Source organism: Neofelis nebulosa, chromosome 5, assembly GCF_028018385.1.
Source record: "Neofelis nebulosa isolate mNeoNeb1 chromosome 5, mNeoNeb1.pri, whole genome shotgun sequence".
NCBI lineage: Eukaryota > Metazoa > Chordata > Mammalia > Carnivora > Felidae > Neofelis > Neofelis nebulosa.
Genome location: NC_080786.1, coordinates 100,459,576 through 100,516,234, shown reverse-complemented (window position 1 = coordinate 100,516,234; position 56,659 = coordinate 100,459,576). Strand labels below are relative to the sequence as shown.

Below are 56,659 nucleotides of genomic sequence, written 5' to 3'. Positions count from 1 at the left end.
GTGTGGGCATAAAAATAATTAACATTGAAGTAGAATAGTATATTGGGCATATGAGACTGTATGTATTTGACACTATTACTAAGAATGCCAAACCTACATTGGAATCTCAAGCTACAAATGCTATTAAAATGAGTGGTATTAAAACCAGTGATGTTAAATATTTGTTTAGGGTAAGCAAAGTTATATAGAGATAATGCTATGCACTCTAAATTTAATAGTGAAGATATTATTTGGGACTGGTAAATGAAAAGTCACAGTACAGCCACAATGAAACTAGTGAGAAGTTCATTTAAATGGTGTGGGGGGTGCATTGGCATGAAGGAATGAATGAGTCATAATCTAATGAGTCAGTATTATTTGCATATTGTTACACTACTTTATTCATTTGAGTCTTTTGAGGAACAAGCTCTTAATATTATAAGAACAAATGGCAGGGCAAGCACAAATTGTAGATCATATATTCAGTATACTCAAGATAGTGATAATAAAGAGGCAGCTCTGGGTTAAAGGGCTGGAGGGTGATAGCTACTGGGAAAAATTTTGTTGAAAATAAATGTGTAGATTCTCAACAAGTCTATATTCAGACTGGTTTTTCTGTATATGCATTTAATTGTCATATCATAATACAATAATTAATATGAAAGTTAATATTTCATGAGTAGTAGTGATGCCATTTGTAAGTTTATTCTTCCACATTAGACTGAAAATAACTAATTGGAAGCTTGCTATTAGTCAGGGTTCTCCAGAGCAATAGAACCAATAGGATATTACGTATATGTATAATATATATAATATATACTATCTTATAAGATATATATACTACATATATCTATATATCTGTATAAGATATCTATTTAGATATAATCTAGATTTAATATTTATTTATGTTATTTACTTATTATTTAGCGTAAGGAATAAGCTCACATAAGTACAGAGGCTGGTAAGTCACAGAGTCAACTAAAATAGATCCAGGAGTCCAGATGAGTCCAGTCTGGGTCTGAAGGCCTAAAAAATGGGAGAGCCAAAGCCATAGTTCTAGTATGAAGGTGGCAACTTCGAGACCCAGGAAGAGTCAGTATTTCAGTTTGAATCTGAAGGGAGGAAAAAAGCCAATGTCTCAGTCTGAAGGCCTTCAGAAAGAATTCCCTCCTACCTAAGGGAGAATCAGGCCTTCAACTGATTGGATGAGGCCCACCCTCACCGAGGAGGGCAAACTGCTTTACTCAGTCTACAAGTCTTTACTCAGTCTAAGTGTTAACCTCATTCAAAACCACCCTCACAGAAACACCCAGAATAATGTTTCACCAAATATCTAAGAGCCCTGTGGCCCAGTCAAATTGACACATAAAATTAACCATGACAACATCATAGCTCTACTAAACAAGACAAATATAATCTTACCAATAAATTAACGTGAATGAAATCCTCAAAATGTCAATATTAAATGGCAACTTCTAGTCTAAAATGGTACGTATAATAGACATATTCACATATATACGTAAATGTTAATTGTAGTATATGAATTTAATTATTTTTAATTATTTAAGGAATAACTGGAAATGTTCCTATTACATATAAATCACAAAATTCCATCTCTCAAAAAATGTTGTGTCATATCCACTATTGGAAGGTGAAATAGTGTCTTGAGTATTCATATATTTGTACCAGCATTAAACCTCTAGGAGAGCGATGGAAATAATTAATGTCTTTTCATTATTCAGACATTGTAAATATATTGCTTGATAGTCCTACTATTAGTAAACCTGATATATTAATTTAATTTTATCAAAGTCTAGCCCAGAATTTACCACCACAGTACGCCATGGGGGTGTGGTTAAGCTAGGTGTGGTAAACCACTTCAGTGAGGGTATGAGGCCAGCTCCATCTGATCTTTTGTAAACCCAAAGGTATTTTTAAAGGCGATGGGCATTGAAAAGTCATAAGGTTACTAATAAAAGGGCCAAGACCAGGCTCTGTGTTTATGGGATAAAACAGCATTTTCAGCACTTACATTCAGATTAAACTATATAACTCATTTTTTTAAATTGTGAAAAATCCTTCTTATGAGGGCTTTCAGGAGTGCTATGGCAACACTGATAAAATAAAAAACTTAATCTATATGCATTCAAAAATGTTTTGGAAAAGAAGTCCAAGCTATCGAAATAGAAAAAAAAAATTAATGATGAAATTTGAATAACTGTCATGGAAAAGAAGTATTATATTACTTATATAACTCCCTAAGATTATCAAGTGCTAGTAAGTAATAGTCATATTTGGGATGTAAATTGTAATATTGAAGTGTCAGGAAAACATGTCTTATTATGCCTTTCATTTTTAATTTGTGAATGCTATCTTAAAGATTTGACAGCCTGGAGAAATCCGGTTGGTAATTAAATTTATAAATATAAATGTATTTTTAAACTATACTAATAATTAAATTCATAATTATCTACTTGTTTATTATTATATGTGCATGTATATATATTTATAAGGGTATATGTGTATTAACTTGTGTATGTGAGTGTATACGTGTGTAAATGTGTACATGTAAGTGTAACATTATATCTAAGATTATTATTACATGTGTATTTTCATGTGTTTGTATTATATACGAACGGGAATAATGATATGTGTGCATGTGTATTATTGGATAAAATTTATACACAAAATTCTTGTGTTCACTAGGCATTAAATAATATCTTACAGCAAATGCTGCTAATAGCAAAAGTTTAATTAAAGTCTAGCAACAGCTGTTTAACTGTTAAGGCCTTTGACAGCCATAGCTGCGATTGCCCACCCTAAGTTTAAACGTATCAAATGAAAGCCATTACAGTTAAATGTGATCATATGCTGATTGTCATTAGTCTAGGATTATGTCACAGTTAAGAGAAAAAAGTAGGAAACTTTAAATGAGAAGTTTCTGAAGGACAAACCAGATACCACTTTTTGTTATAGGATTGTGGAGAAGGGTCAAGGAGTTGCTGGTTTCTTGATGCTTAGTTAGTGAACAATTACATTGGAGATAATATGCATAATGGTGAGGATTTTATGGTATAGTGATATGTATAATTAAAGGTTTAATCCTATGTAATTAAAAAATGACTGCTTTGAAAGCTGAACCAGACCACATGTGACTTCAGGTCCCTGAGACCTCACAGCTTAATCCTCCTATTCCTCTGGGGCCTGAAAATCCAGTGGGCCCTCTGATGCTCTAGGACCTGTGTCTCAGGCTGTGTAGCACAGCAGAGCCAATTTACTTCTAGAATTTAGAAACCATTTTATTTATTTTTTAAAAATTTTTTTTAATGTTTATTTATTTTTGAGAGAGACAGAGACAGAATGCAAGTGGGTTGGGACAGAGAGAGAGGGAGACGAATCTGAAACAGGCTCCAGGCTCTGAGCTGTCAGCACAGAGCCCGACGCGGGGCTCAAACTGACGAGCTGCGAGATCATGACCTGAGCTGAAGTCGGACGCTCAACCGACTGAGCCACCCAGGCGCCCCTAGAACCCATTTTAAATAGCAAAGAATATCAGAAACAAAGTTACAAAGATTAAATCAAAATTATAAAACAAGAAATGAAATTGTAACAATGTCAGCCCTCTTAAATTAATCTATGAATGCAATTAATTAACTAATAAAAATAGTAATAGGTTTGGGAGTGGTGATATTTGTGTTTTTATAAATTCTTTGTGTGTTATTTTTAAAGCTGATCAAAATTTGTTGAAGTATATATTAATCCAATCAAAACATAATAGATAGAAATAGTTAATTCTAGCAGATGCAATGAAAAGGAAACATATTCATGAGGATTATATTTAAATTAACTACATTCAAAAACAGTATTTTATAAAATGTAATTCTGTCACAATTCAATAAGAGCAGCTGTAGAATCAATTAAGTAACTACAGCTAAATTTTGTTTCTGTTTAGAGAATGAGTGGGGGAGAGGGGCAAAGGGAGATGGAGAGAGAGAATCCTAAGCAGGCTCCATGCTCAGTGTGAAGATTGACAAGGGGTTTGATCCCATGACCCTGGGATCATGACCTGAGCCAAAATCAAGACTCTGATGCTCAACCAACTGAGCCTTTTACATTTTTACAAAATAAAAATCAAACTTTTAAACTTGCAATTGTCCTGCTGCGGTTTGGGGTTTTGGGGTTTGACTGCTTTGAAAGCTGAACCAGACCACATGTGACTTCAGGTCCCTGCGACCTCACAGCTTAATCCTCCTATTCCTCTAGGGCCTGAAAATCCAGTGGGCCCTCTGATGCTCTAGGACCTGTGTCTCAGGCTGTGTAGCACAGCAGAGCCAAAAAGACCACTTGGGAAAAAGTAGAATTTAAATTCACTTCAGTCATTTTTGTTTGTTGTGACCATTTTTTTAGTGCATTGAACTTTTTCTCAGTCAACTGAGCTGTCAAAAGGAAACTTTCTAAAGCTTTTTCTCTCATGGGAGATAGTCTAGCTTTGATAAAAAGGAGTAGATTTTTCTAATTCTTTCTCAAGGTCCTTTATTCCAGGATATTTGTATAGCAAACAGCCTTGGAAGAAAGAGATAATGTCTGCCTCCAGTTCAAATGGCAGGGATGCTTACTAACCAGTTAAAAGATCAGGTTACTTAAGTTTGGAGTTCCTGTCCTGCAACCCACTGTTTGTGCAGGCATCCATCTGGGCATATCTGCATCATCCTTGTGGGACTTGAGGGGCAAGGGCAATGGACACAAATAGGCTGATGCTCATGTTGTTTGCTGTGCCATGAATGAAAACATCCTTTTCTCTGGTCCAAGGATCTCATGTCTTCTCCCAGAACCCATGAAATTTTGGCAGGTTAACTTGTCAGCTTGCAAGTAAGGTAAAATCTCAGACCTTTTACAGTTCTTGCCATTAAACTTAAATTTATATACTGTGTGATTCTATTTATGTCAAGTTCAAAAGCATTAAAGCTAATATATGGTGTTAGAAGTCAGGATAGTTTCATTGGAGAGCAGAGGCATGGCTTGGAGAAAGCATTAGTGGAGCTTCTGCTGTGCTGGCCATGTTCTGTCTCTTGCTCTGAAAATGTGCTGATTGCATAAACTTATTCAATTCAAATTCAACAATCTTTGTACTTATCATTTTTGCTTTCCTCCCCTTTATGAATGTTTTACTTCTATAAAAGTTCAACTTAAAAATTAAGAAAAATAAAAAAAATAAAAAGCAAAGACAGTGACCAGGATAGCCACATCAATGAAGTAAAAAAAAAAAAAAAAAAAGTGGAACTGGGGTACTTGGGTGGCTCAGTTGGTTAAGCATCCAACTCTTCATCTCACTATCAAGTCCCAAATTGAGCTCAGCACTGGCTGTGGAGCCTGTTTAAGATGGTCTCCCTCTCCCATTGCCCTTTGCCTACTCATTCTCTCTCTCCCTTTCTCTTTCTCTCTCTCCTTTCTCTTAAAAAAAAAAAAAAGGTGGAACTAATTATCCATAGCTCAAAGAAAGAGAAAAAGAACTGAACATTATTAGCTAAAAGGTAAAGAAAATGGAGGAGAGATCCAAGAAGAAAAATACACTTTAGTTGAGATTTCAGAAGTAGAGACGAATCAAGGAAGACACACATTTGGATATATGTTATTTGATATTCAGAATTTCAAGGATAGAAAAATAATCTCTGTAACTGTCTAGTCAGAAAAAAGAAAGACAAGCAAGTTACCTAACATGGAAAAAAATTATATTTACAACAGACTTTGTTTCCATAATATTCAATGTCAGAACCAAATAAAACAGTACCTGCATCATTCTGGGGTTGGGGGGGGCGGTGGTGGGGAAGTTATCCAAGAATGCCACGTTACCATCTATATATGTGGCAAGAGAAATATACTCTCAGTGTAGATGGAATCAAAAACTACACCATTTATTTACCTTACTGGAAAAAAATATTGGAAGAAATATTTCAGCTGCCGGAGAAGCAAATCTAAATCGACATCCAAAAACCAGGAAGACATAGTGCAGAAGAGAAAACTACCACTAAAAGAGCATTGAATTCTTTTAATAGGCTTATAAGTTACCCAGAGATGGTTACATTACCCATGGGACAACGTAATAGTCTTCCTGCCTCTCAGGCCCCCAAATAGCCCTACAGTGGCATACAGCTGTAGAGATTATGCCCATTCTGGGTGAGAAATCTACAAAGATGGAGAAGGAATCTGCTGTTGTTGGAGCTGTAAGCCAGGAGTAGGCCAAAGACCCTCCTGCTACCCTTTCCTGCCTGACTTCTCTGAGGTCTCCAGCTTATCCCCCTACGCACTCACCATATATAAACAATTTGGGATATAAAGCAAGCCCAAGACATTTCCATCAGGCGGAACCAAGACCAATTTCTGAGACTCCTCCTTTAGGTTCAGACATTAAGTTTTGTCTGAAGTCCAATCCTTCACTTAAACATCACTCTGACATATTTAGCTATCAGATTCAGATGAAACCAACCATTCCCTTCCCCCATGTGCCCAGCAGGAACACTAAAGGTACAGATGGATGGCAGTTTATATCCATGAAGCCACCTTCTTCTACCATCCCACAGCTGAATATTGGGATAGATATTAATGTGAAAGCCCAGTAGAAGGCTCTGGCGAGGCTCCTAGAGCAGCCTAAATCAAATACATCAATCAGAGTGAGTTTATTTCCTATTCAGGCTCACAAAACACAACTCTTTTAACTGATCATTTTCACTTCCCTGTTTAAATGGTTTAATGAGACAGAGGGTCATCTGTCACTTCCTGTTGTTGAATATGTACATTTTAATGGGGCTAGGAGTTTTACCTTATATGAAATGTCCTTGTTTTGGTGTAGTCAAGCTGCTATAACAAAATCCCATAAACTGGGTGGTTTATAAGCAATGAACATTTATTTCTCACAGTTCTGGAAGCTGGAAGAAAGATCAGGGTGCCAGCATAGTCAGGTGAGGACTTTTTTCAGGGTGCAGACTACCCATTGTATCCTCATATGGTGGGAAAGGCTGTAGATTTCTCTGAGGTCTCTCTTGTAAGTCATTACTGTCATTCATGAAGTCTCCACCCTCATGATCTAATCACTTTCCCAAAGCCCCACCTATTAATATTACCTTTGCAGTGAGGGTTTTAACTTATGATTTTGGAGGGACAGAAATATTCAGACCATAGCAATTCTCAGAAGATTGAAGTAAATGTCATGTTCACAAACCATTCAATGGCTCTCCCGATGTCTATTAAATATATTCCAAATCTGACAACCTAGCAGACCCACAATGCCTTTCCTAGTGCTAGGGATACAGAAAGGCCAATGATATCTTAGTCTTTATTTTCATGCATAAGGACTTCATTTATTTTCTACCTATGTGCTTTCTCTTCTATTCCATTGATCTGTGGGCTCTTCCAGGGGTTCTCAACTGATATTTAAGGTTGCAGATTTTTCAACTACTGCCCTAAATCTGTCAAGTTTTGTTTCATGTGTTTTGAAGCTCTACTAATAAGTTCAAACACATTTAGTATTGTTCTTTTCCTTGAGGGGTTGACACTGTGAAGTGTCCTTTATTTCTGACAAACTCTTTGTCTTCAGTCGTACATTCAACAATCATACAGCCTTTTCAGCTTTATTATGATTGATGTTTGTGTGATATCTTCTTCTACCCTTTTACTTTTAGCTTATGTATTTTTACTTAAAGTATATCTGATATAACAGCATATAGTACAGTCTTGTTTTCCAATTTGAAAGTTTCTATTAATTGGAATCCATAGTTCATTTATATTTAATACAATTATACAGTTAGGTTTAAGTGTGTAACCTTAGTATTTGTTTTTATTTGCCCCATATGTTTTCTGTCCATTTCCCTTCTTTCCTGATTTCTATTGAGTATCTATACTATATTTGTATCTCCTTAATTGGTTCTTTAGCTAGAATTTTTTTTTAAAAATTTAGTGATTGCTCTATGGATTTCAATTTGCATCCTTAACTTATCACACTCTATCATGATGTATTATTATACTTCCATTTACCACTTTCCCATTCTTTGGGCTGCTACTACCCCATATTTTACTCCTACATATTCTATACAATTTACATTACATTATTATTTTTCTTTAAACAATTATCTTTTAAAGAAATTAAAAATAGGATTTCAAATGTATTTTACATTTACTACTTATTTCTTATGTCATTTCAATAGTCAAATTTAGAGACAGTTTTTAAGAGAAAAAAAAATCATGAATGTATGCTTAGACTTTCAACTGGAAACTTGGATTTCAGGATTCTGAACATCTTTAAGTTTGATATTTTGTTATATTTTGTTATACAAGAAAGCTTTATTTCTAAATATATTAACATAGTTATGTATTTGCTTTATCCTATATTATCTACATGTTTATTTTTAAAATAATAACATCAGGGTAACTGTGAAAAATGCCAAATGCAGATTAAAATATATGTTTTTTTGTTCCTATAATATAATCTCTGCAGGATGTATAGTTAAAACACCGATTAAGGTCATTTAACATAATTATTCTGTATACATGGTTATTGACCTGAGATACAGTTAAGCTTGATTCAGTTTGGCTTATTTATTTATTTTTAAAAGTAATTTTCCGGGATTTTTTTTAAGTTCATTTATTTTTGAAGAAGGGAGCATGTGCGCACATGAGTGGAGGAGGGGCAGAGAGAGAGAGAGAGGGAGAGGGAGAATCCCAAGCAGGCTCTGCGCTGACAGCGGGGATCAATCCCATGACCATGAGATCATGACCTGGGCAGAAATCAAGAGTTGGATGCTTAACCAACTGAGCCATCCAGGTGCCCCAGTTGAGTTTGTTTTCAGTTTGGGGGGATTACTTTTTTCTTTATGTATTGTTATTATTTAACTATGCAACTAATTTTCATGACTCCAAAGTTAAAACTCTATACCAAGATACATGTACTGAAAGTCTCATTTCCATCCTTGACTATTCCACACTGCTCTTTTCTTCCACCAAGGGGTAGCCATACAAATTAAATTAATAAATGATAAAATTAATTTTTGTTTTAATTTTTTAAGTAAAATTACATATGCATATATATTTATATGCCTGTGTATAGGTATATGTATATGTGTGTGTGAGGATATGTGTAGATATGTTACCTCCACTACCCATACCATTTTTCTGATGTTTCTGGGATGTGGTAAGGCACTGGGGATACTTGTAATGCAGAATAGGGCAGAGCATTTTACAGACAAAAGAATCCTAACATTGTTCTGGCCACTTGGAGAATCATATACCACGAGGTCAGCATAATTTGAAAAGAGTTGCCAGTTAAAAGAGGTTAAAACTAGGACATTTTGTGATATGTGGGTTTTAGCAAATGGGACACTTGATTTTCCCCAAGACCACTAGGGTGCTTTTATAACTCAGGAGCAGTGAGACTTACCTTCACCGAAATTTTGGTCCAATGATTTTACTCCTGAGACTCTGGGCCTTATTTTTCTCTTGGTTTCATCACTGTTTGTCTAATTGGTTTTTCCAACACATTGATACTTCTCACGGGGAGGAGAGATGGAGCAATGATGAGAAATGTCAAGTCTGCCCAAGCCCCATATCTCTCATCACTGATGCTAGCATCCTTAAGATTCACTAATCCCTCAGTTTCACACAGGTCTGCATACTTGTCTTTATCTTCAGTTTTAAGTGCATCACACTGTGACATCAGGCTTGAGTAAGACCAATGTTAGAGACTCCTGCATTCAAGTACAATTGGCTCAGATCCAGTTGCATTCATGCTGCTGAGCCCTGTGCGAGTCTCCTACCCCATGCTTAATCTCATTACAGTATCTTCATTATACCCTGACCATTTTTGTATCCTCCTATACATACTTACCCTGATGGCCATTTTATGATCTGTCCTTGACATCAGCATATGTATTATTCTCTCCAGTGTAATTTCAGGTCCTTGCCTGGTACAATTCTTTTCTTCTCTCAATGGCCCAGAACTGGGAACTGGGAACCAAAAGCATCACTGGGTTACATAGTGTTATACATGGATTGCAGGGATTAGTCCAACATTTTTGGGTCAGCATCAGCACATAGATCTAAGGCATTATAGAAGGAGTCCAGAACAGCTCAAATCCTTCTCCATTGCTCCTTAAGCTGATGTTGCAGTAAGAACATGGGTTCTGGAATCAGATAACTAGGTTATAATTCAGATTCTACCACTTATTAGCTCTGTAAAATTGGACATGTTAGTTGACCATTATGTGCCTCAGTTTCCTGATCAGTAGAATGAACACGACAGCTACCTACTTCATAAGGTGATTGTATGAATTGAGCAAGTCATACACTTAAAAGCTTAGAACAATGTTTTACACATAGACAAGCACTCAATGAATAGTATATATCTGTTATGATAAACAATTAGAGGTGGGGCGCCTGCGTGGCTCAGTCAGTTAAGCGTCCAACTTCAGCTCAGGTCATGATCTCAAGGTTCCTGACTTTCAGCCCCGCATTTGGCTCTGTGCTCACTGCTCAGAACCTGGAGCCTGCTTTGGATTCTGTATCTCCCTCTCTCTCTGCCCCCCCCTCAAAAATAAATAAACATTAAACTTTTTAAAAAAAAATCATAAGAGGTAAAATATTGTCTAGTGATTATTATGCTTGGTTATGGACCATAGAAAGCCCCAGGGCACAAGACTCAATTTAATATAGCAGTCAACCTACGGGCTATAGCTCCACTGTGCATCCAATTCTACTTGGATTACTTCCTTGGAAGAGATTCATTATATTATTTAATTTGCACTTCTTAACTTGAGAGACATACTAAATATTAATATCACTCAAATAAAAGTTGAGGTTGAGATCCTATATTATTCAATCTCTACATAGAGTATCACTCAAAGAAAACACAAATTCCCAGAAGTCTGAAAAACAATTCAATCTGTCTTTATTCGGTGTGGAGTTATTATCGTTTTTAGCCATTGTAAGGTAGCTGGAGAGAGTTGAAAGTTTCTAACCTGATGAAATTCTAGCCAGTCCTGACCCTCCTTTTATTTTAAAAAACTCCAAATAAAAATTATTTATCAATTGTTAAGCTTTAAGACTTGGATAAGTTTATAATGATATTGTCTAAACTCAAAATAAAATGTATGGCTATATCAGGATTTTAGTTACATACCAAGAAGTGTAAGGAAGCATAAAGAGAAAATAGTTGCAATAGAGCTCTCTGTTTGGCATAAATTGTTTGGTATAATATACAGGAAAGCACTTTGTAACTACCTATATGCTATTTAGATGACAATTACAACCAAAATTTGGCTCGTATCTTGTCACTTCCTCTAGTAATTTAACACCCACTAAGTACTTACCAAATTAAAAAAAAAAATCATTCTTTTGCTTTCCTCACATTCTTACTTCAACTTCTGAAATCGGTGTTTCACCGATCTACCTTCTTGCAGACTTCCTGCACGGAAAGACGATTGATTTCACTGACTGGAGAGATGGGCAGAGCCCCTGGCTCTGTTAACCACATTAACCTTGGGAAGAAGCCCTTGCATTAAAGGTAAAGGAGGCTGTTATCACATCCCTGACTCTCATTCATTTGCATTTAGGGAGGTTTGAGGCAGACTGACATCTCCCACTTGGCTGGTTGGGTATCTCTCTTTAGATCTAACTTTTCCTATAAATAAGTCCCAAAGTCAAGCAGGATTTAGGGGTAGAATTGGTAGGAAACTTATGTTGTCTTTGGACCCAAGCCATGCTCACCAATTTACCATTCCTATTAATATTAGTCTTTTCCCCCAGTCTGACTTCTTTATGTTTCAGGCAGTCAAGGACCTGTAGACACAGAGGGCTGAGAACAATTCAACTATTAGAATATATTTTTTGTTTGGTTTCTATCTCTTCATCTATGCTATAAACAGTGATGAGCAGTAATGGAATCTTTCTCAACCAAGTCACCTCAGAACCTAACAAACTAGGTGCCTAGTCTGTGATCATAGATTGTTTGCAGATAAAGCGATTCCCATGGAACATTTACCCTGACTAACTTCAGAATAGAGTTTGATTTTAAAGATCAATCCCCAGAACTTGCTTTTGAACTTGTAATTTGATTTCTAACATAGGATTTTCAGTTCCTGTCTTCTCAAATTTAGCGCAAACATTCTATAAAGTAGTAATGTTTTCTTTCTCACTTGCCATTTTTACTTTCTGGGCTGGGTGGTGAGGCCCTTCCTGTTCCTGCCTAAAATAGAACTTTCCAAATGAGTCTATCATGAATGTGACTTGGCTTCCTGCCACACCTGACTCCTGGTGGGGACATGTGGGTTCATAAAGGCTAAGCTTCACAAATCATCTGAGTGATCTTGTGAAAAATGCAGATTCTTATTTAGTAGGTGAAGACTGAAATTCTACATTTTTAAAAGTTCCCAGAGGATGTCCGTGCTACCGACTTGAAGACCATCCTTTGAGTAGCAAGGAATTAGACGACTCACTTCACAAACAATATCATCCATTCCTTAAACACTAATTCTACTGTGTGCCAAACACTGGGATAAGAAACTAAAAAGAAATGTAACCTAATCTCACCCATAAGAAGCCCAGAGTCTAATATGGCAACAAATTTAACAAATAAATGTTCTGGGGTGCCTGGGAGGCTCAGTTGTTGAGTGTTTGACCCTTTATTTCAGCTCAGGTCATGATCTGGTCATGACTCAGGTCAGGGGATCCATCCCCAAGTTGGGCTGTGTGTTGAGTATAGCGCCTGTTTAAGATTCTCTCTCTTACCCCCTGTCCCTCTCCCTTACTTGCTATGTCTCTTTAAGTTAAAAAATATTTTAAAAAAGCAAATAAATGATATGACCATTAATAGAATGAGAAGACAATCCACAACCTGGGAGAAAACAGTTGCAAAAGCTGTATTTCTTAAAACATTGTTCTCCAAACTATGCAAATAACTCTTAAAACTCAACAATAAGCAGACAAGCAACCCAATTTAAAACATGTGTAAAAGATTTGAATAGATACCTTGCCAAGAAGATACACGGATAGCAAATAAGAGTATAAAAAGATGATCAACATCATATGTTGTTAATAGGAAATTGCAAATTAGGACAAAGAGATATTATGACACACCTATTAAAATGGATAAAATCCAGAACAGTGATAACACCAGATGCCAGTGACGATGTAGAGCAACAGGAACTCTCCTTCATTGCTAGTGGGAACGCAGAATGGTACAGCCACTTTGGAAGGCATTTTGACAGTTTCTTACAAAACTAAACATACTCTTACCATCCTGAAATCATACGGTATTTGCTCAAATGAGTTAAAAACTGATGTCTATCTATGCAAAAACCTGCATAGGAATGACTGTAGCAGCTTTATTCATAATTGCCAACTTTTGGAAACAACCAAAATGTAAGTGATTGGATAAATAAACTGTACTACCTCCAGACAATAGAATACTATTCAGTGTTAAAAAAAACAAATGAGCTATCAATGGGGCACCCGGGTGGCTCAGTCGGTTAAGCAACTGATTTCAGCTCAGGTCATGATCTCATCATTCCTCAGACTGAGCTCAGCATCTGGCTCTACTGTCAGTGTAGAGCCCGCTTGGGATTCTCTCTCTCCCTCTCTCTCTCTGCCCCTCTCCCACTTGTGCAATCTCTCTCTCTCCCTCTCTCTCTCTCTTACTCTTTCTCTCTCTCTCTCTCAAAATAAATAAACATTAAAAAATAAAAAATAGAAATAAATGTGGTATCAATACACAATTAGACATGGAAGAATCTTAAGTGCATATTATTAAGTGAAAGAAGTCAATGATTACATATGGTTCCAACTGTATGACATTCTGGAAAGAGCAAAACTGTGGAGACAGTAAAAGGATCAGTGGTTGTCAGGAGATTGGGGGAGGGAAGGATAAATAGATAGGGCACAGAAGATTTTTAGGGAAGTGAGACTATTATGTACATTACTATAATAAAGGATACGTGTCACCATACATTTGTAAAAACCAATAGAGTTAAAACACCAAGAATGAATCTTAATGTAAACAATGGACTTTGGTTGATAATGATGTGTCAATGTTTGTTCACTGATTGTAACAGATGTACCATGTACCACTCTGGTGCAAGATGTTGATGATGAAGGAGGCTGTGCATGCACAGGGGCAGGGAATACATGGGAATTCCCTGTACTTTCCACTCAACTTTACTGAACCTAAAATAAATTGAGAGACAGAGAGAAGAGGAGGGAAAGAAGAGAGAGGAGGGGCAAGGAGGGGAGAGGAGGGGAGATAATCTGGCCAGAGAATCAATTCTGGGGCCTAGAAAGTCTTCATTGGTAGGCAAAACTGATCAAATAAACCACATATACCAAACTAGCCTCTACACTGGGAAACCTGCATTAAATTATCTGGGATGCCTTTCATTGTGAAAATTGTAGAACCGTATTCTGGATCTCCTGAACTAGAACTTCTTAGTGCTAGCAGTTGGTAGTTTACAGTTTATCAAGCTTTTCAGGCTGTTTTTTGTACCATAAAGTTTGAGAATCGCTTTCTACTTCATGTCCACACATGTTTTTAGTACAAAAGCCAATACCAAATTGATTCTAAATAAATTTTAATAACTTTACTTTCTTATAGGTAATGATCAACAAGCTTAAAATTCATGAAAAATCTGTTTTCACTCTTATGTGGATCCTGAGAAACTTAACAGAAACCCATGGGGGAGGGGAAGGAAAAAAAAAAAAAAGAGGTTAGAGTGGGAGAGAGCCAAAGCATAAGAGACTCTTAAAAACTGAGAACAAACTGAGGGTTGATGGGGGGTGGGAGGGAGGGGAGGGTGGGGGATGGGTATTGAGGAGGGCACTTTTTGGGATGAGCACTGGGTGTTGTATGGAAACCAATCTGACAATAAATTTCATATATTGAAAAAAATAAAAAGAAAAGAAAATCTGCATAAGAAATTGAAAAAAAGAAATAAAACGCTTGTATCTATTAATAATAAATACTCCTGAATTGTCAAAAAAATTCATGAAAAATCATTAAATTATATACATATTCTTTTTCTCATATTTCCTTAATTAAATACACCATGTAAATTATACTGAGTAGATTTTTGGGGGGAAATACATGTATAACTCTGATAGCTTTTATTAAGAAGGAATAAAAACATCAATGATTTGGAATTTTGGCAGCATGGTACAAATGTAAGAATAAATCATTTATAGAAGTGAAATCTTTACCAACATTATTTTTACTATAAGACATGCTAAGAATATCCTCAATAATACACAGACATATTTTGTTTAAATTTTAAAAAAATTATGAAGGAACTGTTCAGCATTGTGTGTTTATCTGATAAGGACAGCTGAATGTATCCTCCCCATACTTCCTGTTTCTATATTTAAGAATACCACAAACAGTTATTCTAATATATCTTTTGTACGTAATTGCCCATAAATGCAGCTTGGCTGAAAGAGCCTACCTGGAACTGATTGCTCAAAATTTCGGGTATAGCCATATCATACTGGCTAGATAACAGTGACTCACAATCTCAATCTAATGGGCAAAATCTTAATGCCAGTGTTACATGAGGAAAGCTCCACCACAGAATCCCAGTTTTATCTTCATGGCATAAAAAATTATATGGGATGTCATACTCCTGTCCCCGCAACTTCATACATTTCTTTCATACGTTTTCTTTAATGATCCATTTGCTGTAGTATTTTAAACTTTTTAGGAAACTGAAATGGAATGTCAGTTTTGTCAGTTTGTCTTTTTTACCACTTCTGTAAGTCATCTATCCTCCCTCTCACACACACACACACACACACACACACACACACATCCCGCATTCATTTGTGCAGCAGCTCACATATTTGTGCAAATGGATCCCAACCTTTGCTGTCCACTTTGTAAGAGGTCTACTGCATTCTTCAGTAGCAGCACCTGAGAAGTCTAATAGACTCATGCTGTTGAATGAAGTTGTAGGCTATATTTGACATAATTAGACTCAAGTACTCTGGAAATTCAGAAAGTTTGAACCCCTCTCTTTTTGCTCTACTCAAGTGGCTGCAACTACAAAATTTTTAATGAATTGTTATGAAGCTATACCACTTCACTCTGGATGATTTGCCCTGACTTCCCTAGAAAGGAGTAAGAAGAACAGCAAGATACAGATGTGCTTAGTGAAAGTATGGTGACCTGGGCTGGCCAACTAAATATTCAAGACTTTTCTCCATTCCATTTTTTTTTTAACATTTATTTATTTTTGAGAGACAGAGAGAGGCAGAGCATGAGCAGGGGAGGGGGAGAGAGACACACACACACAGAATCCGAAGGAGGCTCCAGGCTCTGAGCTGTTTGTTAGCACAGAGCCTGACGTGGGGCCCGAACTCATGAACCGCAAGACCATGACCTGAGCTGCAGTTGGGCGCTCAACCGACTGAGCCACCCAGGCACCCCTCTCCATTCCATTAATAGTTCTTTTCATTTGCTATCAGATCAACTATGAAGCAGTTTAAGTCATTAATCTGCATTTGCTCGATGATGCTTATTTTTATGTTTAAACACCCACGAGTATATTAATTCAGCAGCATTATATCACATTCATATACATTAGTCCATGTGACCTAACCACTGAGTCACAACTTTGTTTATAAATGCACCACACATTAGTTGCTCCATTACTACCTATATTTGCTCAACAATGTAAAACCATTTGCGTGTCAGGTATAGGGAGCATCTGCTCTACAGTAGTCGGTGTAGCCCACAACTTTACTGAACCATTTATGCTTTCCATTCTTTTCTTATATCAAGTCTAAAGTTACCTCTTTACATTAAAAAAAAAAAAAACAGTATTAGAGGGACAGAGGAATATTTCTCATCATGGAAGAATGACCAAAAATAAACATACTATCATGACTGTGTTGATGGTTAGTTAGTCAAATTGGGACATCCTTTCTTTGTCAAGAGAGTGTAGTGAACTGATCCAGATAACACAAACCTCTCTTACTTACATGTGTCTCCTATCCTCCAAAAAATATATTAGCTTTGTACATTGGGTAAAATGTAGCTACATTTAAATATTCTGCCACTCTGCTACTCATAATATCACTTAGTCTTGGAGGGAAAGGTTTTTGTGTTGTTGTTCAAGGGTGTCATATAAAAAGTTCCCTCAGAATTTGGGGGGAGAAATTTTAGTCATTTGTCCTATGAACCCTTAAGACCCGAGCACCAACATGAACCTCCTTAAAGTGAAGCTTCTCAGGTCAAGGAATGTTATTTAACCTTTTGTTGGGCTTGGTAATGGTGTTGACATGCATATCTTTCAGTGATCACCAGTTGGAGATCAAGATCGAATTTAACTCCTCACACATATGGCTGCATATTCTGTAGGTGTTTCTTTCACATTCCTTGATTGTCTTGGGTTTATTCCAATGACAGAATGGTTCAAAGAAGCGTAAACAATGCCCTGCTTGTTTTCCTCCAGACATGGGTTAGAATAAACTTCAGACTCTTCCTGGACCCTGAACCAGGGGTCATTATCATAAGTACCAGTTTCTGATAGCAGTGTTTGGGGATTTTGCCCGGTTCCCACTTCAGTTTCCTCACTCCGAAAGGGCTGGGGAATATCAACCTATAAGAGAAAAAAGATTGTTTTAACTACCATTTAAGGATGTGGTAGTGCATACAATTAGCAAACTTTTAGTATATGCTAAATGGAGTCAACACATCACCAGAAATAATTTATTCTTCCTCACATTTGCTGCTGACATCTACATTTTTAGCATATTCTTATTTGTTAAAAGATGAAAGTCTTAGGAACATAACAGAACACTTTTCTTTAAGTTTTATTTATTTATTTAGAGAGAGACAGAGCATGAGCTGGGGACGGGTAGAGAGAGGGAGAGAGAACCCCAAGCAGGCTTAGCACTGTCAGCACAGAGCCCAAAATGGGGCTCCATCCCACGAACCATGAGATCATGACCTGAGCCAAAATCAAGAGCTACATGTTTAACCAAATGAGCCACCCAAGTGCCCCAACAGAATACTTTTCAATCTCTCAGCCCAAATTAATAAGACAAGCATAAATATCCCACAAGAAACTTCAGACAGCTTATAAGATAATGGATAGCATTAACACAGCTTAGAAGTAAATGATTAAAAATAAAATAGAACAGATGCCCTCTAAGGGGTCAGAAAGAATAAATATGATGAGTTATCCAAGATACATTATTATGATTTAAAACCTGGAATTAGAAATTGCTTTCAATTTTGGAAAAGGAGGGCCTAACTGCAGGAAAAATTTTACAATATTTGGATTATCACAAGAAAATTATTATACTTCCAAATAATTCAAATATCTTAAAGCTTCTGAGAAAGAGGTGAACTTAAAAAAAAAAAAAAAAAGAGGGACACCTGGGTGGCTCAATCGGTTAAGCATCCAACTTGGGCTCATGATCTCACTGTTTGTGAGTTTGAGCCCCACATCAGGCTTTCTGCTGTCAGCGTAGAGCCTGCTTCGGATCCTCTGTTCCCCCTCTCTCTGCCCCTCCCCTACTCGTGTTTTCTCTCTCTCAAAAATAAATAAATATTTTTAAAAATTAAGAAAAAAAATGGGAAAAGAGGTGAACTTACAAAAACTAAAATAAAATGTGTCCTGATGCTTCTCACTCTTTTCAGTTATTTGTTACCCACTCCTAACTATTCAAGGACATTACCAGGTAAAAATGAAGATATTATTTTAACTCTAAGAGTTGTTAATTCAATTTTTAATCACAATTTTGCCAGTCAATTTACATACATGAAGTTTGGTCTAACTCCGTGAAGGTATCAGATCCACAGTCTTTGACAGTCTACATGCCTGTCTGGTCCTTTATCGTCCTTATTTTGTATGTGAAGTAACCCATATCCTACCCCTTCCTGGCAGAATTCTACCACACGTGCACGTCTGGCCCTATCCCGAGAAACTAAGCATTAGATGCTGAGTACATCGCTACCCTTCAATGAGGTGGCTGCCCAGGAAATAGCTCTGAGGCAGGATGATTGAATGAGGCAGGAATAGCTTTACCCCCCTCAGTCTCTTAGCTCAGCTGAAAAGTGTCCCAACCCCCATTCGAAGGAACCTGGGTAATTTCTCCAAAGAAGCTTTGAAGAAGAAAACAGTCATGTGACCTAATAAATAGCCCTAAGTCCTCAATATAGCAACAAGATCCCTGTTGTACTTTTACAATTGTATAAAAGTCTGTCAACTCAGTTACCTGGCTCCCTTCCCAAAAGATGGCTGGTTTCTGTGGAAAACTTGGTTAGAATGAATGAGATAAAATAAAACACGGTGTCCTGTGGCTGAGCCTATCCTGTAGGACCTCAGGAAAGTGGGTGGAGGCCACAAGGCTCTGTCTGTGGATAGAGATGACAAACGCCAAAGCCACTATCCTACTCTATATTTGTAATGCCATTTTACAGTTTACAAAGCACTTTAAAAAAATACACAGTTCCGGGTTTTCAGTATTTTAACTATTTTTATATACTCCAGGGACCATTGTGGAATAAGATGAGAATTTCGGCTTTTATATGTACCTGCCATAATTTTACCAGTTCCTTTCTCTCCGTTGGATTTCTATTCCACTGATTTCAATACAAGTCCCTTCCTAAGAAATCTTTAATCTCAAAGATCTAATATGGCATCACTATATTTTCTGAAATGTTGGCCAACTGAAATGGGCCAAAGCTGTGAGTTCCTGCAAAAGACACAGGCATCTTAAAACAAAATTCCTAAATAATTGCACACATAGAGAAGCCCGTTCAATTCAACTTCAGATCATAAATAATTTGTTCAGCCTACACAGGAAGACATATGACTACATTTTAACCAAGCTGGGCTTTATCTAAGCAAGAAACTATTTAGATTATTGTTTTAGATAGTTTCATAGATCTCAGTCCTGATTGTAACAGAATGTAGTTCGTTGTTGTTCACTATAGGAAGAAAGAAAACAACATTTAAGAAAATTTTCCTACTTGAAAAAACAAAACTTCAGCACCCAACATAGTGATGCCTACTGCTGCTTACTAAAAACTTAATACGAGTTTACAAAGTTGAATGTATTTGGTTTGATTTAAAATTGGGCAAACTGGTGAGGAATGCTGAGCGTCATTTAATATTATACATAAAATTATTGGCTGTATCTGCCTTTGGTATTTCTGGAACTTTTGAGAAGGTTACTACAACTTTATCTCTACCCTTCCACAGTGAAACATGCACACACACACACACACACACACACACACACACAGACACGTTCCTTTGCAGTACGTCATTTACAATTATTTGTTTTTAACTGAAGACCCTCATAAAAATTTTTTCAGAAATGTATTGCCTCATCTTCCATTTTTTTTGAGTTCCAATATTTACACAACATTGAGCCCCAAATAAAAAGCCTATGTTTAGATTCCAAGAACTTGTAGGGAAACGACACTGCTTCCAAAATGCCCTTGGCTTTGTCTGAGAGGTCTCTTCCTTGATGAGCCCACACACATTATGAGAGTTTTTGCATAATAACTAGACTTAGGGTCATGTTTCTTTAGCTGCTGGGAGTCTGTGAAGAAATCACCTGTCATTTATGAGATTATTTATGGTTCATTCTTTCATTAACTCTCAATTCTCTACCAAAAGACTGTAAGGTGTTTTTGTGAGAATATTTAAATAGCCTGAAGTCACATAACAGGCCAACAGCAAGCCAAGGCTGTACAAGCTACTCTCTGACTTTTCTGCTTCAGGTCTACCCTGCCACTAATGCCCTTCCAAAAGGCCACTTATTGTGAGACTTGTGAATTCTGAAGAATCTTTGCTGCAGATGGAGATTAATGCAAAATAAACACATTTTTAGGGATGCCTGGGTGGCTCAGTCGGTTAAGTGTCCGACTTCGGCTCAAGTCATGATCTCACAGTTTGTTGAGTTCGAGCCCCGTGTCGGGCTCTGTGCTGACAGCTCAGAGCCTGGAGCCTGCTTCGGATTCTGTGTCTCCCTCTCTCTCTGCCCCTCCTCTGCTCTCTCTCTCTCTCTCCAATAAATAAACATTAAAAAAATAAACACATTTTTAGAAGTAAGTCTATGTATAGCATTTAGAACAGTTCCTGGGACAGGGTAAATGTTGCATAGACTTATTAAATTTAAAATATTATATCCAGATTAAGATGGTATAACATAGATTGCATTTGTTTTAACAGATGCATGGAACATACCAGGTTAATTTCCCTTGCTGCTGTGTCAGAAGGCTCCTTTTTTTCTGCTGGAATTCAAAAAGACAAATAAGCAACCAAGAAGAGTAAAGAACAACACCAAATTCTTTCCCAATTCCCTGTAAGTTAAGGTTGTGGTAAGAATATGTGTTCTGGAATCAGATTGCTAGGTTGAAATTCTGGGGCAGAGGTGGGATGCCTCCCAGGCCAGTGGCAGCATTGTTATTTGTTTTGGCATGTTTATTTGCTGGAACCAACAAGGCACATACACTTCGGTTTGTGTACATTCACTGGCTCTTCCCTTCTGACTCCGGAGAGTCCTATGGCATATCCAAGAGGAAGAGGCAGGATGTACTGTATCACTTTAAACAGGCTGGAAATCCTGTTCTGGGGACATTCTATACCTGATGCCAGACACACTGCTGTCCCCTCACCCACAAAGGCCAGGATCTCCTATGGCCCAGTTCACTTCAGATATAGTAGATCAAAGCATTTATTCCTGCCTCTTTTTCTAAAGTTTTCTAAAGCAGCCTCAAGAAAGATGGTGAAAGCTAGGGAGGGACTATCGAAAGAGACTTGGAGTTGCACATGTAACTTGGGGTTACAGAGGATTCCTTCAGTATTCTGAGAATGTTCTGGGCTCCGGAAGTCCTTACCACAAAACACCGAAAGTACTTTTGCCCAGACAAAGCTTTCTCTTGTGGCAGAGAAAAGGGTTGCTCTGTCTAGCTCTGTTTCTGTAGCTACCCTGAGGCTGCCCATGTGGGAGCTGGGATGGGAGGAGATGGCAGAGCAGGAAAAGTAAAGAGAGAGAGAACAGGGATGTTTTGGAACAGAGCTGCATCAGAATTCTCTACACATCTCTTTCTTACTATGTTTAAGTGTTTGCTCCCGACACCAAAGGAATTCTTAAACAAGCAGAAGGGAATTGTTTCCAAGATTTCACACCTCTCTTGTCCTAGCCAAACCCACATTTTTTCAAATGCATTACTTTTGGGTGAGAGTTCAGTTCAGGCCTGTGTTTGTGGTGGCAAAAGAAAGTACAGACATAGGAATTTCCTTCTGGGAAACACGGTCTTCATTTAGGCAAGGGCGTGTATGAGTGGTATGATGTGGTGTGGCTCTGAAAAAGAGGAGGAGACAAACTAACTCAAAGCAGACTTGTTGGCCTGAGAGATTATGTCAACCTCCCTTTCACTACCCTTAAAGTTTAGAAGAGCTGCTTGTCACATAAACTTAAGACAGACACAAGTGGAATGGGTCAGTCCCAGCCACATGCCCTCTTTAGCACAGGCCCTGCCTGGAGCACTGTGCTGTGGAGAACATGCCTCTCTATGACTGAAGGGGACCTGAATTAATCCATTTGTCTTTTTGGTGGAAGGATGTTGTCCCTGAGGAAATCATTATCCATGGCTCCTTGCAGAATATGGGAAAGAAAACAAGAACCAACTAAAAATCAATCAGCCCTAGTAACTGACCCCCAAATGTGTAGCATATAAGCAGCAGATGGAAGGTAGAACCCACCTTGGTGCCTTCTAAGGCAGAAGAACAGGCACAAACAGGTAATGAGCAGAGGCAACGCCCCCAAAGGAAGCAAACTATAAAGCATCCATCGTTTGTCCGCCGTCACTTCCTGAGAGGGTGGTCCTGAGGTACCAGTTGTATCTGAAATGTGAGTCAATGCTAAAGACAGTTAGGAAATTTCAGATATAATAGGATCAGTAATACCTCCTGCATCATCAGAACTTGAATGAAGGAGATTTCCAGCTGATGCCTCTATTTCCCTTCTGGGATGCATTCCCACAGAACCCTTGGCCTCAGTATTCTCACCCACCTCTTGCTTTATTGATGAGCATATGTGGGTGACTCTGGGTTAAAATTCATCTTTTGTAAGAATTTGTAATTCTGCTAGGATTGATCCCCTCTAAAAGAATACCCATAACAGCTCTCAGAAAGCACTTCACCAAGCCCTTTCACTGACATTGTCTTACTTAACTCTCATATTCACCACTAAAGAAAAGTAAGGAAACTGTTATTTTTATCTAGTTCCATGCCTTGATAAAAGGGTTATTGTTCCAAGACTCTTACCCAAGGTCAGATAGCTAGTGAGTTGTAGTTAGGACCCAAGCCAACATGTTTTTGATACTAAATTCCAGTTTCTTTAACACAAAGGTCTTTTTGTTGTCTCATAACTCTTTGGTATCTCCATATACTATATAATTTTGTTATCTACAGATAGCCTTGTTATCTCCAAATATGCTCTGCTGGGCATACAGCTTATACTCATTGCTATGATCAATGTTAACATGCGTTAATGTTCTGTTTGTCCATGATAGGTTGCAACTAATCGACGGATCGCGAAACAATTTAATAGACCACAAAAAACATTAAAAATAAGAATCACAACAGGATATAAAAAAATCAGAATGCATCACACAGCATTAATTTTGTATATATGTTAAGTATTTTATGCAGCAAATTTTTATTTCTAAATATATTAACATAGTTATCTACCTTCTTCCTCATATGCTTGGTTCAAGGTAAAGGTGGTCAGGAGCTACTGAAGCTGGGCAAATAGTGCTTAGATAACAAAAGAGTGGTAACAAAGTCTTCATTATCCATGCTGCAGCTGCTGCTTAGGTTAGGACAGCAGCCAAGTCATTACCAACAACAGACACAGCTGTCTGGGGGGAGGGTATGAATAGAAATAGGGACAAGGGTTCCCACATAGAAAATCTAATACAAAAAAAAATTCACTCCATTAGGAAAATCCAACTTTTATCCTTTCTTCAACCATGAAACAATCTTATTTCCTTATTTTTATTTGACTAGTTTGATACTTACTTATTAGAGGGTATTCTGAATTATTTTGAGTCTGTTCTGAAATAGAAAAGCAAGATAAAGAATTGAAACTAGTTGCAAAAACAATACTTGTGTGTGTCTAGAGTCAGAGTTAGTCTGAGAGGACTCCTGCATTTGCACACTAACCGAACCCAGTAACCCAGCTCAAAGGAGTTTGCATGATGTGCAAATCACCACCTCAAAGATCACGGACACAAAGTTAAGTCCCTAGATTTATTTTGAGGCTTGAAAAATTACCCTAAATACAACACAAACGTCATCTGTCTGCGTTGATTCCCTTTTCCCTATTACTTAAGTATAAGGACAGAATACAGCCTGTATGACACCTTCCGGCACTTGGAAAAACAGGATGCTCATTCAGCAGGTGCTCCAAGTGAGTGTGGAGGGCCACAAGGAAAGGATGCTTTGGAGGCCATGCTGACTACTCACTCTGAAACAGAGATTATGCCTTTCACTTCCTGCCTACTCATACCACTCTCACTTTTCTGCTAAGAGAATGACCACTTGACTTTGTGAAGTTCCTAATCACGGACTGACCAAGGGAGGTTGGGGAGGATGTACAGGCCCATGTGCATTCCAGGGATTGTTCCCCAGCTCTGTCACCTTTTCTTCTGGGGCTTTGCTTTGCAAAGCACTTTTCCTCATTCTGGGAGAATACTGCTTTCCCAGCAGTGTCCAAGCCCTGACTCTGCCATAGTCCTGTTCTTACATGGACCAATTCTTAACTTGGACAAAGAAAGAGAGTCAGATGCAAAACAGGAAAATTCCCAATAGCGCCAAAGAAAGATATTTGAAGGGGAGAAATATTTTTTGTGTCACACCTCCACATCATTTTTATGCAAAGCATTGTTTTTAAATATAATTTCATAGTATATTTTTCTCCTTCGGTACTCAGCTTACTGAGTACTCCCACATACAGAAGGAAAAGGAATTTTTCTTGAACTCTTTCCCTATTATGTTTGCTTTCATCACTTCATAAAAGGCAAATTCACACCCATTTCAAAGCCAATTCTGAAATAATTCATTTGACTTTTGTGAAGGAAGCAAGGATGACCCAGAAAAATATGACACAGTTCCTGCTTTCCAGACATTATAATTCTTCATGGGATAAAGAACATTTCCATACATTACTACAGTGCAAGGAAATGTCTGATAAATGAGAGGCACAGACCTTAAATGGCATAAAATTTGCTAGAAAAGAGAAATCACTTCCCCTAGGGTGAACATGGAAAGCTTCCTTAAGAATGTGGGAAATGGGCTGGGCTTGACAGGAAAGCCAGAATTGTGGTAAGTGGAGGCAGATGAGTGGTTGCCCTATGAGTGGAGAGAGCAGCATAGGGTGAAGACATGCGATGATGGCAGGTAAGGCTGTGGGGCTGGAGTAGAGGTTCATGGTGGAGTCCAGAAGCAGTCAAGGAAGGTAGGTGTGGGTGGACTGTGGAAGGCCTTGAATGTTGGTTAAATGTGAGCCCAACATGGGAAGCACCGCAGATGCTCTGCGGGGACTCACTAAAGGAGCGGCATTATGGAAGACATTTATTAGGCAAGTGAAGTGTATTAGGAAGATGTTTGGCTGAAATGGACTAAAACAGGAAACACTAAAGACAAAGAGTCCATATGGCTGATTGGAAGATTTGGAAGGAAGATAATGAAAGTTTGAGATGCTCATGAAGCTACAGGAAGGAAGCAATTCCAGAGTGAAGGTTGCTGTCAGACAAGAGTAGACGGCCAAAGAAAAGTCCTGGGGACCTCCCCTTAGGGCAGGAGCACTGATTCAAAAGTGATAAGAAAGTCTGGAGAGTACAAATTAGAATAGGAATCTCCAAAGGGAAATTTAAAAAGCCCTTCCTGTCTTCTAGGTAACTTTTCCTTCTCACATCTCCATCTTTCTTGCTCATCCCCAGTGTGATCCTAATAAGCACATCGCCCCCCGCCACCCCCCCCCCCCCGCCCCACAGGCACAGGGTTCAAGAGAGAAGCTGCCTCTCTTCCCTTTGGCCCCTTCCTCCCCTAGGGAGACAGATTGTTGATCCTAATTTCAGCTCCGACTTTTTCCTGGAACAGGAACCTTTATGCACTTTACAAACTGGGCAACCATCTGTAGTGGCTGTGGAATGACCCCAAAATGGGACAGAGGAGACACAGTAATACCCCTGGGACACTTCCATGTCATAAGTCATTTTTGGGTTGCCTCTGACCTTGGCTGAATTCCTCCCTCTTGCACAGAAGGGGGTTAATTCCCACAAAAGAAGACAGAATTACACAAGACAGTCCCTCTTCCAAGGAGGGTGGTCTCAATGCCACTGCATTTAATTTTATTATACATTATATTAATATACATTATATAAATAATCTCATAGCACTGAATTACTATTTCATAGTATCATTAATATCCTGGAAGTAATGTTTTGCAAGTTTTGCTTATTTTTATCATTTATTTTGCCAGTTAAAAAAGTACTACTTCTTAAAAAATTCAATATTTTACCTCATTATGTGAATGTGCAATTTTCTCCAGAAAGGATTCATTCCATAATCTATAGTATAAGCTTCTCCAGGTTGTTAAAGGCAATTGTTTAACTTTGCATAGATGATGTTATTTAATTCATTTAAGAATTATAAAGAAATATTTATTGAACACCTATTATGTGCTACACACTGTGCCATTTATTTGTAGAGAAGCAAAGATGTTTAAGACACAGCTTCCATTCCAAAGAGGTTTATAAGCCAATGCACGGATAGTCACAGGCAATTAGCATTGAGTTTGATAACAAATGTGCAAAAGCAGGGTCTCCAACTCTGCCTTAAATCCCTTCTACACTTCTGTGCTTGATGATAGAGGTTGTAACCAGCACTAGATTGTTGTGCATTCCTTTACCAGGCTGCTTTCAGAGGTCTTAAAATAACTTAAAAGATTTTTAAGGAATTTAAGTGGATTCCTTCATTGGGTTACTTTAAGGGAGTTAAAAGATGGACTCCAAAGTGTGCATATATAGTAATAAATTAATTTTTACAAACACAAAGTGTATGCATTCAAATGAATGGTGTCCATAGAGGAAGTGACTGCATACGTCTGCATCTAGATTTCAGACATTACTATTGCACCAGAACTCTTTGAAATTTCTCTTTGTAGTAATCTTCATGGTCAATTTAACATAAATATTATTATTTTAATATTTTAAAGCATACAACTTAGTGTAATGTTGTACAACTCTCTAGTGTTGTGCACTATCTAGTTTCAGAACATTTTCATCATCCCCAAAGGAAATTCCATACACATTAAGTAGTTACTCCCATTAACCCTTTCTGCCAGCCTCTGGCAGCCATTAGTCACTTTCTATCTCCACAGATTTTTCTGTTCTTCGTATTTCATGCAAACAGAATCAAGATTATAATATGTAATCTTTTTTATCTGGCTTCTTTTACTTAGCACAATGTTTTTGAAGTTCAACTGTTTTGTAACATATCAGTACTTCATTTTTTTTTGCCTGAATAATATTCCACTGTATGAATATAACACATTTCCTTTATCAGTTTGATGAACATTTGGATTGTTTCGACTTTTTGACTTTTGTGAATAGTATGGCTATAAGCATTCATGTACTAGTTTTAATGTGGACATATACTTTCATTTCACTTGGATATTGCTGGGTCTTGTGGAAACTATGTTTAACCTTTTGAAGAAAGGTTGCCAGACCTTTTCCAAAGCAACTGCAACATTTTACATTCCCACCAGCACAGTACAAGGAGTTCAATTTGTCCACATCTTTGCTATCTCTTGTTATTTTCCATTAAAAAAAAATTCTAGTAATCCTAGTGTGTGTGAGTGGTGTCTCATTGTGATTTTGATTTGCGTTCCTCTAATAACTAATGACATTGAGCATTTCTTCATGTGCTTATTGGCCATTTATATATTTTCTTTGAAGGAATGTCTATTCAGTCTTTTGCCCATTTTAATTGAGTTGCTTATCTGTTGTTGAGTTGTAAGACTTCTTTATATATTCTGGGTTCTAGTCCCTTATCAGATATATGATTTGCAAATATGTTCTCACATTCCATATGTTGTCTTTTCATTCTCTTTATAGTGTCCTTTGATGTACAAAAGTTTTTAATTGTTATGAAGTATAATTTATTTATTTATGTATTTATGTATATATGCTTTTGATGCTGTAGCAAAATAATATTGACAAATCCAAGATCATGAAGATCTACTCTTGTGTTTTCCTCTAAGGAAAAATAGTATTAAAATTTTATACAAACATAGATTCTATTGTTTTAGTTCTTATATTAAATATCTGATCCATTTTTACTTATTTTTACATGTTGTATGAGGTAGAGGTCCAAATTCATTTTTCTGTGTATGTATATCCAACTGCCTCAGCACTATTTACTGAAGAAACTATCATTTTTCCATTGAATGGGTTTGGAAGTCTTGTTAAAAGTCAATTGGCCAAAAGAAGACATCCAAATGGCTAAGAGACCCATGAAAAGATGCTCACTATCATTCATAATCAGGGAAATACAAATCAAAACTACAATGAGATACCACCTCAGATTGGTCAGAGTGGCTAAAATTAAAAACTCACGGAACAACAGATGTTGGTGAAGATGTGGAGAAAGGACAACACTCTTGCACTGTTGGGGAATGCAAACTGGTGCAGCCACTCTGGAAAACAGTGTGGAGGTTCCTCAAAAAATTAAAGATCGATTACCCTATGACCCAGAAATAGCACTACTAGGAGTTTATCCAAAGGATACAGGAGTGCTGATTCATAGGGGCACATATACCCCAATGTTTATAGCAGCACTTTCAACAATAGCCAAATTATGGAAAGAGCCTAAGTGTCCACTGACTGATGAATGGATAAAGAAGATGTGTTTTATATACACAATGGAATACTACTTGGCAATGAAAAAGAATGAAATCTTGCCATTTGCAACAACTTGGATGGAACTGGAGGGTATTATGCTAAGTAAAATAAGTCAGTCAGAGAAAGACAGATATCATGGTTTCACTCATATGTGGAAGTTGAGAAACTTAACAGAAGACCATATGGGAAGGGAAAGAAACAAAAATATATAGTTACAAACAGAGAGGAAGGCAAACCATAAGAGACTTTTAAATACAGAGAACAAACTGAGGGTAGAAAGGGGCAGGGGGCAGGGAAAATGGGTGATGGGCATTGAGGAGGGCACTTGGGATGAGCACTGGGTGTTTTGTATAAGTGATGAATCACAGGAATCTACTCCCGAAGCCAAGAGTACACTGTATACACTCTATGTTAGCTAACTTGATGATAAATTATCAAAAACAAAAAAAGTCAATTGACCAAAGATGTGTGGATTTATTACGGACTCTCAATTCTATTCTATTGATCTTTATATCTATACTATGTCAGCACCACACTGTTTTGATTATTGTAGTTTTGTAGTACATTTTAAAATAAAGGAGTGTGAGTCCTCTAACTTTGCTCTTCTTTTTCAAGATATTTTTCAGCTATTTTGTATTTGTTGCAACTTTATGTGAATTTTAGGATCAGCTTTTTCATCTATGCAGAAAAAGAAAAAAACGTTTGTTGGGATTTTGATGGGAGTTGTATTGAATCCATAGATCACTTTGGGAAATATTGCCACATTAACAATTTTAAGTCTTTTAGCCATATTTTGTTCAGTGTACAAGTGTTGAGTCTCCCAGGTTAGATTAATTTGTAAGTATTTTATTCTTTTTGATGCTATTATAAATAGAATTGTTTTTGTTTTTAATTTCCTTCTCAGATTGTTCATTGGTAACGTATAGAAATACCACTGACTTTTTTAGTTGATCGTACAACCTTGTTGAATTCATCTATTCACTCTAGTAGCTTTTGTGGATTTTTAATGATTTTCTATATATATAATCATATCATCTGTGAATAGAGATAGTTTCACTTCTTCGTGTTCAATTTGGATGCCTTTTATTTCTTTTTTCTTGTCTAAGTGCTCTGGCTGGAACTTCCAGTTCAGTGTTGAATAGAAGTGACAAAAGCAGACATTCTTGTCTTCTTCCTGTTCTTAGAGGAAAAGCTTTCAATCTTTTACCATTGAGTATGATGTGAGATTTTCATAAATCAAACTTTTTTAAAAAAATTTTCCTCTACTTCTCTCTTTGCTTTCCATTTTTTATTCTAGGTTTTTAACTTCAACCTGTTCTCCTGATATTTGAGCCTATTTGAGGACCTCTGGGAGGGACTGGGGAGGCAGCTAAAACTATGAACGTCCTCAAAGCACATCAGGGAGTCAGGTTTATTTGTGTGCTGTTTGCTCTCTGTGCAAACTGTGAATTATTAACAAGCTTATAATTGTCTGAGCACCACAAATGTAACTTCAAGGATTTGTTATCAACAAAAGTCAAGGACTGGTAAGTGGACGAAAAAATAGAAGGAAAAGAGGACAAAGAATAGACAGCTACCTACTACTATTGGTATTCACTTTGTAATTTTTTCCATATTTCAATGATCTACTTTTGGATTTATCAGATAAATGCTATACTCCCTAAAGGCAAGAACAAGAACTTTTATTGTATTTTTTTCTCTATTCTTTTTTCTCTCACCTCAAAATTACATACACACGTGCTCACACAGATCACCATCTGAGGAGTGTGACAACCTTCTCATTTACATGAGTTCAGTGTCTAACATAATCACTTGAGAATCTGGGTCCTCCTTTTCCTTGAAACATGTTGAAAAAATATCAGATAGCCCTGGAGTGCAGAACTCACCTGTCACATTAATGGTTACTGAATGGCTTTCAATAACTCCAGATGTAAAATTCGCAGAACAGCGGTATGAACCAGAATCACTAGCCAGCGCGTGATTAAAATGAAGACTAAAAACTGAAATATTCTCCCCTTCTTTCCAAGTTGTGTATCCCAGAAGTTTATATGCGAGAGGTAAACAGTTTTTTCCTTTGAGCTTGCACCAGGTCACAATAGGCCTCTTAGTACAGTATTTCACAGGGCACTCCAGATTAAATGGATGCCCTGCTGACACAGTGTATGTGGAATATCTCTTTACATACAGTTGTTCATTACATGATCTTTGCCCTGAAAGATGAAAACAAAATTAAAATCAAATATGCTCCGGAAGGACCAGATATTTGTGACTCAACAGTTTCTGCCAAAGATTTCTCAAATATGATCTTACAATTTTCCCAGATAACATTCTCAGTATATTAACCCCTAGTAACAAAGTGTCTGGTACATGGTAGACACATAATAAGTATTTGTCGAAAAAAATTTTCCTCAATTGTTCAATAACTTCCTCAATTTCTTAACTATCACTGATATTTTTAGGGGTGCCTGGGTGGCTCAGTTGGTTAACTGTCTGACTTTGGCTCAGGTCATGATCTCACGGTCCGTGAGTTGGAGCCCCGCGTCGGGTTCTATGCTGACAGCTCACAGCCTGGAGCCTGCTTCGGATTCTGTGTCTCCCTCCCTCTCTGCCCTTCCCCTGCTTGCAATCTCTCTCTCTCAAAAATAAATAAACATTAAAAAAAATTTTTAACTATTACTGATATTTTTATTATTATATTTTGTACTTACCATATTCTTTTTTATTTTTGTATTTTATTAAATATAATTTATTGTCAAGTTGGCTATTATTATAAAAGATTTTATTTTATTATCTGGTAGCTACTTCAATAGTAGCAAATAATAACAATTTCTGTTCAATTATTTTATTATATTCCAAGGGCTGTTCAAAACACATCAAATATCTTAACTCATTTCATCTTCACAATAAAATATATATTATTATGAAAACTATTTTAAAGATAAGGAAATTGATGTGGTGAAATTTGCCTAGTGTTATATGCTAATAATTAGGGGAATCACGACTCAAACTCATACTAGAGTCCATTATTCTATAATTCATTAACCATTACTCTGTTATTGTGTCTTGAGGAGTAACCACATTTTCTATTACTAGCTCTGATATATTCTAATAAGTGGGAGAGAGGAACTTTTGTTAACAACTATTTCCCTATAGTACCTGGCATTCGAAATTTTCTTTACTTGTTTCTCAAAGGCTTTAGTACTGCCTTGTAATTTTTTCCATGCCTTTTTCTTTGTAGGACACATGCAGCTCAAGATAATTGTTGAAAGATAGGATGTTCTGACATAACCTGAATGTTTTGTCTTCCAAAGTGGGAGGAGGAACACAATGTAACTCTTTTGGTCTGCATACAGGAAATTGCCTCCCTTTGTTTTGGTGGGAGAGTTTTTTCTTGGAATGATAATTGTTGGATTATATTGTCCCTCTGAAGACTCATGCACATGAGCAAGAGAAATGGCACCAGTTTACGACAACCACTTAATATTTTTAGCATCAGTTACATGATGAGTGTATATAAATCATAGAATATTCCACTACTGAACTGACTCTCTGTGTTGGCAAATCAAAATAACTAAAATAGGCCAGACTCCTTTTAGTTAAGAACTCTGTAGAGGTCCATACCTTTCTATTTTTCCATTAGAGCTAAGGTCTTGAGAGTGTTTTCTCTTTAAGTTCCTTTTCCTACATCCTGATAGTTTTTATCTTGAGTGTCTTTCCCTGTTTTGAATTATTCTCTCAGCAATACATACATCTGCCTAATTTATTTCACTCATCTTCAAGCACCATTCTGAATAGATGTACTGTCTCACAAGTTAAAATGACATAAGCATAACCAAGATGATAGCCTAAACTCTCTTAAAATTTTTTTGTTCACATTTATTTATTTTTGAGAGACAGAGAGAGACAGAGCACAAGTGGGGGAGGGGCAGAGAGAGAATGAGACACAGAATCTGAAGCAGGCTCCAGGCTCAGAACTGTCAGCACAGAGCCCAACGCAAGGCTTGAACTCACAAACTGTGAGGTTGTGACCTGAGCCGAAGTCTAACGCTTCACTGACTGAGCCACCCAGGGGCCCCAACCTAAATTCTCTTTTAAAGACAAAGCAGGCTAAGGGCTACTCCAATGTTGAAGTGGGAGACAGCTTTTGGCCCTGCATTGCACATGCTGCTTTACTTATCTTACTGCTCCACTTTATTTCGACACCTTTGCCAGCATAAATATTCTCATTTTTAGTTATTTCCTAACCTCCAAAAAAACCTCTCACTGTAATTTCTGCTCACATCTTGTCAACCTCTGTTCAGAGACTTGGTTGAGTTTCCAGGAACCAGATTGAGAGAAGGGCCCTGCAGAGAACATTTAGAAACTTGTAGTATTTATTATATATTTATAAATGTATTGACACCTCAAACAAGTTCACTTTAAGACTTACTAATTCAGTTGCTTCCAAAAATTCAAAATAAAAATGAAAGCAAACTAAAAGCCAAGTTATGAGCATGAAGTTTTCAAAAACTTGAAGAGAAAGGGTAAGATAATCTACCAAAAGGAAGTGCCTAACAATATAACACCTGGATGTGGTTAGACTTACGACAAAAAAGCAAAGAGGCCAGAATCTGAAAAGCCAAGTGAAACTCACATTTCCAGAACTCCATCCCCCCTAAAGTTAATAGATTATCTCAACCTCCTCACTTCCCTTTTCATGCACTTGGATAAATCAGTCATAGCGTTATGGAGCCTAGGACTTGGTGCCAACATTGTGGAAAACAATAAGGTAGTTTTAGACAAAGACCCTCCTGCCCTCAAGAAGCTTAGCATTTAATTGATGAGACAAGGTTAACTAACAATGCCACTTTCCCAGAATAAATTTACTATCTTCCATTTTTTTAATCTTCAAATTGATCTGAGTTGAAAGAAGGGCTCAGAGAGAGCTTGTGTGTCCTTGTACGTTAGTTGTTAGAGGGGAGAGAAATAAATAAGGCAAGGTGTCTTCCTTCAAGGGGCTTGCCTTCTAATGGGAAATAAAGATGTTTGACAAACGAGAGAATGAAATAACACTATAAAGAGGTGTAACCTCGCTTGTGTGTACAGAAGCTTAACTTCAGCTGGGACTATTGGGATAAGGCTTGATGGAAAGGTTACATACTTTGAGCTGAACCTTAGTGAATGAATAGCCCTTTGATAATCAGCAGTGAATGGGACAGGGGAGGTATTTTAAGACTGAGCACACGGAAGGGCAAAGGCAGAGAAGCCAGGAATCTCATGGCAAATTCAAGGAATCGAAACTCACTTCGATCGTGCTTTTCTCAAATAGTGACATGGAAACCACTGGTTGTTTCAGAATAAATGCAATAGCGTTAGGAAGAACACACTAAAAGTTTGCTTATTCACCATGAGAAAATACAGAGCCTGATTCTTTTGGGATATTTATAAAAGTCATGTAAATAGCTAAAAATTGGAATATTTATTCAAACATGGTTGTTCAAATACTAACATATTGTGTGATGGTGAGATAGCCACCCAGTCTCTCTTGTCCTCAATCTCTGTAAAACAGGATGAAAATAGGAAAATTCTTACCCACCATCCTCTCCTACACAAACACATACGCAACTTCATCTCCCTCAGTGTGTGACCGATGTGATAAAACCAGCTCTAAGTCTCTCTTTTTACTACAGTACGTTATCTTTCCATTTAGCCACCAGCTCTCACCCAATGCTAGTAGCACAAGTGAATATCCCTTCTAGTCCCTATGTGGTTATGTGGTTGGGGGAGTGCACAGAGCAGGGTAGGCAAGGAGAGCCAGCTGATGGTCCCAACCACGTCACTGACTCTCCCACTGGGATTACAGAAACATCACAGTGGTTCCTGCATACTCTTAGCAGGACAAGGATCACTGACTGTCACATTGACTGTCACAGGGATTTTTCTTGAATGGAGGAATGAATAGACAAATGAAGACTTGCCAACAGGCACTAAAAGTCATCAAGAATATTCACTTTTTGTACAAAGAAAGTATTAACACTTCCCATCTCCGTGAGACTCAAGCGGATGTTTGTAGCACAGCAATACTGCACAGAGCTAAATGGCACCATTGCAAGTCTCCATCGGACAGGCACATGGACACTTTGCTGCTTGTCCTGAATTATGAATAGCTATTTCACGGCATTCAGGAAATCAAAAGCTGTACCCAAGGGGCTTGTCTTGTGAAACAATTATTTTCTAAAGAGAGGTGAAGATTGCAGTTGTTTTTGTTTGGGATGTATCAGCTAACATTAATTGTTCCTGCTGTTATTCTCAAACATTCACACTAATGCATAGGGAATTTTCAACGCTAAAAATAATTCAAATAAACATATGCAGTTAAAGAATGAAATTTCTACCATCCTCAGTGTTTCCTGTGATGAAGTATCCCTTTTTAAGTAACTGTAGGTTTAGGAAGACTTACATTTAAAAAATCCTTATGAAAACCATGACTGTTTAGCACAGCATGCATATTCCATGACTAGGGTATACCTAGAATATTTGATGCCCAGAGTGCATCATTTAAAAAAATTGTTTTAATGTTTTAATTTATTTTTGAAGGAGAGAGAGAGAGAGAGAGAGAGCATGAGCAGGTGAGGGGTGAGGGGGGAGGGAGACACAGAATCTGAGAAGGCTCCAGGTTCTGAGCTGCCAGCACAGTGTCTGATGAGGGGCTCGAACTCACAAACTGTGAGATCATGACCTGAGCCGAAGTTGGACACTTAGCTGACTGAGCCACCCAGGTGCCCCTGAGAGTGCATTATTTTTAACAACCTCTTCCTCTATATAGAAAAATGTTTTCAGAAATCATGAAATGAAACAAACCATAAAATGGCCAAAAAATAAATATTCATTCAACTTCATATATAAAATCATGCAAATTAAAAAATACTTTTAAAATATTAGAATACAAAAAAAGAAAAAATGCACAGCTATTTATTTAATAATTTTATTTAAATAAATTAAATTTAAAATAATTAAATTTATTTAATAAACAGTGTGAACTTTGATAGTCTGATATAGTTTATATAAGTAATTTTTCAGTGACTAACAAATGAATTTTATTAAAACTAAAATTCTACAAAAGATACAATTTAACCAATTACTCAATTGTACCCTGAATGTGAAGTTTATTTTGATTCATTCTTTAAGTTTAAAACAACACTTGAAGGGGGCGTCTGGGGGGCTCAGTCAGTTAAGAAACCAACTTTGGTTCAGGTCATGGTCTCCTGGTTCATGGGTTTGAGCCCCATGTCAGGCTCTGTGCTGACAGCTTGGAGCCTGGAGCCTGGAGCCTGGAGCCTGCTTTGGATTCTGTGTCTCCCTCTTTGCCTTTTCCCCACTGGTGCTCTGTTTCTCTATGTGTCTCAAAAATAAACACTTAAAAAAACTTTTTTAAAATAAGTATAACAACACTTGGAGGACAAGAATACATTGAAGTTGTATAGATAATAATCAATAAAACATGAAGTCTTAAACTTTGAAACTAAAGTTCATACCTGGAAACAAATTACACTGCACAGTTGGAACTCATTGTTTTAGATTTAATTAATTAATTAATTTTAAGAAAGAAAGAGAACATGAGTGGGGCAGGGGAAGAGAAAGAAGGAAAAAGAGAAGCCCAACCCGGGGTTCAATCCCATGACCTGAGCCAAAATCAGATCCCAAACTGGGATCATGACCTGAGCCAAAATCAAGAGTGAGACATTCAACCGACTGAGCCATCCAGGCTCCCCTCACTGTTCTAGATTTTAAATAAATAAATATTCAAAGTGGTTGGATAGGATGAAAGCAATGAAATGGCTCACATTCTGTTTCTTTGGTTTCATAATCACAGTGGTATTGTTGTTTACTTAAAATCTACTCTGGAAATGAAGGAATATGTAGTGTCACAGGGATCAGAGACACAAGCTGCCTAGAGCAAGCTCCAGCGATTCTGAATGTTATAAATTTACTCATGAAATGAACACACGAATTTGTATGTGTCCAGAGCCAACTCCACCATGAGGAAGTTCTCTGAGTTAGCTTTCATGTAGAATGCAATGTTTATCAAAAGGGAAGTCCTAAAAATGTGCTAATTTGAAATTTACATACATATTATTTAGAGTAATTATTCAGAATTTAGACCAAAGATATTATGAGGGGGAAGAATATTTTATCACTCATATTGTTCACAATTGCTGGTATATGGTGATAATTAAAAGTACCTTTATTTGTTTTTAAATTCTGTACGGATAATGTCCCCTTACTGCCCACACCCAGGGGTGTGGGCAATCCCCTGTCTACGACTACTTAGTAACGTGACAGTTTCTAGTGCAAAAGTAATGCAAAAAGAGACTTCCATTGCTCTTCAATTTTCCCTTCAGATTTTTTTTTTTTTTTTTGGTTATCCTACACAAGATACAATCCCTCAGAGCTTTCAAATTTCCAAGGAGGGAGACTTCTGGCTGGGTCACTCATGAAAGGCTTCAAGGAGGAGGTTGAATCCCCTCCGGCCTCAAACTCACCCTGGGGCAAAGCTAGCCCACCTTCTATTATCACAGTATGATACCTTCACCTACCTAAGACATGGTCTGAACCTGGGAGCCCTCTTGGTTCTTTCCTCCTTCCTGCCCCATTCCATCAGTCATAAGGTTAAGTTGATTCAGCATCCGAAATATCTTTCAAATTTGTTTCCATGACACTGTCTTAATTTGGGTTTTATTTTGTTTCATGTGGATTTATTGTCATAGCCCACCAACTAGTCTCCTACAGTCCAAACTTGGCCTTGTTCCCCTCCCCCACCCCATTTATTTTCCACATCATTGTCACAGTTTGCATTCTTTTTTTTTTTTTTTAAGTTTATTTATTTACTTAAGACGGGTGGGGGAGAGCAGAGAGAGGGAGTGAGAGAGAAGTCCAAGCAGGTCTGCAGTGTGAGCACAGAGCCTGATGCTGGGTTCAAACCCACAAACTGTGATCATGAAACCAAGAATCGGTTGCTTAACCGACTGAACCACCCAGGTGCCCCACAGTTTGTATTCTTGAAAGTAAAATCCAGTTGTAAGATTTGTGTCTAAAACCCTCCAGAGACTCTTCAACACCTGTAAGAAATGTCCAGACTTCATCAAATGAAATTTGGCCCCTGCTTCCTTATGCGAACTCACTGCACCCCCATCCTCCAGCCACCCAAGCCCACTTGACATCCCCCTACTCCACGAACGTCTCAGGCTGTTCTGTGTGACAGGCAGCATTCTTTTATAATTAAATGTGTGTGTGCATCTGTCTTCCTATCAGGGCCACAACTTTCTTGATGAGCTACTACCTGTCTCTGCAGGAGGAGGTGGCCTTAGAAAACGTATGAAAGGAAGAAGGCATGATGTAGCCCGAGACTGAACAAAGAGAGCTCAGGAAGAGAAAAATTTCCTGTTCACAACTCTGACTAATGCTTTCTATGCACTAAGGGTGCAGAGCAGACACCTCTGAGTTGTTACAAAGGTGGCCTACAAGGCACTGAGGTGAAGAATATATGCATCTCAATATACCCTAAAGTGGTTAAGTTATAACCACTAAAGAAAAATTAGACCTTACAAGTAATACAGTGTGGGAAGGCCTGATTTATGTCCACTCAGGGGTGATATTCAAAGTACTTAGCAAGTGATACTCTGTGGTCATTTAGATACCTGGATCCAGCCAATCAGAAAGGCGTGCCAGCCACAAACAACTACACGGGCCAGTACCTTCCAGCTGAGCAAGTGTATTTGCAGGTATGAATATCATCAGGAGCCAGGGAGGGTAGATAAATCTGTTAGCTCTTAAAAAAAAAAAAAAAAAGAGTTTTGTGATTATGAATTTTATGTGAAGTAATTATTTCTTATTTTTAAAGACCACATACCTTGATTATAAGTATCACCTGAGGAAAATCCCAACTAAGATTCACTCTTTCTCCATGGAAAAATTCTTACATATGGAAAGTTCAAAATGGTTACATGTACTGAAAGAAATGAATGACTGTAACAAATGCAGGCTGCCTTAATTTGAGATAAGACAGAGTTAAGCATAAAAGTGCAAATAATTTTTGAAAACTACAATGGTTATGAAAGGTATAATACGTCAATAATTTTCTGTGTCACGAAGCAGGATTTTAGTTTCTGTCAGAAGATATTGTGATAGACAAACACGAAAAAACAAAAACTTCGGACACAGGGCGGGGGTGGGAGCTACAAAAGGAGAAAAGTCTTCAGATTTAAGAGGAAAACAAGCCTTCAGAGGGTCATGGTGGTACAATTTGCCTTACTTTCGAGGGCCTGTGTGATGGATGGCAGGGGAGGTCTGATGACCACAGGGAAGGGAAACAAGTGCTTCTTCCCTTATAAATTGGTATGGGCTTAGGGGCCCCCTGAGGCAGTGGAATGAACAAAGTCAAGGCCAATTCATGCACAGCAACAGCAGCCATGTGATCACACATCAAATAATTCTGAAGGACATCCACCTGGACACCTTAAGGAATCCCATGAACAGCACCAGAAAGCCCACGTGGCATAGTTCTCATCATAAGCTAGCTGGCTGGCATAGCCTCGGAAAATCACAAATGTGGTGACATGAGATGAAGTTCCACCTCATACAGATGCCACTATTTTAATGTTGTATCACGTAGTGTTGATTATACTTATTACTTTAACTCTCTGGTAAACACACCCACTACATATGTCAGGTATCCCCAGAAGTTCTAGGAATACCTGGGAAATTTATTGTATGCGTGCAATGTTAAAACAGAGCTCCTATTTAAAGAGAACATCGGTAATCTAAGCAAAACCTTGTGACATGATCTCAGGGGTACAATGAAAACTGACCGAGCCTCAGTCCCTACCACAAGATGAAAGCTACTCACTCACATATATCTACCTGACAAACAACAATGTAATAGAGATCAAAGACATAGAAGTAGTATGAAATAGTAGTTCAGATTTTTCTTCTTCTCTGTGATTATTGTGTGATACTGGTCTTCAGATGGGGATAGGCATCTCTTCCCTGTCCAAACACACACATGCAAACATGCACACATACAGAGAGAGAGAGAGAGAGAAAGAGAGAGAGAGAGAGAGAGGAAGAAACTCATATAATATAAAGTTTCTATAGCAAAAAGGGAATTGGAAAGAATTAAGGAATTAACTTCACAACAAGAGTATGCATAGCACAAATCCATATTTATTCCCTTTGCTTAAAAAAACAAAAGAAATGAGAAAATTGAATTTTCACAATCATCTCCATTATTGTTTCCTCTTTATTTTTATTCTTTTTTCATTTTTTAACATTTATTCATTTTTGAGAGACAGAGAGAGACAGAGCATGAGTGGGGGAGGGGCCAAGAGAGAGGGAGACACAGAATCTGAAACAGGCTCCATGCTCTGAGCTATTAGCACAGAGCCCAAAGCGGGGCTTGAACTCACAGACTGCGAGATCATGACCTGAGCTGAAGTTGGACGCTTACCCAATTGAGCCACCCAGATGCCCCTACTATTTCCTCTTGAAAATTTTTGTTATACTGGTATGTGAAAACATTCTTTAAGTTTGCTTTCATGTGGTATTTATTCAGCACACTTTGAGACAATTTCTTCTAGGCCTAGAATTTCTCATTGTGTGATATGACTATTTGAAGGAAAATTTGAAGTCTACCTCTTCAATCTAGTTTTATTGAGCAATTTGAAGCTTTATGCCATATATCTCTTGGTTTTATCCAGTCTGGGATAATTCTAAAATTGTTTTGTCTTAAAATAGTCATTTTAGTATTTGCCATAGCTTTGTAAGTTAGCAAAACTTACAAAGCACCTGTGTCATTCCCTCTCCCTGAGGGGACAGGACCCACAGAGAGCTTTAGTGATCATCAGGTCAGACAGCACCCGGATAGTGGAAGCCACCTCCAGAATCACTGCTTCACATTCATTGCTGCTTGTGCACAAGCACATGGCACTTTGCGTTATCAAAGTGCTGCAGACTCATCCTCCAGATGGGAGGAAGATAGGGATATAGCTAATGTTTTTGAATTCTTATTATGTGCTATTCACTTTTAGGTACCATGCATATATCGTTTCATTTGATCCTTAAAATTAGTATCTTTATATTTAAGTTGGAGAAACCAAGTATTAGAGAAGCTAAGCCACTTTCTCAAGACAACCAGCTGGTGGGAGGCAGAGCCAGGACCAGGATTGAGTCTAGGCCCGGCTAACTCCACAGCACGAGCCCTTACCTGCCAGGATAGTTGTGGAAGGAAATGAGAACACACAGGAAGAGTTCTTAGCACTGTGGTTGGTTTCTAATAAACAACAATAAGTACCAGGTATTATTATTTGTTTAGGGAAGGGACACAGCAGTTGAGCAAAGCCTACGGGTGGCAGAGACAAGATAGAAACCAGAAGGCCTGCCCTAAGCGCCTCTGCTCTGAGCAGTTATTCCCAACTGTGTTCAAGGATCAGCAGTAATGCATAATGACTGGTATATACATTGGGCAAACAGATATAATAGACATAGAAAAGGCAGTGTATCCCATAGGAAAATGTCCTTTTGTGTGAGAGATGTACTCCCACTGGATTATACTAACCAGCAAAGCCAGCCTTGGCCAAAAGTGGGAAGCAAAACTACCTTTGACTTTGGATATTTTTCCAAGATTTCTCTCAGTACTTCCCCATTACGTCTCTACCAAGTGATAAATGTCTCTTTGTCACGGGCTGTCTCTCCAGCCAAAGGATTCATGTGTGTTCCATTTCTGCAGAGTCCTGCCCACCCTATTTGACAAGAATGAGTATCTAGTGCAGTGTTCGTTGGCCAATTCTGCAATCTTCTCAATGGAGTAGCAAATGTTTTTAGCCAGTTTAATGGGCTGTAAAGAACAATGACTCATACTGACAATTTAAAGAATAGTTCTGGAAGACTTTGACTGCCTGCTATATAGATGGGCCCTTTCCTTCAGAAATGCTAGGCCCTCCACCTTGATCACAGTGCCTTCTGGAAGAAAATCAGTGCAGAAAAAGTCTAGAGCATACCTTAGAAGCCATGTCCAGTAGTATCAAAGAGAGCTTTGTCATTGTATCAGAAACCAACAAAAGTATTTCTATATATTGCCTTCAGTGATAATGTAGTTACTTGTGAGCTCAGAGTAAGTGTGGGTTATGTGTTACTCCAAAGACCCAGGGAACGTCCATCTTGACTTCTTTGCCAGGTACTTCCTCACCTTCCTAATGCACCCTACCACAGAGATCACAATGAGATTCACTGGCTTTTTCAAAACCCAAGAAGATACTTAACAATATCCATGTGAGCAGAAACTGCCAATTGTCCCCCAACATTAATTATCCTCCTTTAATATGGTTGAAGAAAATGAAATAGGGCCATGACCACTCAGCTAGAACCTAAATACCCCAGCCTGCCTTATAGCCACTTCTGGACAATGAGCTGTTTGTGACATATGTGAATTCCAGGTTGATCTCACAACATAAATATGGCTAACAGGAAGGAGAAAAGGAGAAGTTAGCTACACCAGCTAAACCTGAGGTTTCCCTATGACTGACCCAGATGACCCCTCCAACATTCTCATGGACTCTGTTCAAAGTGAACCTCAAATTATACATGTTTAGATTCTGAGCATATGAAAATGATAGCCCTGCATGTGTACAAAAAGACACACACACACAATAATTTCTTCCACAGAGATAAGCATGTAAATCAGAGCCTATAACCATGAGAGGATAGGTAGATAATATTGAGCTTATTTGGAAGTAAGGGAGTGAGGAATATTACAAAAGTGAAGCAAATTACATATGACAGAACAGCTTGCTGACACAATGTAACTCAAGTCACATGACTACCAAACTCTTATTGTTATTTACTGGTAACTGTGGATGATCTTAGACGATGATATGGAATTTATAGGCAACTTTTCTCAAGCCCAAATGAGAGATGGTCTCCCAATACTACTTTAAGGGAATTATCAAGCTAATTAAATTTTGAACTAAAGGAAAAAAAAACCAAACAACATTATTAGCTGAATTTACACAACACTTAGTGATGCATCAAGTAAGTCATGGGAAATCCTCAAGATATAAAGGTTAAAATTAATATGTTCTAAGTGTTTTACAGAATTAATTCACTTAATACTCACAAAATTCCTATATTGGATCAGTGTCAATATTGTCTCATCACTTAGATGGGGAAACAGAACCAGAAAGATTATAGTTACAGGACCAGGAAATGGCAGAGATGGGACAGTAATCCAGATGGTCTGGCTCTAAAGTCCCTGATCCTAATCATTCTGCCACTGCCTTTCCAAGAAACATAGGAAAAGACTGACTTAAGTTTTGGGCCTGATTATGAATGCCTGTGAACATTTTGCATTCAATAATTTTGAACTCTTTTTTTTTTTAATTTACTTTTGAGAGAGAGTGTGTGAATGGCAGTGGGTGGGGGGCGGGGGCACAGAGAGAGAGGGGGACAGAGGATCCCAAGTGGACTCTGAACTCACAGCAGCAAGGCTTATGCAGGGCTCTAACTCATGAACCTCGAGCTCATGACCTCAGCTGAAGTTGGATTCTCAACCAGCTGATACACCCAGGAGCCCCAACAATTCTGAACTCTTAAGATAAAACTTACAAATAAGGAAAATTAAGTAGGAAAGCCCCAGTGAAGCAAGATAACCAGCATTTGTCTTCAGTATGACAATAGAGAAAATTTTGATAGTGCAACAGATAAAGGAACTATTAATTAAAGAATTATCAGTGTTAGGAAAGTCTACTCAAGGCTCTTATCAGCACAGGAGTTCATCTTTTCACACCTTAATCCACAAAGTCCTTTAGCTGCAGAATATATTCCTAGACATTTACGTAAAAGGTAATCATATTTTGTGGCAGACATTTTGATAATAACAAAGCACAGGCACTTGGCAGAAGACAGAGTTCTATCTCTAGCATACCATGTACACATTTCAATAGGAACAGATAGCTAGAGCCATAGAAATAAGTCTGAAAAAGACGCCGTGTTACAAAACAGAAACTTAAAAAATGATAGACAGGCACGGGACACCTTCTTCCCTGTTTCTGCCCAGACACAAGGACATGGCCAGTTTGTGGTGGAGCGGAATACCCTGTGTGGGATGTGGGGTACGGATCCATGGGCCATACTGAACTATCACAATGAAGGAGAAAGGACACAGGCAAGAGCCAAGTGGAGAGTGGCCCTAACTACTGCGTTCTCAAGGGAACTATAAGTGTCCACTGGTACTAGACTAGAAGTTTTTTTTTTTTTAATCACAGTAAGCAGCAATCAAAGATTTACTACTGTCTTCATTTCAGACCATATATAGTGCTAAGAAATACCCACATATTAATTGCACTACTCCTGCCTGCTTGAAGACAGAATCCTTGGTCCAAAGCCTTGTAGCTGGACCTGCTCCATGGTGATGCGTCTTCACCTGCAGCCTAGTTCTTTTTGGTATAATCTGCCCATCTGTGCATGAAGGGAAGGTGCTGACACCTTTATTACTTTCATCAGGACAGAAGTCATACCCAGATACCAAGAGGCAGAGTTCCCTCTGACTTTTTTGAGAAACACAAAAAGCAAGCAAGCATAATTTTAAGGAACAATTTTAAACAAGAAGTTTGTAGAGAACATAACATTTTTCCAACCTTATCACAGACACAGAGTCATTCCTAGGAAGAGGCACACAGATCTCACATTGCTTTTAAGTGGATGGAAAGAAATCTATAAAAATTATTTTTAAGCCTTTTGAAACTCTGCCAGTGTAAAGAATGCAGTAGTTAAGTGTAACATAGGAAACCCCCAAGATATATAGGTTAACATGAATGTGGTTTTAAGGAACAGAGCCTTCAGCTCTGTCTGGAGGAACAAATTTCACCAAACATTTATCTCAACCTGTATCTTAAATGTAATGCAAGTCATGTTGCAATCTATCAACTGCTTTATAATATACCTGGCTGGCACTTTATCTGAGGCTTTCTGTTTAATTTTCCAAATAATTCGATCCACTATAGTTGGGACTAAACATATTGTGCAACATATTTCATTTTTTCATTTTGTTTAGCTTTAAAAGCTCAACTATTTTAAATGATAATGTTAATGCTTATTTCCCATTTAACTGAATTTTGGGGAGGTTTGTTTGGTTTTGCTTAGCAAAAACACCGTTAACATTTGTCAGCTTTTATTATGTGCACTTTTTATACCAGGCACTTCACCCATATTATTGCATTTATAGTCTTCACAATAGGCCCATAATTTAGGTACAATTGTTATCTCTATCTTACAAATGAGGAAATGAAGAATAAGAGAGAAGAAGAAACTTAACCAAGGTCACATAGCAATGGGCAGAGCCAGTAAACAAACTCGGGCCTAACACCCATGTATGGTTTTATAAGCATATTGGGAAAGGAATAAAAGTTGTACCCCACCTCCAGGGTGAAATAGCACTGAAAATTCTTTTACTCCATTTCACACAGGATAGTTTATGTATTCTTCAAATTGGTATGAATTCTGTTTTTTAATGTTTATTTATTTTTGAGAGAGAGAGAGAGACAGAGAGAGAGAGAGAGAGAGAGAGAGAGAGAGAGAGAGAGAGAAACAGAGCATGAGTAGGGGAAGGTCAGAGAGAGAGGGAGACAGAATCCAAGGCAGGCTCCAGGCTCTGAGCTGTCAGCACAGAGCCCGATGCAGGGCTCGAACCCACGAAATGTGAGATGATGACCTGAGCCAAAGTCAGATGCTTAACTGACTGAGCCACCCAGGCACCCCAGAATTCTGTTTAATATTTGACTCCAGTTGTAACTGGGATTTTAGGCATCTGATGGAAAGTGAAAAACCCAGCCAGCCATCTAAGCACCCCATCAACGTAATACCAAATATTTGCACACATGAAAATGTTTAGGTGACTGGGAATTTTTACTTTGCACCTGGTTGTGAGCCATCCTTGCATCATGAAGACAAATTCCAAACCACACTGTTCCAGAATTTAAGATGACGTTCTATAGGATTTCAGTGACCATATTTTCTGATTTAAAACCACAGCACACAAACTAATGTGAGTATGTGTATTTGCAGGGATAACAAGGCAGGATATTTGCAATCAGACCTGCGAACATCAGAAACACCCGCTAGCTATTTATAGCCTTTCCAATATATGGGCTCCTATATCAGTGTAAGGGAGCAAAGGAACTCACCAGAGGAAGAAATTGCTTTTTTGCCTGCATAAAATCTTTGCAGAAGAACACCATCTATGCAGAACCCAAGCTGTTTTCTATATCATATGACACCCAAGTAGGAACCATCCTCTTTCAGCCTAATAAAAGCAATGACAGAATGCTCCAATCCTAGATTTCTGAGCATTTTCTCTTTCAGTATCCTCCAGGTGCACACCCCACTGAAGCAAATAATACTTTATTTAGTGACACTATTCAAGAGTAACCAGAGTCAGATATAACCTCAGCTATCAAACACCTACCCAACGGAACACTATAGCACTCTGCTTGCTTCAGTTTGGAAAAGACCAGCTATTTAGTCACCATCAAGATGGCATCCAGAGCATTTTTGCCAGAAATAGTGATAAATTTGTACTTTATTTAAACATCCGCCCAATTCTCTGTCCTTACTATCAGAACATGTTTTTTTTTTTTTTTAGTTTTATTTATTTTGAGAGAGAGAGAGAGAGAGAGAGAGAGAGAGAGAGAGTGGAGGAGGGGCAGAGAGAGGGAGAGAGAGAGAATCCCAAGCAGGCTCCACACTGTCAGCAGAGATCCCAATGCGGGATTCAATCCCATGAAGTGTGGGATCATGACCTGAGCCGAAATTAAGAGTCGGACACTCAACCAACTGACCTGCCCAAGTGCCTCCCATCAGAACATGTTTTTAAGAAAATCAGCCATGCCATGACTTGAAAACGATGTTACTGAGTTTATGTTCTAAAATGCGCTCACAGAGCAAACCTCACTCTATGGTTTCAACTAACATTATCCACTTGACATAAATAATACATCCTGCTAACATCGGCAAGCAAAATTATTCCCTCCAACACCCCCTGGGAAATAAAACAAGACATTATTTAAGTAAGTGTCTTACCGTTGATACTCCAGATGCCCAGATGTGGGATTAGGAAGAGCACCCAGGACATTTTCTCAATTCCAAGCATGCCAGGTGATCTCTTCATTTCCTGTGCATATCAGGGATGGAAAAAGTCCAGTAGACTTCTCTTCTTTCCTTGAATTCCTCAGGCTTGGACCACGTTACCTACCTCAGTGACATCTGTGAAATACAGAAGAGCAAGGAGGCAGCAGAAGATAGTAGGAAGAGCTTGAATAAATTTGTAAAACAAAGTGAGCAGAAAGATTACGTGGTACTCTATTGTGTGGTTTTTGCTTCTTGTCAAATCGGCTTCTCACTTTCAAACACTATGATCTGCAAAGCAGCTCAGTCCTTAACTTCTCCTTCCGCTTACCACCCTTTTTGCCCCACACTGAGGTTTTCTCATGTTCAGTGGCATGAAAAATCAAACTTTAAAGAAGTCTATAGTGTTGCAATCTTTAGGTTGAGATTTCAATCACATTAAGTTCAGGGAATTCATGGTAAAAAGTACCTATGGTAAGTATGCCTTTTCCCATTTCATAGCTTTAGATTATGAAACTTCTTTTATGTAAAAGGTCTTAGATTTTTCTTCCCAAACATCATGTCATGGCAAGATGAGAATGCTTATTGTCATTACACCAGTGATTTATCTGAGGTTATGGAGAATATGAGTGACAGGAAGCACTTCCTCAACAGATGAGGGAAGGGTAAGTGTCTTTAATCTGTAGTTAGATATCAATGGAACAAGACCATCGTTAATATTAGCTACATGTTCTCTCTAAATAATAAAGTTCCGAGCTAAATGACATCTTGAATACCAATTAAAGGAAACTTCCATTTTCAACATTCTTCATGTGGTTATTGTCTGGATGAAACAGAATAGAAATAAGAGGAAGAAATGGAAAAGTTTAAGATCAGATAGCTCAGGGTGGAGGTAGGACTGTTTTCTCCAAGTTAGCTGTGCTTCTAATTATGGAAGCTAATTAAATTCACCCATTTGAGATTCCAAATGAGAAACTGAGACTTGTGACATCTCTGGTCATTGGCAGAAGTTGACCTTGTAAGTCTTTCTCCCAGAGGCTGGTGATTTTCTAACAAGACCAAACTTCAGTGGTTTTAAACAAGTTAAAAAAAAATAGCTATATTAATTTAAACAGATATTGTGTGATGGTTGGAGAAACCAAGATGAATGAGCCATTGTTCCTCATTTTAAAGAGCTCAGTGAATGAGTACTGTAATCTCCTCATATCTGTCTTTAGTGTCGGAACTGAAACATTCATGCATTTCAACCACCACAGTTTAACATACAGCAACTGTACCTGTCATCTTGGAGCATCCATTACTTACTAAGTAAACATCCTGTGAAATATTTATGCAGCATTTATAAACTTTTTTTCCGGTGCTCAAGGTGGAATGCAAACTTTCGGTGACAGCTGTATGTCTTTGAAATGGTCCCCAAAGTGAAAAGCCATAAGCCATAAGCCAAAGATCTCAGAATATTGTCCCAAATCAGAGAGTTCATATATGCTTTGTTTATCTCAGCATAAATCCTTTATGATCTACTATTTTAAAAACGTTTTTCCATATTAAAAAAGCCCAAGTTGACTAGATAAAATTTGGAAAAGGTGTTATGCAACATCTAGTGTATTTTTTAAGATATCTATTTTGTTACTTCCATCAGCATGACTTGCCCTTTACCCCTCCACTGCTGCGGTCCTGATAGACCCGCTGTAGACAGAACTCTCCCTCAAAATCTCACTCCTGTCTTCCTTCTAGTGAAGAAGAATGGAAAGAAGCTTAGCTTCAAAGTTTGTTAGCTCAGCTACAAGTCAATTTTGCTTTACATCTCTACCTCATGTAGTAATTACGTTTCTATCCTGACCCTCCCTTCATTATAACCATGTAATTTTTGATTTAAAACAACCCAGGTGCCCTAACTTGGAGGTGCTTGGGTCATTCAGTCAGTTAAGTGTTCGACCCTTGGTTTCAGCTCAGGTCATGATCTTATGGTTCGTGAGTCCAAGCCCTGCATCGGGCTCTGCACTGACAGTGCAAAGACTGCTTGGGATTCTCTCTCTCCCTTTCTCTCTGCCTCTACCTCACATACTCTCTCTCTCTTCAAATAAATAAATACATAAAAAAAAACCTTTTTACTTAAATGTGCAAATTTAAAGAATTTAGTACATTTTAAAAAGGAATTATATTGTATTTTAGAAACAATTTTAAAAAGATGCGTCTATCTCCAATTTTATTGTGAAAGACAAAAATCAAAGTAGAATTTGGCTTCTTAAAATTCATTTTGCAAACAGTGGCACTTGGGTGGCTCAGTCAGTTGAGCATCTGACTCTTGATTTCAGCTCAGGTCATGATCCCAGGGTCATAGGATTGGATCCCGCATTGGGCTCTGCACTGAACATGGAGCCTGCTTAAGATTCTCTCTTTCCTTCTGTCTCTCTCCCATGCTCTCTCTCTCTAAAATAAAATACTAAATAAAATTCATTTTGCAAACTTCTTAGGAGGTACATAGAGGGCAAATTCTTCAGTTCACTTACAGATTCAGTTGCTTTCTTGAATCATGAAGCAGCTGTACTTTCTCCAAGATTTTTACCCCAGGGGTGGGGTCAGAAAAACAGGAATCACAAAACAGATGCCAGACCCTAGAGAGGTCTTAGCACTGACATCGTATTCTGTGTCTCCCTCTCTTTCTCTGCCCCTCTCCTGCTCACATTCTGTCTCTCTCAAAAATAAATAAACATTAAAAAAATTTAAAAATTTTAGCACCCTGAAAAACACTGCATAGCTTCTACTGTTACGGAACCAAGCTGGAACGCTGGCAGAAAAACCAAGTGACACTCGGAGATTTTGGTGGATTGGAGATTTATTTAACACCGGTGGGCTCAGAGGAGATCATTTCTCCAAAGATCTGAGCACCAAATGCAAGTGGGAATGGTAATTTGTAGTTATCAGCTTCCATGTCTGTGGGGGTTTTCATGTGCGGCAAACAGGGCAAGGAGAACATGGAAGAGGGGTCTCTAAGCTAGAGACCAGAGCTTGTTTTAGTCCTGTGTAAAACCTTATTCATTTTTCCAACACTACCACAAAAGCAGTACAGCATTTAAAACTTTTTTCATTCTTCTGCTTGTTGTCCTTTCCTCATCAATATTCTTGATAGCATTGGTTTCCAAATATGCCTGTACTTTAGAATCAGTCTGGGCATTTTTTATATAGTGGGTGGGATTCCCAGATCCCATCTATATCCATTGGATGAGAATCTCACAGGATTGAGGCCACATACCCCTATTTTAAAGAAATCTCCCAAAGTGATTCTGTTAGCTGATCTGAATGGATACTTGGAAACCAAGTATGAATTTGTGGGATACATGGACTTTTGAGTCACAAAAGACTTGGTACCAAATCTTTGCCACTTATTAGCTATAGAACCTTTCATAAATTTCCTAGATTCTTAGAGTCTATAGTAGACACAGATGTACCACGTGGGTACCCCTTCAAAGACATTTTTCTTAGCTGTGGGGAATGCAGTCAGTAGACAGCTTCCAGGTATAAACTTCTTTAGGGACTGCCCGGTTGAGACTCACCTTGTCCAAGGTCATGATTTTCCAGGACAGCCTGCATCTAGTGATGGAGCAGGGAAAATGTGTAAAAGGCTGGCCATTTCAGCCTCCCATGCGATGTTGATGGGCCATACTTGATCCAGAGGTGCTGGTTGTCAGCCAAGGTTATGGCAGGCCTATATCAGTTTAACTTCTTCCTCTGCCCAGTCTTGCTTCTGCCCTCTTATTTTCACAGGTGCTAATCCCTAATTTATCTCAGTGTCTGCTTCCAGAAAATCAAATTTGTTCCACATCTTGATTTTATGTTCTGTAGAACACAGATGGTAATAACATCAATCTGTCATGTTGGTGAACTGCGATAATGTATGCAAAGTGATCATTAAATTGTATCTATAATTATTCCTGAGTCAACGATGGGGTTAATTTGGACAAGATGGATACCAGGAAACCCTGTGTTAATAAGTCAAAATACAATGGTGGCAGAACAATTTGAATATGTTTATTTGCTAATGGGAGTCACTGTTGCATGGAGATTGAGACTGTGAATAAGCATCGTAACAAAGCTTTGATTAGCAAATAAATGTAGCAGATTAAAGATGGTCTGAATTCCCCCCCAAATTTACAAGGATGGATCGGTCATGCCAGGAGGCCTCAGAAGTAAAGGGTAGAAAGAATTAGAAGCCTGAGGACAGGAGATCTAAAGAAGGGCCTATATTGAGAAAACTCTCCAACCATATATAAGACTGGAAGGAGTCAAAGCAGGGGTGCTATCACAGTAGAACTAGAGGGCTGGGATACAAAAAAAGGATCCATACCCCAAGATGGGCAAAGAGGCCAATTTGATATTGAGCCCTTCTCCTTTGCTCCTTAAAGTATCCCTTGGGTGAAAGGATTGGTCCCATACTATGAGGTGGAGAAGGTTGACCCAAAACATGGTATAAAATACCCTCAGCTGCAAAACTTAGAAGACTGAAGATGCTTTGGGCAGGCAGATGTATACACAGAGAATGCCCAAGAATGCCCTTCTCCCCTTACTTCCCTACTGGCAGACTTGAAGTGTATTCTGGTTCTATCATTTACTAGATGTGTGGCCTTAGACAATTACTTAACTTTGAATCTATTACCTCAGGAATAATAACACCTACTGAAAGGTTGCTATAAGTGTTCAATAAGGGGCTTAAATAGTGCTATATATTTTAAGTTACTATACATGAAACCACCTACCACAGTGCCTTACTCAAAACTAGGATCCTGACAAATGCATTTTCCTTTCTTTCTTCCCATTCAGATACGGACATAAAGTTGACTTCTCTTATATCCTATGCACCTGTGTGTACCAAATTTGTATGTGTTTATAGTACTTACTTGTACTATACTTTTGTGCTATTGTGTATGTTTATAGCATTGCTTTCCTCATGAAACCAACTATGGTTGCATCCATTGCTTTGGATGCATCATAGCATTACAAATTGTTTTATCTTTTACCTTTGTGGATGTGTACATGCTTTGATGTATTTGCAGCTTCAGGTCTCAGCAAAATGTTAGAGTCTGAAGCCATGAACTTGTTCTTTCAGGAGGAATTATGGGGGCTACATGGAAAAGAAGGGTGGCATACCTTATAGATTTCCAGCTACAAGCAGTATAAAGGACCAGGAGCCCCAGGTTCTGTGTCCCCAAATCCATCATCCACTTTGTGAAAGAGGCCATGCTTTTTAGCCAGTGACTAAAGAAAATGCAAATACCAAGGCAGGTCCATTTCTGAGACACAGGACTCCTCTAATGACAGACTTTGGCTTAAGAACTCCCTTATAGCCTTGCCAAACCTTCCTTAGAGTTCATATTAGTCTAGGATACTTCCCCCTAACCTACTTCCTGCTCCCCATCATTATGGATCAGGGTTGCTTTGTGGTCTTTCTCCCATCTCCCCATTTTTCTCTCATACCTCCCCACTTTTTCTCACGGGCATTTCTCCTAATCTAATCCTTGCACAGTTTGGAGCCTGCATTTGGAGAACCCAGTCTAACACGTTAATTTTTCATAGTTACAACAACATAGAATATACAATTTCTTATCTTGCTTCCCCTTTCCTCTTATTCAGTGGGTAGTAATCTTCATAGGGGGAAATATTTTTTTTAGAGGGTAGGAAGGCATGACAGCTAGTTAGTAAAAATACCAGGATTAAATTAGTCAATTTGGGAGAAACTGTAAAGATCAGCCAAATCATGGAGAAAATAGTGAAAATACAGGCAGAGAAAAGAGATAGAAACATGGAAAAGTCACAGTATTTTAACTATAACAGTGATGGTAGCTAAGAGCACTGTGGGAATTTGACCAAAAAAAGTGAAAGGCTTTTTCAGAGCTTCACCGCTCATGCTCACTCACATTTGTCTTCACGGCAGAGTCCTCTTCTTATTTATATGGCTTTATGAGGAGAAAAAAATGCAGATGAAGTAAACTGTAATTTGAAACAAAACACAATGGAGTTAGCTTGGTTTGGAGTAAGGTTAAAGAAATAATTTGGAAGAAGTTGTCCTGAAATGAAATATATACGCATTTAATAACCAGTATAGGGGCGCCTGGGTGGCGCAGTCGGTTAAGCGTCCGACTTCAACCAGGTCACGATCTCGCGGTCCGTGAGTTCGAGCCCCGCGTCGGGCTCTGGGCTGATGGCTCAGAGCCTGGAGCCTGTTTCCGATTCTGTGTCTCCCTCTCTCTCTGCCCCTCCCCCGTTCATGCTCTGTCTCTCTCTGTCCCAAAAATAAATTAAAAAAAAAAAACAAAAAAAAAAACCAGTATGGTACCAGTCAGATCACATGCTGGCCACAGAGCTAGAAAAGCTTTCTGAAGGCCCTAAATGTGCCAGTCATCTTACTTGGTCAATAATTAGGAGATCCAAATTGAGAGACCCCAGGGAAAGGGTCCCAGGAAGTCAGGTAAGCAGGGACTACTTGAGGGCTCAGGATAGCAACTAGTTGCCATTCACCAACTGGTCTGGAAGTGCAGCATTCATATTTTAATGTCTGGTAGAGCTGTGCCAATGGTAACTGACTACCTTTCAGTTGCTTATCCCTTTAATATTGATTAGTCAGTGTTAATAAATCCAAATTACACAGCTGACCCTTGAACAACATGAGGGTTAGAGGCCCCGACTCCCCCACACAGTCAAAATCTGAACATAACTTTTGACGCTCTCAAAACTTAAGTATTAATAGTGAGAGCCAGGAGAGATCACTTTTTACTGTGATCTACAATTTGCTGGAGAAAGGAACTGCTCACACAAGAGATGATTAATCTCACAGGACATTTTAAGTGGATACTGGCGACACTCAAGGTCACTGCAGTAGCAATAGCAGGTGGCTATGAAATTACTACAACACTACAGTATATACTATGGTACATTTTATGAAGTTACAATTTAATACTAGATCTATGTTTGTTTACATTTCTCTCAACTGTGCATGCCACCATATATAGTCCATTAAGTGTTTGTGTTTGTGAGATTTGATAAATTTTAACTTTCTATATTTTGTGCGTATTTTATGTATATTAGTGTACATTTTATGGTAGTAAATAATAAACTAGACTAGTATCTATGCATTTATGACATACCTTTTTCCTAATTTTTTCTATACTTCCAGGCTATGGGGTTCATCTGCGAAGTTCTTCAAATTGTTGCAAATCTCCAAAACATTTTCCAAAATATTTATTGAAAAAAAAAAAAAAAATGTGTAAGTGAACCTGCTCAATTCAAACCCATGTTGTCCAAGGGTCAACTGTGATTCTCAATTGTCCAACATAGTAGCATCTAGTGGGTAGAGGCCAGACATGTGGCTCAACATCCTACAATGCATGGGACAGAACTCATAACAAAGAATTATCCAGCTCAAAATGTCAATGGTGCTAAGATTGAGAAATTCTGGTGTAGAATGAACCAATATGCAGTATCTGCCTCAAACTTCTCTAGATTCACATTCCCTGGTGGCAGTGGAGGCCCTAGAAGTCATTTCTGGAGACTCAGAAAGCAGAGTCTTACACTAAGTACTAAAGAACCACACAATGATCATGTCCAAAAAAAAAAAAAAAAAAAAAGCTTTATAACAAATATAGGGACTATGTTTTGTGACCACTTGAGTTTCAGGCTTCCACCCCACTTTGCAAGGCCTCTGCATTACTGCATCTTGGAACTGATGAAAATTTATGATAAATATAAAACTCTCTACTCCTTCAATTCAAACTTGAAGAATTTGAAGAAGTACCTATATCAGTCTTTTACCAAAGCCATCTCAAGTTCCATTTTAGATGGGTTCCCCCTAAAGCAAACCCCAATTCAAGGACTCAAGTGCAAGCAGTTTATTTTGAGATGTTCCCAATACAATAGGGGAGTGAAGAACACAGGAAGGAGAAGAAGGCTAATAGGTAGTGTGCTTTCTAGCAAGTTATTGCTGTGAATAACGTACTTAATCCTCACCTCAGGAACGCTGAAAGCCAACAATGAACGGATGCCTCAGTCATCCCACTCAAGGACTGAGGAAGTTGGGGCATTTAACCATTTTATTAGTTTCCTATTGCTACTATAACAAACATGGTGGCTTAAAATAATACAAATTTATTATTTTACAGTTCTGAAGGTCAAAAGTAAAAAACAGATCATACTAGGCTAAAATCATGGAGACAGCTGGGCTGCATCTGGAGGTTCTAGAGGAGAGTTTGTTCCCTTGCCTTTTCATCTTCTAAACATGACCTGCATCTCTTGGCTAGTATCCCCTTCCTCCATCTTTAAAGCCAGCAGCATAGGATCTACAAATTGCTCTCTGTGACTTCCTTCTTTCAGTTATAAGGATTATGTGGTAAAACTGGCCACACCTGGATAATTCAGGATAATCCTCCTTCTAAAGATCATGAACATAGTCACTTCTACAGAATAACTTTTGCCAAGTAAGGTAACATATTTGTAGATTTAGGGGATTAGGATGTGGACATCATTGAGTGGGCCATTGTCCAATTATATACATATGCTCTTATCAGTCATTAAAGACTGCTCCCAAGAGGGGCATTAGCATTTCTAGCCTGCTGCTCAGGTAAACCAACCAGACTTTGGTGGCCAGGGAAAGCTTGTAAGCAGTGAAATACAGGTGCCAGCAATTGGAAGTTGGGCAATGTCCACAAAAGTGGCTGAGGGTAAGGAATATAGGTGGGGCCCACACACCCTATGCTGCAATTCCTCTTGGATACAAGCCAATAATCAGAAAGCACAACCATTTTGTTAGTTTTCGTTTTGGTTTAAGAGGGAAAAAAAGGAAGGGAGGGAGGGTGAGATGATTAAAAATCATAGGAATCTATGTAAAGATAATGTCTATATGTAAGAAAATGTTTACATAAAGGTGGAGGAGAGACACAGAATTCAAAACGCAAGCCACCATATTTTTTTTAACACTGTTAAGGGGCACATGGGTGGCTCAGTTGGTTAAGTATCTGACTCTTGATTTCGGTTCGGGTTATGATCCAAGAGTTGTGGGATTAAGCCCTACACTTATAAGATTCTCTCTCTCCCTCTGTGACACTCTCCTGCTGTCCCTACTCCCAAATAAAATACAATATTTTAAAAACACCGTTAAAAAAAAAGATAGCTTGGAAAATCAAAGGAAACTTCCTTTTGAAAGAGATTTATTAAGAGAAACAATAAATTTTGGAAAATTTTATGTTCAATATGATTCAGGAATTCATCGTTCATTTTGGGAAGTTGAGCAGCATGCTTTTTGAATCTTTCCAAATCTCCACATCAAAACAAATAGAGCAACTATATAGTGCTCACAAATAACATTCACCAAATACACACACACACACACACACACACACACAAAACCCAGATAATCCACTGCCCAACAGACCACAGAGGAAGACAGACTACCAATAGGCATAAATCTGCATGATGTCAGGGGCACCTGGGTGGCTCAGTCAGTTGGGCGTCTGACTTCAGCTCAGGTCATGATCTCGCAGTTCATGGATTTGAGCCCTGCGTCGGGCTCTGTGCTGACAG

The 56,659-nt window shown here is 38.2% G+C and overlaps 1 protein-coding gene across 4 annotated transcripts; it reads right to left on the bottom strand.

Moving 5' to 3' along the window:
• Nucleotides 1-15,094: 15,094 nt before the first annotated feature.
• Nucleotides 15,095-47,586, bottom strand: BTLA (B and T lymphocyte associated). Of its 4 annotated transcripts, none has more exons than XM_058731424.1 (6): nt 47,048-47,586; nt 30,826-31,149; nt 24,054-24,089; nt 22,734-22,892; nt 21,213-21,256; nt 15,095-17,606 (listed from the first exon to the last, which is right to left on the bottom strand). In XM_058731424.1, the coding sequence occupies exons 1-6, from the start codon at nt 47,133-47,135 to the stop codon at nt 17,331-17,333; spliced, it is 927 nt and encodes a 308-aa protein (XP_058587407.1). In that variant the 5' UTR covers nt 47,136-47,586; the 3' UTR covers nt 15,095-17,330. The 4 variants fall into 4 exon arrangements, with proteins under 4 accessions (XP_058587407.1, XP_058587406.1, XP_058587408.1 ...); XM_058731423.1 differs by having other exon boundaries at nt 21,213-21,259; nt 47,048-47,576; XM_058731425.1 differs by having other exon boundaries at nt 21,213-21,259; nt 22,734-22,874; nt 47,048-47,572.
• Nucleotides 47,587-56,659: the final 9,073 nt, after the last annotated feature.

What these genes read in the sequence shown, in the direction of transcription:
- BTLA (XM_058731423.1), bottom strand. Translation starts at nt 47,135, where the DNA reads ATGAAGAGATCACCTGGCATGCTTGGAATTGAGAAAATGTCCTGGGTG. An exon ending in AGTAACCATTAATGTGACAG is followed by an intron (nt 24,090 to 30,825) that starts GTGAGTTCTGCA and finishes TTTCTATTTCAG; the next exon opens with AACAGACTCAAAATAATTCA. An exon ending in CAGCAAGGGAAATTAACCTG is followed by an intron (nt 17,607 to 21,212) that starts GTATGTTCCATG and finishes TTTCTCTTATAG; the next exon opens with GTTGATATTCCCCAGCCCTT.